Genomic DNA, 72,089 nt, shown 5'->3' on the forward strand with positions numbered 1-72,089 from the left:
CGTGTGAAAATGATACATGACAAACTATATAACTAAAAATGAAAAATCCTCAGATAAATTTTCTTAGCGAGAAGAAAAAACTGATACGTATTATGACATGGGAGTAAATGAAAAGTGAAATGAGAATATGGAGTGATGACGGTAAGAGAAACACGAGGAGTGGAATTATTAGTTTTACGAGGATGACGTCAAGCGTCTGAAATGAGATTCAGGGAGCTTGAACAAGCAACCAAAGATAACGTACGGCATATATAAGTAACATTTTGATTACATACACACCTCAGATATATAGTATACTCTGATAAGACTCGTAATGTAACTAACTGCATAGTTCTTATAAGTAAAAATAACAGACACTCTTAAAAAATACTGAAATTCTGAGCGAAAGAAAAGCACTACTTTTACAAAATGTTAACAGGCCGCCAGCGCAATCAAACAAATATTAACAATAATTTTAATAAAGTAACTTTAGTAATACGATTATTTTTTCAAAAATGTTTAATCGGTCGGTTTCACGGTTCTGAATTTTAATCTTCTCCTCACGGATGCATATGGTAGTCGCCCAAGAAATTTTATTAAGATTGCTTCACAGCTTATTGTCCACTGTCGAACAAACAAACTTAATCATCCAACTGCACCGATAACCACAACCGACAGCTCGAAAGCCCCTGTTCGGCCCTCAGCAATACGAACATCCACGATCTCTACTACAACATTGAAGGGTGCTGTTGAAAGCTCTACATAAACAATACATAAAGACGTCAACTTGTGCAACGTTTGGGATCTCATTCCTTTGAAGTAGATTTCTCACCTTTCGTCCACTATACCGAAACGGTAAACGCGATATGTAACTTCTCCACACCCGTAACACCTGTTAGATTAGAAGTCGTATAGATTCGCAGTTTTGACTGATCAGCAGTTAAAAAACCGTTTCCGGCTGATGAATTTTTATAACATAATCGTTATGATTACTCCGATGATTAAAAAAAAATTAACAAATTTATAATTAGAGGAAAAATCTTAGCAAATATAACGAGATAATTTTATGTATTATATTATATAAATGTGAAGCATAATCTTTTGAAACTACTATAAAGATAATTGACTACTTTTAAGACATAAATTGACGGTCCTATTTGCAGAATAATATTAACACGCTGAATATGAATCTCGTAACTTTGAATATACAGGCGATTCAAAGAAACGGGAAATTAAAAAAATTAAATAACGTTATTGAACATTTTTTTAGAAAATGAATTTTATTTCATGTAATTGTACAAATATTGCCGTTTTAAGATACGTACATTTAGGTTTATTTTTTAAAGATGACATCTTCCAGGTGACTTCTCTTCTACGTAAACACTGACGAAATCTTCGTTAAATTGTTCACGGTTTGACGTTAACATCTGAACTGGAATTTCCGCAATCGCTTCTCGGATCTTTGCCTTCAGTTCTTCCGTTGTAACAGGTATACTGTGGAACATTTGCTTTTAAGGTGACCCCGCAAAAAGTAATCGCAAGCTGAGAGATCAGGCGATCTGGGAGGCAATCTAATGTCACCGTTTCGTGAAATGACACGTTGTCCAAACAATCGGCGTACAGCTGCCGTCGATATCCGTGCAGTATGTAACGTTGCTCCGTCTTGTTGAAACCAGGCTGTGTTAAGAATCGGTGGAAATCTCTTGTTGTTCCACAACAAAGGTTTCAAGCACGGCTATGTAACGAGCCGACGTCACTGTAATCGCAAGACCGTTGTCATCCTCAAAAAAATAAGGGCCTATAACACCGTAAGATGACATAGGACAACACACGGTCACTTTCTGGCTGTGCAACGGACGCTGGTGTAGCTGCGTAGGATTTTCTTGCGCCCGGTATCTGAAATTTTGCTCGTTAACAAATCCACTGAGGTGGAAATGCGCTTCGTCTGACATCCACAGTTCGTGAACAAACTCTTCGTTATCGTTTATCTTCTGAAGCATTACATTACAGAATTGTGCTCGCACAACCGCATCGTTCGGTTTCAGTTCCTGGACGATCTGCAACTTGTACGGATGGTATTGCAAGTCCTTCGCTAACATTCTTCGAACAATTGAACTATGCAATAGTAAAGATGCTGAGAGACGACGGATTGACCGATGTGGACTCCGTGTGACAGCATCTTGTAAAGCTTGAACATTCTGTGGTGTACGGACGGTTCGCTCACGGCCTGGAGGTTACTTTTTCATTGCCAAACCGGTTTCCTCAAAATTAGATATCCGTGTTTTAATTGCACGTGCTGATGGAACACGGTCGTGCCGTCTCAGATTAAAAGACGGTGAAATTCTCTAGGCGCTCCTTCCACACTGTCATTGCTTTTGTAAAACGCTTTGATAGCAAATGCACGTTGCGCACCAGTCCAAGGATCCATGAATGGCAGGTTAGGTTAGAAAGGCTGGCGCCACTTAAGTGGTACCAATCGCCCACGGCTACCGACACAACTTTCAAAATTTCCCGTATCTTTGAATCACTCTGTACTATAAGTTACAAAACTGTAATTACTAGTTAGGTAAAACTAAGAAAACTATTAGATATTTTTATAGAAATAAATAGTTCTATTAGAAATATACATACTATATTTTTAAATTTAAATATATTAATACAATTTAATATAATATTTTACGTCGAAGATAAAATAATTCATTGTGATTAACAATGATTTTTTTTGTTGTAAAAGGCAATCTAATGGCATCATTTAAATATATATCTATCTATCTATCTATATATATATATATATATATATATATATATATATATATAAGACCGTATAAAGTCCGCGAGAAAATTAATAAAAATTTATAATTTGGCAGTTATTACATTATGCCATAATTAATAGAAAAACAATTAAAAAAATGTCTACTTTTTGCAGTATCATATCATAACATAAGAATGGCGTTCATATTACAAAAAAATTGTTTGCGTTGCATAAAATCATGAAGTGTAACATAAAGATCTCCCGGAACTTTCATAAATTCTACTCGTGAAAATAATGGAAAAATTTCATATAAATATATGTCCTAAGATGTTTCGTTTGCGTGTTACGGTTTATGAAAAATTTCTTTCGGATTTCAGCTACCCCGATGAAATGAGGTCGTACTGAAATTTTTAAGACGTTAATTACGGATTAGAATTAGTGATTTCTAATGGTTTTTCACCTGGAAAATGTAATAAAATAGATCTCAGAACCGTAACTGCAGTAGTTTTTGAGAAATCTGGGTAGAAAACCAATAAATTGGGGTAAAAAAATCTGTTTTTTTTTATAATTGACGTACAATAAAATTTTTAATCGGGTAAAACACAAAAAACTTTTAAACAAAACTTGTAGAGGATTTAATTCTGATCAAAACTGTGTAAGATAAACGAGAGAATGAGAAGGGGAGTTCTTGCTAGTCCGAAACGATCAGCTAGACGACAAGCTGCAGCGCCGGGTGTCATGTAGGTTTGCTTTATCGCTTCTTACACGGTGATCTCAAATTTCACCCGCAGAAAATAGAACGTCCAGCAGCTAAGTGATGTGCAACGCAAACAATTTTGTGGTATAATGAACGCCATTATTATGTAAGATGCAACCGCCCTAATAATGATGAGTGACGAATCCCGTTTCCATCTGGATGGCTATGTTAATGTACAGAACCGTCGGTACTGGGCGTCGGAGAACCTACGTGATCTACACAAATAACCTCTCCACAGCTCAAAAGTAACAATGCGGTGCGCTGTCTCCAAAATAGGGATTGTCGATCGTTACTTTTTTGCAGAGGGGGCAACCGCAGTTAGTGACATCAACATGTTGAACAACCTCCTGTTCCCGAACTTGAAAGGCATCGGGTGAACAGGAGAGAAATGTGGTTTAACAGCATAGTGCCCCGCAGCTCACACGGCGAGAGCATCGATCGAAGCGGTTCGATAAATGTTTCCTGGACATATCATTACACGATTCAGCGATGTTTCTTGGCCCCATAGGCACTCCCAAATCGATCTATCGATTTGCGACTTTTTTTGTGAGGCTAAGTGAACGAGCCACACGCAATCGAAGACCTGAAAATTTCCATTCGTCAAGAAATTAAAGCTGTGTCGAATGAAATGTTGGAGAAAGCCGTGCAAAGCTTTGAGGAGAAGCTCCGAAATTGCGTCCGATAAGGACGTCGTCATCTTGCTGACATTATTTTCCGAACCTAATTAAGGTTCGGAAGTTGATTTCAAAAATTCAATAAAAATATGATTTAATGTAAAACGTTTTTTTCATAATTAAAATAACCGAATTTATTCAGTAGTGAAAAACATACGTTTCCTCTGCTTCACCCTTTATATATATATATATCTTACAGAATAACAATGCTGCGTGCTATAATTTATACTTACATCTTAATGGCTATAAAAGTATACAATCAAGTAATTGTGACGAATGGTTATAGTGAAGTTACTTAGAAGACAATCTGGTGGACTGCCAGAAGAAAGTCTAAAGGAAAAAACAAAAAGCTACTTATGTTTCATTTACATCCTTTCTTCAGATGCTGTTTCAGTCTTGAACTAATGAAAATGATTATAAAATTTTTTCTCGAAATAAAAAGCCAACAATAAGTGGTTTTCAATCCTTTCAAAAACAAGATTAACCAAGATAATAAAACAGTGTTATTTTTCAAATACGAAGCATTCCGACGTTTAATTTGAGAAATGGAAATAATCTTAATGGCGATGAAGCTAAAACTGAGGAATTTGGAAGACATGAAAAAAATAAAATGAAAACAATGGAATGGAGTAGAAGAAAGAAATACAATACGTTATTAATGTAGGGTAAAATATATTCTATTACAAAAGCACTAAAGTATTTTAACTTCTCAAGAACATACATTTATAATATGCATATAATTAACTTAGTATATTTTACCTTTTTTTTTTCTGTCGTAGTTTCCGATAACTCCATCCTTTTCTCTCGGCGTACTGTTGCCATGTTAGTATAACTTACAACAGTTTTAGGAAAACGAGGAACACATACAAAAAAAAATCAACTTCATTGTTTTTTTATTCAGTGAAAAAATTGTAAAAAATACCAGTTAAGAAACTAAATCTTTAAATACCTTTTCACACTTGGAACACGCGATTATACTATATTAAATACAGGAATACACTATACATACACTTGCAGGAAAATATCTATCGATGAAGAAACGATGAAAAGAATTTTAATTAATATAGAAAAATTATAATTTTGAATAACAGTTTATAATTTTTGTCGGTTTAAAAGTAATGTAACCCACGCTGTTAGACCCCTTGAGCTCCGGTAAAGGTAGTTATCGGTCAAAATTCGTTGCTGTTGCGTTGAACAGTATTTAAGTAGTGTAATATTATGGCCGATCGATGTTCTGTAAATTAACACGAAATATATTGTAAAATTCTATTAAACCGGTCTAGATAGTGCATCAAGTTTGTATTTTTTTTTTAAGTTTAAAATATTATTCTTCGGTAACTTAGAATGAGGTGCGGGGTCGCGCTTCGACGGTTAATAATTTTAAAGACTAAGAAGCAAGAAAGAAGCGTAAAGATGTCCAAAAAATGATCCTAAACTGAAAAAAATCGTGAAATGCCCGGCGAGGCTTTGATACAAACGCCTCGGCAGACATTTCCAAATGGCAGGCCCAATCCTGACAGAGAACTAATTGAAGACCGCGATAGGTCTGAAGGTCAATCAGACCTTCAGATAAATAAATTCCGATAAAGACCATCGGGATTAGGAGCGAAGGGGTGGCGACGACAAGAATCTCTAAAAGGCGGGTGTCTGTCCTAGGGAATCAGGATGTTTGGCTACGCTTGAATTATATCACTGTCGGGAAAAGCATGTTGCATCTTTTGATCCGTTATTCCATATAATAATTCTGGTATCGCATCGTTTCGGTTAAATCTTTGGACTTAAGTGTTATATTAGTTTCGTATTCAGATCCCGACGCGTTCTTAAACTCTAAGAATTTATACAACCATCCCTTTTTAAAACGTAATGAGCTTTCGGTTAGATTCATGTACTTTGCCTATTATATAGCTCCTTAATTAACGATGAATATGTATCTTTATCTCGAAAAATATTTACCCGGTCCGAATCGTCAAATATTATTAAATAAAAGTCAATAATTTATCTGATTCAAAACGTTTTTCTCTTCCTTCGCTAAGGAACACAGGAGGATAGGAAACCTATTCAGGAATTTTCCATAACGAAACTTAGCAGAAAAGGAGTTAGAAGTGCTAGTTACGAATACAGAATATTGAATCATAAATGCAAAACTCACTGTTATCCTATCGTAATTTCTTCGTGAAAAGAAATTCTTCAGCATCGGTTCAGCAACAGGTATCAAAAACATCCAGTCGAATACCGTAGGTTGTCTATTCGATTCATTGCAATATCTGAAATCAAACGTTTCCCTTTCATTAGAATACAATCAAGTAGAATTTTTTAAATATAGGGAAAGAATAAACCGATCTGCAGATCTACAAGCCTACGGTATTTCCATCCTGACCTTTCCTGTAGGTCAGGCGTAGAATAAGCCTACGGAATTCCCAGCCTGTCGTATGAGTCGACTAAAAAGGGAACCTTCTCTGTAGGTCAGGACTAGAATACGCCTACAGTATTCCCTGCCTGTCGTAAGAATCGACAAAAGGGGAACCTTTCCTCAAACGGGTAGATAGGTAGACGGTTTTTGAATGAACTACGCTAGACCCGATCGTCCTCATACCTAGCTAAAGTTGGCGGAACGATATTTCCAGAAAATCGCTTACGGAGATTACATGAAAGGGATTCTAGGCACATATATCACGAAAAAATCCCCGATCATTGTCGACTCCGCCTAAATCATAAACTGTATTACGGCAACTAACATGAAGTTACATTTCCCGTAGCGGTATAAAACTAAAAAAATCATGTCTTGAATTCCTAAGGTCTTTGTGTTATTCAGATTAGTAGATTATTCTCGTATACAACCGATAAATGAAAATTAGGAAAACGATATAGGAAATTTCTCCTCAGGTCTCAAAGCTTATACCTAAATAGGTCTCAGGCTTCAACCTACATAAAAATTTTTGGTCAGAGGTTCAGGAATAGGTATCAAAAAAGTCTCATTGAATACAAAAGGGTTTTTATTAGATTCAATGTAATATTTGAAATGAAAAGTTTTCGTTTCATTAGAATACAGTAAACCAGAATTGTCTGGTTACAGGGAAATACTGTTGAGGTCCACCCTGTAGGTCGGACGTAAAATAAACCTACCGATTCCCTGCCTGTCGTACAAGGCGAGTAAAAGGAAACCTTCCCAGTAGGTCGGAATAAGAATAAGCCTACGGTATTCACTATCGTATGAGCCGACTAAAAGGGAACCTGGCAGTAGGTCGGGACCAAAATGCGGGGGTGATAGTGATCGCATCCGGTGTAGCTAACACCACGTGCCCCCTGGATATCTTTAAAAAATAAGAAAACTAAACAATCAGTGATAACGCCTCTGGCAGCCCAACAACATGCTTGGACAAAAAAGAAAACGATTATCCGCAAACGGTCTTTTCTAAGAACCCTGACAACATTCACTTCAAGGTAGTAAATTGGATGCGGGTAGACTGACCGACGACAAATTCACAGAATTTAAAAAGATGATTTCAAATGAAGATTCTGACGTTTATGGCATAGTCGAGGCCAGAGCGTCTTCGGAATCCTTGAATTTCTTCTACCCTGGCTACCAAACCTATGCTGTACCAAGACACAGACCCATTCATCAGTAATCATATTCGCTGCGAAGCACTCACTTAATGTTTTTTGGTATAAAGAAACTTATGACTGAAGCGGATAAGATGGAGGTTGCAGTGTTGCAAATATGGAACAATAATAAGCACCGGCGCCTCTTTTTTTAAATATAATCCACCTATTTCAATATATTATATATATATATATATATATATATATATATATATTATATAATATAATTTTTGTGTAATCCACCAAATAAGCCCAAACTTGGCCGGCTTGAAGCAACTGTGATTCAAGGTGCGTTCTCTGTGGAAACCTAAACGCTGCCTCAAAACGATAGGGTTATGCTTCCACAGATGGAGTTGAAAGAGTAGTGGAAAAGTTCATTGACTAACACCCAGTTGCCCATATTGAAAATAATGATAGCACCCTCACCTTTCTATCTTACTCTGGAAATAGTTCATCCCGACATAGTCCTGGCACACATCTGTTTAAAACCCACTTTAAAAAATGAACTTTTATCTGCACCAGGAAGATTTGGATACAATATCCTGGCAATAGAATTCACTAAAAAGGCAAAAGATAAAAATAACGGCGATAGAGCAAGATTAGAGGCACTTATAGTGCAATGCGAAAGGAAGACTACTGCATTGATGATTAGGACGTGGAAAGCGAGTTAAGAAAATTGAAATAAGGGGCTATTAACAAGACGACCCATTTCACGGTTGCAGCCATGGTATACTAGGAACCACAGTGAGGATGGGTTCTTCCTGACCCAGATATTATCGGGTCACGGAGAATTTAATTCATATCTCCATAAATTTAAAAGAAGGAATTCACCCCTATGCGTGTAATGTGGCGACTTGGATACATGCGAACACCTATTCTATGTGGGTCCACGGTAGTTGAGCTTAAAGCAACAATTGGGGCTTACAGGAATTAAACCGGATAATACTATTAACATCATGCTATGTGAGAAAAGAGACTGGGCTGTGGTTGAGCAGCTTGCCTGCTGTATTATCAAAAAGTAGGAAGCTGAGCACCGAGAGTGGGTTGGAGACTAGTGTGGAGCAATGGAGAGGATTGATGAGTCATGATGACTATTTACTTGTCAAAAGACCTCTAACATCGAGGTGAAGAAACTGACCGGAGTGTGAGGGGAGAGGAACAGCCCTCTGTGCAGTCGCCGTTCGTCTGTGATTGCATAGATGGGCGGTGGCGATGATAAACGGGGACTCCCGAACCCCTGAACTCAAAGGCACCTCTCGGGGCCTAGTAATGCTTGACTGCGGATCAGGTCCTGGATGTGGAGAACCGGTGAGAAAGTAGTTTAGTGGGTAGGGTGCGGGAACACATAGGCCTCTAATTAAATCTAGCCGAACCAGTGCGAGTCCGATACTCCCCCTACTATAGGGGGTACGTAAATGGTATTTTCGCAGAGTCAACGAGAACAAAAAAAAAGGTGGGGCAGCACAGGATATTGCAGAGCTAAAGCATAAGCTATTAAAAAGAAATATACTAGAAGCTAAAAGAAGTTCATGCAGGTCGTTCCTCCAAAATCTACACAACCGAAAAGATGAGAAAGCTGCGCATAAATTTTTGTCTAGTTTAAATAATGAAAAAAGCACGTTCAATAACTCTATCAAACATGGAAATAAGCTCTCACTATTGACCAGCAAATAGCGGACCGTTTTAGTAAACTACACGAAGATTAGCTATTTCACACCCGATTTTGCGATTTGCTGATGATATAGTAATTCTAGCCGAGAGTAAAAAGGATTTAGAAGGAACAATGAATAGCATGGATGAAGTTCTACGCAAGAACTACAGCATGTAAATAAACAAGAACAAAACGAAAGTAATGAAATGTAGTAGAAATAACGAAGATGGACCGCTGAATGTAAAAATAGGAAGCGAAAAGTTTATGGAAGTAGAAGAATTCTGTTATTTGGGAAGTAGAATTACTAAAAATGGACGAAGCAGGAGCGATATAAAATGCCGAATAGCACAGGCGAAACGAGCCTTCAGTCAGAAATATAATTTGTTTACATCAAAAATCAATTTAAACGTCAGGAAAAGATTTTTGAAAGTATATGTTTGGTGTGTAGCTTTATACGGAGGTGAAACTTGGACGATTGAAATACCTAAGAAGAAAAGATGAGAAGCTTTTGAAATGTGGTACTATAGGAGAATTTTAAAAATCAGATGGGTGGATAAAGTGACAAATGAAGAGGTGTTGCGGCAAATCGATGAAAAAAATGAAGCATTTGGAAAAATATAGTCAACAGAAGAGACAGACTTATAGGCCACATATTAAGGCAAGGCATCCTGGAATAGTCGCTTTAATATCGGAGGTACAGGTAGAAAGAAAAAATTGAGTAGGCAGGCTACATTTGGAATATGTATAACAAATTGTTAAGGATGTAGGATGAAGGGGGTATGAAACGACTAGCACTACATAGGAAATCTTGGAGAGCTGCATCAAACCAGACAAATGAGTGAAGACAAAAAAACCTTAAACATCAATGGTACAACACAAGTCAGACTACTCAGTAACAGTGGATACCGTAGGAAATGAAACCGCCCATGGACAGATGAAAATAACGGTTTCAACAGGAAAGATTTTTGCCAACAAAAGGAATTATTAAGAGGTAGGAAAACTGTGATAGATACATAATAATAAACGTAGTATAATATATTCTTTCTTTTTCCTGATTAGCCTCCGGTAATTACCTTTCAGATAATACTTCAGAGGATGATATGTACGAGTGTAAATGAAGTGTAGTCTTGTACAGTCTCAGTTCGACCGTCCCTGAGATGTGTGGTTAATTGAAACCCAACCACCAAAGAACACCGGTATCCACGGCAAATCTGTGTAAAAATAACAGACTTTACAAGGACCTGATCGCTGGAACTCTCGGCTTCCAAATCAGCTGATTTGGGAAGACGCGTTCACCACTAGACCATCCCGGTGGGTTAGCATAATATATTATGCCAACTTATCATCCTTATTTATAAATTTGCATAATATAAATGGATCGATTTATTATTTTTTTTTATGTAAAACAATTATCTGTAGAAATGGACCCAAAATTTCCTTCCCTGTGGTACAACAGTTACATATATTTTAACAAAAATTAATACGAACAATGCCCCATATCCAGAAATATTTCAGCCAAATTTGAAGAAAATCAGTCCATCCTGAGATATAAGGCCAAAAGCAGTCCGACACACATGAATATGTACTTTTTGTTTAGATGAACCATTTATACTCTAAAACGTAAATATTTCCAAAAAAAAACACTATAACTCATTCCTAAAACCCGCAAAATAAATTATCACTGTAATAAATGAATTCTCCAGGTTAATTTCTAAAATAAGAAAATTCAAAAAAAATATTTCCTACAAACTTATTTTGATTGACCGTTTCTGATGTCATATTACATCCCGAAATGTTTTCTATCAATATATTTTCAAAAATACGTAACTAAATAAATGTTTTGATCGCAGAAGGATAGGGGCTCATTAGCTCTAAACTAAAAAAAAAACCGTTCCCATGAAATTTGTTAAGAATTTTATTTACATTTGCTTCAAAATATTTCATTAAAAATAATACGACTAAATTACCAGAAATCCCACAAAAAAGTAAAAAATACTTATCTCGATTCAATAAATTTCAGTCTAAATTAAATTCAACTTACCCACAATTTGGCGGTAACATAAAAATCTAAAACCAAAAAGTATATTTTTAAACGTTAGTACCGTTTATAAAAAAATAATTATTTGCAGCTTTTAATTTAATTTTTAATTAAAATGTGGATGTACATAAAAAATACGCTGACGAATGAAACAAGCCGTTTCATTCGATAAATAAAGAAAACGAATAAAAAGCTAAATTAAATAAACGATCTCAGTTTTTTAAGCTTTTGCATAAAAATACATTGAACATTATAATATCAGGCTACATGTTATATTCCCCGCGGCTTCGCTAGCAGAGACTTTGATTAAAATTCTACTATAACTTAAAGATTGATTTTAGTGGATATCGGCAAATCGCTTAAATCGATCTAAATTTTATTTAAGTAACAATAGTTCGTATCGAATTTGAAAGATAAAGCAATCCAGAAAGTGGATCGGAGTTGTCTCCTAGAATACAATTATTATTCCATTATATATTGTTAAAATTTGCAATTTTCATTCAAAACGTCAGTCCTCTACCGCTCGACCCCCAAATTGGATTGAAAACTAAACACAAATTTTCACGGCTGCAACACTTTCGGCTTCATATAGTTTAATGGAAAAGTTTTCCTCTTTCCTTTGTTACCTACCCCAGTTTTGAAAAATGTTGAAATAAGTATAATTTTATTTCTAAACGCATGTTTAATTACCAATTTTCATAAAAAAAAAAAAAAACATTATCCTCTGTAGACAGACTTATACTTTATACTTTTTTTTATACTTATACTTTATAAAAAGTCTATATCCTTTATAGAGTTTTCAAAAAACCTTCCATAGTGGATGCCTAGTTACAGAAACGATGAACTCTACAAAATTCACCTATCTAGGTTAAGCGGTTTAGCAAGGCGTTGATGAGTCAATCAGTCAGCTCACTTTCTTTTATATATATACACATACATACATACATACAGTCAGTATATTACCGTGATAGAGAATAATTCCTATATATCATAAAAATCTGTCCAAATAGAAAAATAAAAACCGAAAACTGTACTACATCAAGAAGGAGTGAAATAATATTTTATATATAATCTAGTTTTCAATTGTGTTATTTGATAATACATTAGAACAGAGCAAGTTTTATTAAAATTCATTCTCGGGCAACGATCGGTGTATTGAATAAAAACAATAACATTTTCCATGTAAAATAAATTCACATTATGACAGTTTGAACGACAAACGGAATACAAACAATTTTTTTAGAAAAAAAAAACACAAGCTTCATAACGATACGTAAATCCTTCAAAACCGTATAATTCGCTTAAGTAAAAACGGACATTAAGATAAAATATCTTATGCCGCAGTATAATAGATTTTATAATTTTTTTTAATCGAACGTAATGGATTTTTTCTGCGTACCGTTTTCAAGGAGTCAAAAAAATAAATACATATTGCGATCGGCCCTAACTTTTCTTCCCGCCTTAAAAAAAAAGTTAAATATATTCAGATTTCTTTTAAAACTAAAACGTTAAAAAAAACATAACCTCTAAAAACAACATTAAAAAAAATCAATTAATAAAAACGTTAACGGTTTATATTTTTTAGTTAAATTATTTAATAATTTCCGAATTAAATATAGAAAATGCGGCCATCAATTAGGTCGTAAAAAATGGAAAGTTACAAACGTACACCGATGAACGAGCGGGCATGCAAATGAAATATTCTAAATAGTTAAAAATCTTAACAACACCGACTCAAGGTAAACAGGTAGTAGTCATTGGCCTAGACAACGTCCCAATCCGTCACCTGAATATCAAATATAAAAAAAAAAAACACAACGCCGCAGTTACATTAATAAACAACCTACAGTTACTAACTATACTACAAAATAATAATGCGTATAACCTTACGGTTATTACGTTATAAAAATTATTATTATTGACCGTATATCGTACGTAACAAACTTTTAACCGAACTTAATCGTCTATAACAAGTAACTGAAGTTTACTGCCAGCGACCTCCTCCCCTTTAGTAATATAATAACCTGCTTAGGATGTGTATCTGATAAACAACGATCAAAATACAAACTCGTAATTTAAAAAAAAAAACTGGTATGGAACGAAATAACTGTATATCGCTTGAATAAGTAGGTCGATACCTTAAATACTTAACAGAAATCTTAAAATTAAGAAACACGTAAAACAGTATCTGCTTAATCGATAGTAACATGTTCTAACGTTAAAGAAAACACCGTTATTTAATTAGCTCTCTCTTATTATTATAAAAACTCTCTCTTATTTTATATTATAAGTTATATAGAAATTACAACTTTAAATTTATTAACTAACTTATACGTAATATAAATATGTGAACGAGCCCCTCAGTTCGATCATCTTGATCGCGATTTACCCGGCACGATTATTATAATTAAAAAAAACTGAATGTTCATCTGTACACAAGGATAACGAAATAATTAAATTATAATCGAGAAAGTGATAATTTCTCAATTACCGAAATGGTAAAATCTCTTAAAAAATTAGAATAAAGCAAAGTATTCATTAAAATTACTCGTATCATCGGAGGAAAAAAAGTTACAATGTAACCGATTAATCGGTTTAAATTAACAAAAGATAAGTTAGTTTTATACGGATTTGAATACTAGATCGTGGATACCGGTGTAGATCAGGATAAAAAACACTTGTAATTTCAAAATTATTATAGTTACACTAAACAACATTGCACAAAAACCGTTGAAAATAAAAGTTATTCAAACTACATAATCAATTTATTAAAAAAAAAAAAAATACGTATAATCTACAAATATTGCCTTAACTAAAGGATCTACAATGCGTCAACTACTGAAGACGAATTTTGGTGCAAATACTTAACGCTGACCGACGAATGACGTAATACATCAAAATTAAACTTAATAATTTTGAAGACCTTTAATACACTTCGTAAAAAGTATCTAAAATTATATATATCCGGACACAAATGTTATTAATAATGTAAAAAAAAGAATCGTATGGTTTAATCTGGTTATAGGTACAAGAGTTCTTTGAATTTAGACGAAGAGAAATCAAAAATAAATTAACACTAAGATAATCGCTTTTTTTTACTTTGTGACAAAAGAAAAGTTTCAAATACTAAAATTAGATAAAAATAATTACAGGATACATAAAAAAACAAACCTTCTAATGTAAATAACTTTGTAATTCTGTGAAAATTACTGTAATAAAATCTAGTCAAAACAAAACACACACACACGCACATTAACCTTTATTATTAAAAACAAAATTTAACAGAAAACCTTTAGGAATTTGTAAAAATTAAAAACAGCTTCTTTTAGTACAGTAAATTTAGATCTTTGAAAAATTAAAACTCCGATTTTACTTTATAAAAAAATACTCATTGTGATTTATTTACATTAATTTACAATACACGTTCGAAAATTCCTCCGCTGACATCGATGCACTTTTCAACTCTTTTCTTTACATTTTCTCTCCTAAACCTAACGATATCTTCCCGTTCCCTGATGATGAGGGCAACAGCACTGAAAATGCGAACGATAATCATTTCATCACGGGTATTCATTTTGCTCATTTCATCATGCGCATGCATTTTGCTTGTTTGCACGCCTCGTATTTCACCCATCCCCATAAAGAGTAACCTAAGGTAGTAAGGACCTTACCTCCACCAAGGGACTCTTGGTGGGCGGCGATCTAGATGGCTAATTTAAGTCCGATCCATTTACTAGTAAATTTTTCATCTAAGAATTGTCCTACTCCATTCGTGAAATGTTTCGATGTTCCATCAAATCGATCGTACAATTCGTTTCGAGAAATTTTCAAACGCCGTAACAAATTCATCGTTTAAAAATTGCAAATAATTTCTCCCCCTGCTACGTTGTTCTAGTACGAAAGGGCGTAGTTATTGCTCGTCGATCATGCCACACCAAACGTTCACCGTTTTTGCTACAAATTTGATTCGGCTGCAGCTTGTGGGTTTTCTTCACACCACCGATGTGATCTCCGTGTATTTAAGACATCATGGGCAAAATTAGTTTCGTCAGAAAACAGGATGAACGGTATCAAGTGAACTCATTTACAAAACTGTAATCGTGTCTGGCATTGTACTAAGCTGGTGGTGTTGAATTTTCTGAATGAGATAAGGACGCAGTCCGTGAGCACGTGATATATATGTAAAACTCAACTATTTATATATATATATATATATATATATATATATATATATATATGCACACAATATAAAATGGAACACTGTATCAAGCTTTTAATATGAAAAGATCAAATTCGGTTTAACGATGCCAACCCGTCTTTACATTCCCAATTGACACCAAGCGAAAATGTCTTTTCATTTTAACGTCTTCACACCCACCGCCCGTTAACATTAGGTACCGACTGCTGACTGGTGGTCTGAAATAGAACTTTTACGAACTCCCTGAACTAAAAGGGAATTATAGAATCACAACACGTCTTTGTAGAAGGGGACTGCAAACTTCGACCTATCGATCGCAAGCTGAAATATCGACCCGAACATCACACTACATTAGCATCGAACAACACTTTGTACTTCCAGTAAAAAGAAATAATCATTCTTTTATTAAAAGGGCGACAGAAACTTTACTAAGCCAACCATACCTACGTATCTTAAAAAAAATAAAGATGTGATAAGAGCTATATGATATTTCAATCGCTCTTTTATTTTGTAATTTAACTCACGGTTAAAGAAAAAAACCGGTTAATGCGGGAAAGCCAATTTTATTTTAATAGTTGACTGAATTTTAGGGAATCGTTTCCATTTTAATAATAATTCAACAACATCTTAATTCATATAAGAATGAATCATATTAGACGTGTATTAAAATTTTATATGGTATAACTGAACTTACAGATGTAAAAAAAATTGTTTAATTCATTCAGGATTTGATGTTCATTTTGTCCTTACATATATCTGAGATTTATTTACTAACGTATACTAGTTTTAAGATTTTTTGTTTGTTTTATTTATCGGGTAAACGTATCTGAAAATTATTTACTTAAGCGTAAATGTAAGTTTGTCTCTTTTTTCAGATTATCGTATAAAAGAAGCAAAAGTCTAATTTCCAACGCTTTAACAGTGAAACTAAAATTCCCGTGTGCTGTGAACTATTAACGTTAAAATATGTAACATTTAAAAAAAAAATTATATTAATTAAAACTCTTTTATAATTTTATATCTATTAAATATTATACCTGGTAATAATATGTTGTGTATTAAATAAATTTAGATATTAAATAAGATGAAAATTGACTAAAAATCTTGTTTCTATTTTTATAGCGCACGTTAAACCTCAAATTTAACAGTGTAATAAGATACAAAAGTTTTAGCCTTTCATAAAACGAAGCAAAACCACTTAAACGGTATTATTTTGATTCATTTCAACAATAAAATATATAAAATAAAATTAAAGCAAGTGCGTCGGTGCGTGGACACACGACAGAAACGAATCTTCTTACGCAATATTATATGAATTACTAACGGTGCAATATAATGCAAAATATGCGTTATGCGGTGCGTAATATAATATATATTTCCGTAAAAATCTGTAAAGCGAAATTTTTCGTCATCACAATACTTCGTACAAAAAAGTAAAAACAACGAAAGAAAAAACGTTTTTGTACAAATTGTTATTTGCCTTAAAGGCGTTCTATTTGAGAACAAATTTTGTTTCTCAAAATAGAAACAAAACCTTAAAGATTAAAAGAAATTTTTATCTTAATAGCAGCTCTTTTTAAATTTAATTTTAACAGCCTAGGATTATACACTTTTGCATGCGTTCGAATTAATTCTCGAAACATTTTTTCGGCTCTGAAGTCGGTATACCTTGAAATCATGATTCTGAAACGATACGACTTGTTGAGGTGATTAAAATCGCTGTCCGCACATTTTTTGTTTGATATTGTCGCTTAGTTTCCGGCTCTATGAATATATCAAAGTTTCATCTCCTGTTACGATGTAGTATACGGTATTTGAATTTCCTCGGCGGAATTTTTTGAGCATTTTCTTATATCAAATGACAACAGCCTGTTTTAGAGCTTCGGTCAAATTAAGCCGAATACATCGGTAACACATGTTTTTCACGGCTAAATGTTCATCCAAAATCGAACGTACTGTGGTTTTGATGCGCCTAAGGATACCTCTACATCACGGTAAGTCGCATGCCGATCCTCTTCGATCGTGTTACGCACAGCGTCGATGTTTTTTGCAACGACCGATTTTAGTCGACCTGCAAAATATTCATCGCTGACGAATTTCTGAAAACCAAATGGAAATAGTTTTTTCCGACGGTGACTCGTTACCAAAAGTGGGACGAAGCGATTCGAGGCATTGTTGATGAGTTAGGCCCTTACTAAAATTGTAAAAAATTAACCGACGAAAACCTCTTCGCGTCAACTTTCCATTTTTTCACAAAATGTTTTTTTAACGCTCACTGTAAACAATCTATTCGGCCGACTTATGAGCTGCCACTTTTGTAACGATAAAAAAAGTCAAATTTTACAATAGTAATGTGACATCTCAATAGCGCCATCTAGCGGTCGTCTGTAAAAACTTAAAAGTCGATCTCCGTATTAAATTTTAGTCCGTTTAAAGGATTCCGTTTGTTAGTAAAAAAAAACAACAATCGTTTGGATATTACTTTTGTTCCGCTGTTTTATTTAACAGACTTATTAACGACTTATTTTTCACCTGAAATCTTTACATGTTTATGATATTTTAATTATTTTGCCGTCCTTTGTAATTATGAAATAGAAATAAAAAAAATTAAAAACCGGCTTAAGTTCTTTTTTCTTTAATCAAAAAAATACTCGCCTTACGATTCTTTTTCAAAATTCCAACAAGTTAGCTCCCGATTCGGAAAACAAGAAAAGGATATCTTTATTACTATCAAAAAAACTATTTCAACTGAATTTTTATCGACAAATTTGTAAAATAAGAGAACCAAATGAATTAAATGAATAAAGAAAATATATTACTTTTAACAAAACTTAAGATCGGGTCTAAAGAGAAGAAAGGACGGGGTAGAATATAAAAAAGTGATGAATGTAGAGAGGTGGTGGGAAATACGTTGACGACAACGAGTGACAGTTAACGGCCGACAGAGCGATTCCAGAGTCGAGCTCGCATTGCAAATTTAATTAATCAGAAACACGCAATGCCCACCAGCGAGGCTAACAACAAGGAGTTAAAGCTGAAGTTTTAAGATAAGGGAACACAGGGCGTGGTCACGATTAATATAAAATAACCAGACGACAATATAATATATCATGCGCCTGTGCATTCCCGCTGACTCACACGACAGTGCGTGCATTAAATGCTAGTCCGGTGAGAATTACCGGTGGGTATTTGTCCTTACAAATAATAAAAATAAAATATTACTTGCCATCTCAAATCCGTAAGCGATGTAGACGAATATTCTTTCTCAACAGATACGTCAATTAAAATAAAGCATTCCCACCTTCACAGATTATATTAAAAATTAAATCCGTATGACGTATTTAATTAAATAATGTAGTTCGTAGATAACAAATAAAATGAAAGCATTGTATCGCCCTGCATATACCGTATTCCCAATGTTTATACTTAGGGGGTAAAATAATAATTCTAATAGAAATAAAATAAAAACAGACTATTTCAAAATAAAAAAATGAAACTTACAAGTTTTAAAATAATCTGAAAATCTTGTGATTAAACCTTCCGTAATTACAAACCTATCGCGTTCAACTAATTTTTCCCACCAAAAACAATGCGGTAAAGGGTTGGACGCGGTTTAATTTTGTGTTTTACTAAACTATATTAATTTTTTTCCTTTACAACAAATGATGTTCGATGTAAAGCATCAAAAGTAAAAAGAGGCATATCATAAAAACGATGCTCAAGTTACAATCGATCCAAGATATTGTCATATGTAGTTCAGAATATTACCTAATCTTTTGGTGGGCTTCGAATACTAATATGCTACAACATATTCGTGATGTAGAGGCGAATTAAATCCTATTATTGTGGACGTCTGATTTTCTAGCGCGCGGACACAGACAAACATATTGATTTTCACAAACATAATGATTTTTTCTTACGTATAAGAGATATGAATCGCGTTTACGACTTTTTAGTATCTCTGTTAGGGCAAAACTGCCAAAAAAAATTATGCCGAAGCGAATTAAAATTTACAGAATTTTTATCTAAACCTTTGCTTTATTACATAAACCAAACGTATCTGTCCTTTATCGGCTATTTATTACACAGCTATTATCTAAACCAAAATTATGCACTCTCTTACATTTTTTTTCACGCGTTAACCCCTTTGAGAGAGTGACGAAAATAACATATTTTTCGATTTGAAAAATAAATTTCACGGAACGCAACTTAAAAACCATACAATTTTCACGATTTTTGAACCGAACACTACGCCCCTCTTCGCTTGGTATATCCTTTTTAAATAACTAAACCGGTAATAATTAGGAACACGCGGATCATAAACTACGATTGCAGTGAACCGATATAATCAGGTAAATACCGACATTTCTACCTCTCTTGTTTTACGTTTACACTCCGGAACCACCGTAAGATATTACTTCAGAGGATGATATGTATGAATATAAATGAAAATGTAGTCTATTAAAGTCTCAGGTCAATCGTTCCTGAGATGTGTGGTTAATTGAATCCCAACCGTCAAACAACACTGGTATCCACTACCTAGTATTCAAATCGGTAAAAAGTTATTCTTGCCTTTGTTAGGATTTGAATCTTAGAACACTGGATTTCGAAATCAGCTGATTTGCGATGATGAGTTAACCACTAGACCGACCCGGTGGGTCAACATTTCTACATCTACATCGATTTAAGTACACCCTCATTATTCTCTCCTTTTCAGTTTCTCATCGTTCTTCAGTTCCATCTAATTATGTTTGCCCCCCGAAAAATTGAATTTAGAAAATTCTGTTTTTGCAGCAAAAACAGAAACCGGTAATATTGAAACCATCTTTAATTTGGATAAGAGAAACGAGGAAAACTTTTGAAAAAAAAATAAAGGTGAACTGTCAAAATAAAAATAAAAAAAAAAAACACTTGTTAGAATTTGTATGAACGATGTCAGTTAAATATACAAAAATAAGAAAAAGAAAATTACTTTCTTACCGGTTAAGTGGTTTGCGTAATTTGAAAAATTTGTACAACGTTAAACGACCGTCATTAAAAAATAACAATAAATCAAGGTGAAAAAAATACAAAATTACAGTAAACTACGAAATTAGTAATTAATATAAATGCTAATTAAAATCGAACCCGATATTAATGATAAAAGCACTTTAGGAAATAAAAAAAAAACCATAAATATAGCTTATAATCAGAAATGTCATAAAAATAGTTGGTTTTTTCAAGTAAAATTACTAAATAAATCACCTGAATTCAGTACAACTTAATTTCAAAACAAATAGATTATTATGGAAAAAATCACAGTTCACTCGATCTGAACTTATGTAACCGAGTGAAAAGAGACTCAAAATGCTGTAACCTCGAAAAAAATTCACTACAGAAAATAAATTATTGGAATGGGTTCGGTAAAATCTGTATATTAAAAGTGCGCCCTAGCGGACATGAGCGAATAACGGTTCGCTCATGTTAATTCGTTTATTAACGAATTAAGGAAAAATATTTAGTTTTTCGTTAATGGCGGCTTTATTTTTAATCGTATATAAAAATAAAAAGAGCCGATAGACAGCCGAGGAAATGTCGCATAAAAAACTAATATATAGAGATATCCCTTGCGGAATGAGTAGGAAGTACGTTCAAGAACAGAATGCTATGTTGACTTTCTTTTTTTGCAATTTGTTTATTGTTATAGCCGTTTTATCAACAAATAGCAAATTTTCACAGTAGATCCGGATTAACAAGCAATCAGAAATTAAAAATGCTTCCGAAATTAGACTAATTTATAGCCTTGGGTCTTATGAATCCATACTTTTTTTTAATTATCATTTATAGGAATAGAATTATGGAAGTTTATTGCGCGCCCTCGAGTTACACTACCTATATATGATATAAACCGCAACGAGTTTGGTGCTTATTGTAAAATTCACTAGCACCCTTACCTTTGCTAGTAAAAAAAAGTATCCGCGAGGTTTTTTATTCGAAATTTCCTCGGTTATCTATTGGTGCTTTTTATTTTTAAATGCGATTAAAAAAAAAAAACCGACTATTTGCAACATTATAAATGCGAGTAATATTATTTTACTATAAAATTAAATCTATCGTCATTTAAAAAACGTTATTTTCTGGCGATTAAAAAGAAATGTTCATGTGATTACTATCCTCAAATGAAATTTTTCTTGATAGTACACCTTTTTAGTTTATATATATACAAACACGCCCAAAATCTTTGAAAAATAAGCAATAAACGAACGAGCAAGCAAACTGGGACTCGCATACCGACTCACTCAAAACATCTATAACAAAAACTACACCTCTATCAACCCCAAGATCCATCGCTACAAGACCGTCATAAAACTTGAAAGCTTGTTTCCAGTAGAATGCCTGGAACCGCTATTAAAACTCAACGCCCAAGTATTTGAACGCAAAGAAAGAAAGGTCCACACGAAAATCCTAGGCTCGAGGAAAATCTATAACTAAAAACTCTGAATCGACAAAGAACTCTACACACACCGTGAAAAACCGAACGATATAATCCAACGACGAACGATATACTCCATATGACTACAACGTATTCTGACGGACATCAAAACTAAAATGAACAATAGTTGGACGATTCCCCAAACTTTATCGATGAAAAAAAAAGCAACACCGGAACTTAATTCGAAATAAAATCAAGAATTTCATTCAGTAGGCTTAATAAACCAAGTCAACAATTTGGCGTGGTTTGAGGAAAGAAAACAACCCCGTTCTCAAAAAAATGAAAAAGATTCAAAACCATTCCTAGAGTTCACGAGGTCCTTACACAGCTTAAATCGAAAAAATAATTTATAAATTTCACTTTAAAATCACACCGAAACATAGGAGTACCAGAACTCCGTCGCAAAACTGGCAGGGCGGGCTTAGTGAACGACACCGACGGCTTAGCAAACACCTCTACCACTGCTGTACCCGAACCGATTGACATAACGTCGGCGAGAAAACCAGATGTGAGAAAACACAATGTCGGCAACATATGTCTCGTGGACGTGAAAGTTATCCTCGGTGCCGTATGTATACATCACAAAACGTCGGTCGAGGATGTTAAGCTATGTCTTTATCGATTGCTCCTGCCGTATTCGGTAAACTCGAGGAAATTATTACGAAGCTCTCAACCAGAATCGGAGACTCCGATCGTTCTCTGTGGCGATTTCAATAACGATCCGCGACACAACAGCTCCCTCGTCGACTTCATGAAGAATGAATTCGGCCTCGAATACGCGCCCGTAGAACCTACAACACTGGGCAACACCACTATCGATTGTAAGTTCATCAGGCGCATTGATGTTGATATTATGTTGAAATTAACTTTCATACGCGATCGATGTCTCGTTTTTATTTCATCAATCCGATAGCTAAAAACGACTCGCTGACTTACAGACCGACCGATTTATCTGAATAGTTGATCGAATGAAGGAACTAAAATTTTCCATCGGAGACTTAATTTAATTCAAAAAATACGATGCGGCTCTCCCATTTAACTCTACAGATAAGTTGACGGGTCTGCAGCTCGGAGGAACTTCATCCAAGGTCTGTAACGTTTCACGTTAAACAAACGGCCGTGCGCCACGACACAGCCACACCCGATTTTTTAAAAATTTGTTTTAAGTTTTAGGAAATTTTATACTTAAATATAATTATTATACATATGACTTATCGATTTTGAATTAACATCTTGTAAGAAATCTCTTATGATGGAGTAGCCGTAAATATATTTGAAAATTGTCGGTAAGTGAAACTTTATATAATCGTGTTAATATCAACGGTGCCAAACGCTTACAAATGAGTTCTATATAAGTTCAATATTCGTATTTATATAAATAATAGTTTTAAATTTAACTAGACTGAAAGGGCATTATTGTTTTTTTTCTTTAGTTTTAACCTATTCTAATGTCTTTAATAAAAATATCACGTATTACTATTACTATTCATCTAAACAAGAAATATAACTATATAACAAAATAAAAGCGCTTAAAGAAGAAATATAACAAAATAAAGTAAGCGTTATAATAAGTATATTATATTATAAGTGATTTTTTTTCATCTGAAAAATTCAAGCGATACAAACAATAGAAGAATTTAATGCCACGCTGCTTCGAACTACGAGAACCTTTTTTAATAAAACTTTAGAAAAAACTACGACGGATACAATTAACAAAACAAATTTTCAAAATACAAAAAAAATCTTTAAAACATATTTCAACCGGTAATCGGGTAAATTCAGTCAACGCGTAACTTAGACGGACGTGAAAATTCATCCGTCAGAAAAATAAATTGCACGAGATATAATTAAAAAAAAAAAAATTAAAATAAATGTTATATATGAATCGCCGATAAAAAGATGAATCAATATAAAAACCGGCGATCGACGTCGTCTATTTAATGCAATAATGAAATAATCGCGCTCGGTTTAAAGTAACCGAATTCCTTTCCAAATCGAGTGAAATTAAGTTCGGTTCCAATATGTACGTTAGACATACCAAGCGTATGACCGCAGTATCGCAATAATTTTTTTGTCAGTTTAGTCGATAATGCAGCAATATTTACATCGTAAAACGATTAATTTTCACGTCTTATTAATAAATTATTACCAAAATAACGATAACAAATAAATACTAATAATTTATAAATAAATTAATACCGATTGCGGGCCTTTAGAACAAAAAAAACCGCATTGATATTTTGCATCCGATTTACAAATCCGGTCCTGGAGTAACATAGTATTAGTAGCGAGATACCCTTTTAATAGTCCTTCTTCAATATCGAGTCGGCCTGACATTTCTAACATTCAATATTTATTACTACGTAAAGTATACTAGCACCGATTCTTTCCGTATTGATTTATTCTTCACCTTTTCCGTTCATCCTACATTAATAATGTAGGCAACACACACGGCACGGGATGGTAGTATTAAATATATTCAAGCGACTACGAGAGTAGCAAAATTCAGAGCTGCCAACAATATTTTTTTACTATTCCACTATTTATCGCTTGAATTTACAAATTTATTAATATTTTTTAAACACGATAATACATATTAAAGCGGTTAAACGTTAATTAAATACGGAGTAAAAAAAAAAAATTACTAATAACTTACTAAACGTAAGAATGGAATTTTTTTTCCATCTCGAATTGAATAATGGAAAAATAGAATTTAAAAAAGGAGGATAAGTAATATTTTAGTGAAAAGTTTCTTGCGCGTTACTAATCACAAATTTTTTTTTACTAATCTCAAATTTTAAACCGATGAGAGTTTCCTTTCGTTTAATTTCGGGTAAATACGAGGGACGTTCAATAATTAAACAGACAAATTGATGTAGAAATAAACACTTTGACTTTAGATCGGCATTACTGAGAACAGCCGACGGATAAAAATAGTTTTCTTTATAACCTCAATATTGCGTTTGAAGTTTCCACATTAGTCGAACAACGTTCATTTTGCTTTCTGAAAGTGAAAAACCGGCTAAAATCTTATCCGGAATGATTTTACAGTACGGGGAAAGTTGTATGAACCGTGGAAATTTTTATAAGCGGGTAGAACGGTTCAAAAACGGTCGAACCTCAGCGACTGACGAGCAGCTTCCTGGCCGGCCTGTTGAAATGCCAACTCCTTCGCTTGAAACTCGCATTGACGACGTCATTCGAGAAGGCCGACGTATTACAGTCGATCGTATGGCAAAAACCGTTGCGGTAAGTGTCGGCACGGTTAATAACGTTATCGGTAACAAGCTCAAGTAAAGCAAAACAAGTGCAAGTCGAGTCCCAAAAAAGTTAACGCATTAACACAGGAAACAATACTCGAAGCGTGTACAGACTTGAAAGAACGCTATGAACGGGAAAGCGGCCCTTTTCTAAACGATATTTTAACGCGTGATGAAACTTGGATTCGCTATTTTCAACCGGAGTTTAAAAGACAAATCCTGGAACGGAAGCACACCGGCTCATCTGACCGAAAGAAATTTAGAACGCAACCGTCAGCAAGAAAAGTCATGTCGGCCGTCTTTTGAGATGCCCAAGCTGTCGTCTTTTGTGATTATTTTGAAAGTCAGCGTACAATAAACACTGTCGACTACTCACACATGCTGATGAAAAAAGTAAAGCCGGCAACGAGTGAACGCGTCGCGGATCTCAAAGAAAATACGTGATATTGCTAAACGACGACGATGCTCGTTCTCACACCGCCCGACTGACCCAAGAACCGTTGGAAAAATGGGTCGGGAGATACTTCCACATGCTCCCTACAGTCCAGATTTGGCTCCCTCGGATTTTCATTTGTTTGGTCCACTCAAGAAGGCATTACGTGGAAAAAGGTTCAGCGACAATGAGGACGAAGAATTTGTGGAAAAGCGGCTCAAACAAGAGAAACACTTCTTTGCATCAAGTATAAAAAACTAGTTCATCGCTGGGACGAGTGTGAGTAATAGTAAAAGTCTCATTTTGTAAAAATACATTTTTTTTGTACATCAATTTTTTTGTCTCTTTAATTATTGAATGTCCCTCGAATATAGCACAATTCTATTCTAAGATAAATAAAAACACCCACCGGATTAAAAAAGGGGAAACATTTTTTCGATTGTTTAAAAATCAAAATTTAAAGAACCGATACAATAACAGTTTTAGAAACAATTATTACACTTTTGGCGCAAAAAAAAATCCCAATAAACGATGCGTTTTTTAAATTTTGTTTTATCTTTATTTAAAATAAGATATGTAAAAAAAAACATTTTCGCGAAGAAATTAATACGAGAAACCTGCCTGGCACTTAATAAAAAAACAGCTGACAACACAGTTTTAATACTTTGCAGTCACGCGGCTTTTTTCTGATGCACGGCTTACACACGCAACTTAATTTATAATACTTATCGTTTTATTTAAATACAATATTTTTTATTTAAAACAACGATACTAATAGAGCGCGCGCGCATACCGTATTTCATTCGCGTGGGTGTAGCTTTTCCAGAGGTCACTTTAAATATTATTCGTTTATTTAATTCTACCGCTCAGTGTAACGTCACAACATAGCAGACGACTACAGCAGCAGTCCGGCCACTAAGTGGGATCTGGGGTGTGTAGAGGGAGCGGCTGGGTTCCCCACTTTGGTGGGTAACAAACTTGTGGATCTAACGAGATGCTAATAGAAAAAAAACTGTAACGAAAGGACCCGCTGTACTTTCTTCTTTACAGTATTAAGCGGGGTTCTTAAGGGAACTAGGTCTAAATTTCGATGTTAAACTTTAGTGGGAAGTTTATTGTTGAGGTTGTTAGTGCGGATCTGAGACATTCAGAAAGTGGCTCATTATAGTAGGATCTAGGCGCGGGGTCTTCTTTCCGCGGTTAGGTTTCTAGCTTAGTTCTTGAGGGCGACCTGGTAGCTGCAGGTGTCCGTTGTCTTCATTCTGAAGGCATAAACATGTAAATCTATCTCGGGGTGAACTTTTACCGATGGGGTCCCTTGGGGTATCTGCATCGGTGGCATCTCTGCGGGGCCTAAACTATAAGGCGAGAAGAAGTCCTCCGTTAAAGCCACTGCTAGCTAGGAACGGAGGGGGTGGTGTAGCGGCCGGACACGCTACGAGGTAGGTTCTTCTCCCCTCGGGGGGGGAATCGAGATGTACTTTCTTCTACTACGGTTCAAAATTGTTACTATTTTTTGGAGCGGAGGTGCAATTTAGCAAAAAGATTTTACACAAATATCTTTTTTTTATAATTGTTCACGAAAATCACCTCTTGAACTGCCTTCTATAACTCTTCAAAATTAAAACCATCTTTAGGGGCGGGGGTGTGAAATTCAGCAAAAACGTTTTTTTTATTTTATTAATATTCACAAAATTATCAAAAAGGATATAATTATGCAAAATAGGGAGAAGATTTCGTTTCCCCCCTTTATCACCCGATCTTTTGAATTGAGAATTTAATAGCATCAATGTCGCTACTGTAGAAATATTACAGCCAAGTTTGGTGAAAGTCAGTCAAGCAGTTCTGTAGATACAATGCGCCTTACACGCCAACATAAATACATACGTACGCACATTTTGTCACAGTAATTTCGATGCCGTTTTCGGTTTTCTGGGGTCCTTAAGGCTCAATTCGTCAAGTTTCGGTGAAAACCTGATATACCCGATTTAGATCGATCACCGTACTTTCCTTTCTATATAGCTACAGGTTCGATATAAACGAACGAGGTTCTGCTATATAAACGGGAAAGAAATAAGAACGACAGAAAAAATTTAAAGAGATAGATGCTGAAAGCTGTACGGTATGCAGAAATATTTAGTTTTTTCCCTCCGAAAATACTTTTAAAATTAGTCTATATTAAATATTACGCTACAACAATTCACTACTAAGCAATAACGCTAAAAATATGTTCAAGCCTACTATTGTAACAAAGAAAACTCATTTTATTTCGGGAAAAAAATTAAGAAACGACTTCATCTACAAACTTAGGAAAAAAAACAACAAAATCTGTTCGTTTATTTTGGTCAAGCTTAATGCTTGAATAAATATCGAATAGGTTACAAACGGGTCGACCAACGGGGTTTGTAATAAGTTGCTAAGCCCTCTTCCTTTTTTTAAATAGTAAAAATTAAAGTATACACCAATAAAGACGAGATATTTACGCGTACACTCGAACAATAAACATAATTATTAAGAAGAAACCTCTCTATTCCATTCTTTTTCGCATAATTATATTTCAGTTACAAATTCTCTCTTTACGTTTGTACATTAAAAGGCGAACCGTATATAAAATTGGAATTCTAAGATTAATCTTTCAAAGAGTTGTAATTCTAGGATCGTAATTTAAATTCTAGGATGTAAAATGCCTTAAAAACTTGACATAAGCTGTAACAGATTCTCGTCCTTCAAATTACCAAAAACAGTTCATATGCAACACTCCCTAAAAAAAATAAATACGATCTTTAATAAGGGGATTTTACTGGATTATTTCAGGATAAATTTGGAAATATTTTAAGAATACATATATAGCGATTCGATTAATTATTTTAATATAAATCAAAATCGGTTTATAAATAATGTATTAAATAACCAAACGATTAATATAAACGCTACTTTTTTTTAAATTAATCTTTTAATACTTTCTTTTACAATTATCGGGAAAAAATTTAATAGATTTTTTATTTTAACTAAAACTAAGCATTTATTTTCTGTTATAACTGTTTTGTTCCTCCTTGATAACCGGTTAGAGCGGTATTCGTTTTAGTTCTGGAAAAAAAAAATTTTAATGTTTCCGTTTAGAGGTCTTTCGAGGTCACATTTTCCCGATTGGAATTCATAGAGTTTTCCTGTTGTAACTAGTTTGATATTTAATCAAAATCCACGCTGCAGTATTTGTTTCTTCTCCATTTAAGGAAGATTAATTATATTAATAAGCGCAACGTTAATTACACGTTACTTACATTATATAAATTTAATATTAAAGGAGCGCATTCCTTTAATAAATTTATTTTAAATAAGTTAGCAGGAAGTGAAGTTTCCTTCGACTTCCTTTTTCTTCTAATAATAATTTCGAAACTGTGAAAATATAACGAAATGAAAACAAAGAAAAAGCGGGTAAATGTATTTTCCTATGATTCAGAAGGGGCTTTTTTACTTATCCGCTTAATCCGTACCAAACTGCAACTATTATCTATAATTACGTGCACGCACACATATGGTAATGAGAAAAGATGATTTCTTAAAAGTTTCCTATAATTTTACGAACATAAGATGGCGTCGACTTAGGTAATACCGGGGAACGAGTGCTTGAATTGTGCACAGGAAGAGGGAAGGGAAGCAGAGATAATAACTTCTACGACAAACATAAATTCGATAGATCCACTCCCTCCACTTTAGTAGTCGGTACTTCTACCGCGGTACCGATCGATAAAAGAATAAACCGCAATGATAAACTAACCCCCGTTAAAAGAACAGAAAACGTTTTAACCTCTTAAATTGACCGAACGCAATCATTCTTTGTCGTAAACACAAAAGGAAGAAGAATCCCCCGACTGCCATTTGTCGAGTAAAAAATGTAAGATATAAAAGAAACAAACGGGGTGCTGAATCTCTTCATAAAAAAAAAAACTTTTAAGTACACTACAGAAAATCCTAGTACAGTTTTCCCTTCATTTTAAAAATATTGTAGAAGAAAAACAACAAATAAAGCTATTAAAAGAAAACCGCTGTTTATTTATAGAAATATAAACAGTTTGATATTTTTATCGTCGATTAATTTTATATAATTAGAAAAAATTCTGAAAACATATTCCCACAACATCGAAAGTCGAATATAGTCTTGTTATCTATTTTATTTTATTTTTTAAATTTGTTATAAAGAGTAATTTTATTACGGTTATTTCATTAACAAAAAGACAAAATAAGTTTAATTTCAAGAGTACCCGCGTAAGAAGTGTATCGGCAAACTGTTCGGCAAACAGTGTATCGGCAAACAAAGTCGGTACTTGAGCAAAGTTAGTTTTGCTAACAACTACCCGTACACCGGGAACTCGGCCGATAAAATAACAAACAGGCTAATCGGTGTACCGTATTTGAACATTTTATATATTAAGCTACGATTAAATGTCACTTACAAAACAAAAATGCGACGGAAAATTACGACACGATAAGAACGCAAAGTTACTTTTATTATAACTAAATAACAAATATTTAATCGAATATTTTTAATATAAAAAAACCGATAATTTTAAATATTTAATAATATTTTTATTATATAAATAATATCCTTTCACTCGGGTGCTTTAAAATGTCAATCGACTGTATTAAAGTCAGATTACCTCATAGGAATATTATTAAAAGCTATATTAAATAATAATACAGTATAATTAATACCGTTTATCGATGAATAAAAAAAGTCGTATTAATAAACACAGATAATTACGCTAATGAAATCTAACAAAGTAATAACTTACTCGTTTTTCATATCCTATTAAATTTTTTATTAATAAAAACCGAAGGAATAAGTAGTTTTTATTTTTTATTTTATAATGGATTTAATTTTATAATATTAACTTACGCGAAAGTTAAAATGAGATTGATGACATTTTATATGAAAAATTATAATCCTAACCCAAGAACTGATAACTTTAATACTCGGCTATTTTATCATGTAAATTATCAAAAGCGCCACGGTTTATCTTTTTCAACATAACAGAGTATAATTATTTATAATATACCGAGAAAGATGTAAAAAAAAAAACGAAAAGGAAGCGTGTCTTCCATGATAATCATTAAAAATCAAAACAATTAGGAATAACAATTTAAATAAACCTCTGGAACTAGGAATTTTTTTAAGATTCATTAAAACAAATAACCATCAAAATTAAGATTATGTCGGACGTTTAACAAAATATTATTAAAGAAAAAAAAATCCCTTGCGGCACGGCGGAAGGAATGTTTGCTATGTTGTAACGTCACTGGTGAGCGGTGGAATTAAATAAATGAATAATATTTAAACGTCATATTTAATATGACGTTACAACATAGCAAACATCCCAACCCCATAGGGGGAAGACACCCACTTTGTGACGTTACCGGTCACCACACCACCCCCTCCGTTCCAAGCCCTGAGGGGCTTTACCAAGGTCGTCTTTCGACCCTCTAACCGATTGCATCTCACAGTCATCGACCAGGCCTCGGTCGGGATGCCACCGATGTAAATGCCTCGGCAGACATTTGCGTCAGTAAAATACAAATCAAATTTCGCTTTCGCATAGGCCTCAAACGGATATCTTCTCATCCAACCTAACGTGATTCCCTCAAACTAACCGACCGAAACCGCGGAAGTTCGAACCCCGCGCCTAGTCCGGATTTGACAGCGCCTCAGAAAACGAACGAGTTAAAGTTAAATCAGCGCTACACTCGTACCGATCAAAGTTATGTCTTACGCAACATAGAGATTCCGACCTACATCCGATTAAGTCGACCGATTTATGTCACCTAACAGGGGAACGCAACCTCATTCCGGTCCACGCAGGAGCCGGAATGAGTGTTTCGCGTGGCATTACCATGTCACGATCACGACCCCCTCCGGCGGAGAGAAGCTACGCTCCCGGTCACAAGGGTTAACATACCCCGGCGGCGCGGCAACCCCCACCAGCGGAAGCCTCAAAACGAATCGCAAACAACACCGATATAACCGTCACACGATGCCGATGCGTCTACCCCCAACCGATCCGATGCCTAAGCCGGGATCCTACCACGATCGAGTACCTCGATTAAACTCCCTCTACAAACCTACACACCGCCAGAGCGCGAAGGAAACCAGCCATTATAGACCACTCCTCACGGATCATCCGGTTAATACGGAGATCCAGAATATATTCTCTCAAGTTCCGTAACAGCTCGTGAACGTTCGACCTCGTATCGGGGACAAACGTAGAGGACGTGGTCCACTGTATCATCAGTCCCTCAATCCGGGCATTAACTCGAATCCACCGAACGAAACCTAGCCAAACTCGCCCGAAAGGACCATTGCCGGGGAGAAACTGTGTGATATACCGACTGGGGGAGACCCATCCAATCGCACCTAAATCAGACACAATAGGAAATAAACCATGCGTGTAGCGAACTGTGGGGGATTCGTCCCACCTGACCTTTCTTTTTCCTGTTTAGCCTCCGGTAACTACCGTTTAGATAATACTTCAGAGGATGAATGAGGATGATATGTATGAGTGTGAATGAAGTGTAGTCTTGTACATTCTCAGTTCGACCGTACCTGAGATGTGTGGTTAATTGAAACCCGACCGCCAAAGAACACCGGTATCCACGATCTAGTATTCAAGTCCGTGTAAAAATAGCTGGCTTTACTAGGACTTGAACGCTGGAACTCTCGACTTCCAAATCAGCTGATTTGGGAACTCGAGAAGTCCTACCTGACCTGCCAAGAAGCAAGGCCTTGGTCTTGAATCTCCTGCTTTCGTTCTGACGTCAATAGGTTATTTACCTTGAAAATAAAGCGTTCCTTACGCTCATTAGCCAAGATATCTATTGGTTTGACTCCAGTTATAACACAGACTGCTTCCCGCGAGGCAACACAGCAGGCAATTACAACAGCTTTTTAAAAAGGCCTAAAAAATTAAATCCTAACATTTTCTCGTTTCTTTCAAACGTGGCGCGGAAGCAAACGATCGCATTTTTAACAATTAAAAAAAACTAATACAGGCTTCGATAGAAAGAAGTATGTGAACGGTTTCATTCACTGATCGCAAGCAGTCGAGAAGAAACACATTATATATTTTCGAAAAAGTTTGAGAGCTTCAGGAAATTAACATCTAAAACTTAACAAAAAAATCAAGGTTTTTTTCAAATTCAGTAAACAGCATAAGATGACATAATTATATGAAGGGAATATAAAGGGATGATTGTACGTCTTTCGCACAATAATAAGAAACTGGGTTACACGCAACACAAGTGGTCTATATTTCTTATACTTGACGTTATTTTTGCATTTCTCTTCATCGCTTACAGCTCTATTAAAATTAAAGTAGCTTTGGCATCAACATTATATTCCGGAGTCAAAATGAGAAAAAAAAAGTTTTTCGTTACTTCCATAAAAGTCATACTTCCTCAAGTTAAAATTGACCGGAGTAGCCGTGAAAATACTCTTTTCGACTTTTTTTATTTGTACTATGTTCAAAATCGATTGTATGTCAATATCGAAAATGAAAATATAATATTTTCAATCTAAGTGCGGTTGCAAAAGGGATGATGAAAGCCCCCAAACTTTGGAGTTAATAAAAATAATATATGTTCGTTTGCTCCAAAAGAATTTATTTTATTACGTAAAAATTAATATGAAAAATATTAATATTAAACCCGTCGTTAATTGCAACTCGGTAAAACCGTTTTGAGTACTGTACGAATTCGCGCGCACTCGACCTCCTATTTCACATCGACTTTACAACCTTCGATAGATCATCTCTTTTAAAATAACAATTATTGTAGATGCGGTTTCGTTAACAAAAAAGTATAATACACGTAAGGAATGCAACATAAAAATATACAAAAGGAACATTTTGCACCCGACGAAAGATAGACAAGCATTTATTTCTACAACGACAGTTTATAATTAAACTGTTATTTGTAGTTATAAATGCGGTATTTAAATTTGTTTTTAAACTTTATTAATGAAACTTTACAAAATAACTGTAACTTGGCTAAACAACAAATTCGTTTAATTCTGTGCCAGAAATATGATACAGTGGATGAGGTCGGCCGCCCGTCAATTACTTAAAACACACATACACACACACACAAACAACAAACAAAAAACAGAAGGAATGATGGGCGACATAATGTTAAAACAGTATAAGAATACTGACTGATTAATTCGCTAGAATATTCCTGGCAAAGCAAAAAAGACAAAATAAAGAAATCGAAGGTCGCGTTAAAGTTTAATTATACGTAAGAGTTAAATTCTTAACGGTTACGTGATAATGACTAAAAATAAAAAATTAATTTTAAAAAGAAAGTGAAAACAGAAAAAATTCAGTTCGGCAGAAAATTAGTCAACATTATCTACGTTTAACGCTTTCAATAAAATACATGTTAAAAAAGGAGAAATCCAAAATTACATACGCCTGTATTTTGAACATAATAGAAAAAAAAGCTGGCAAAAAAGTTGGAAAGATGACTTCCATCTTTCATAGATAGAAAGATAATAATAACTTGAGAAGTATTACATTTATAAAATAAATTAAATTTTTTTGAAAAATAAGGTTTCTCATTTTGGATCTGAAATGTAATACAGGTTGCCACCAAAGCTATTTCAATTTTAATAGCTCTTTAAGCGATGAAGAAAAATACAAGAAAATAAATTTTAATAGTAAAAAAATGTTAAACAAAAAGTCGAAAAAACAAATATTTATTTTTTAGAGGTAGATAGGAAATAAATGTTACGAAGAATATTTTCTAAAAATATTCATATACAGGTTAAGCTTAACAAATGCTAAAATTTCTTTAAATCTAACTAAAATAAGAAAAGAAAATTTTCAAAAAACTTTTCTGAATTTTGGATCCGATGTCTATAATTTCAAAAAATACTGTAAACATTTCTTCATAGCTCTATATAAGAAGTATAAACTTTCAAAAATACTTTGAAAATTATTTAAACCGAAGGGAGATAAAGCAGAAAGTACAAAAAAACATATTTTACTTTTAAGAGGTCTGGGTTGATTTTATGAAAAAAATTGTTTGGATGATTTACGTACGCATTGAAGGTAACAAATTTGGTTTAATAAAGTTTTCTCTAAATTGGCTCTGAAGAAAATCGAAATTGGTTTTTCCGCGACATCCCCCACCCGCAACGAATTTTAAAAGAAAATTTATGTAATCAATGCGTATATATAGAATCCATATTTGAGCCAAATATGAAAAATAAACCCGAAGCAGTGCAACACACATACGTACGCACATACAATATGTCTTCTTTGGACCCTAAAACGTAAAAATCTGTTTAATATAGTTATTGTAGCTATATTAAAGCGGAAAGTAAAAAGTAGCTCCTTTCCACACTTATAAAAGTTAAACTAACTCCACTGTTAATCCTGTTCTTTAATTTGTACGATCGACGGACAAGAATCAAAATTACAGAAATTTTATCGCATAATCGATCGTATGTAATTCTCTCTCCTTATATCGACTTTTACCCCAGACAAACTTAACGGCTAAAAAGAACAACAAAGTTAATAGAACGAGACTATTCGTTATAAACTACGATTTATATTTAACCGATGAATATCGGTTAGATTATACGGCGATAAAAAAATCAGTTTTTATACATTTCATAACGTTTAAAAGTACAAAATAAAGCCCTCAGATATTACAGAAGCCCCAAAATAAACTCCAGTTACGGCTATGCAGTTGCAAACGTGTATAGAACCCGTCAAAATATAAGAAATGAGATTGCAGCACTTGCAGTGAGCGGGAAACTGCAGCGTTTGGATATTGCTTATTGAAAGAAAGGCTTAAAGCCCAACTCGCATTCGTGAATAAAATGATTCGATTAAACAGGATAAAGGACTTGCCATCGGTACTAGAGAAAATTTCGTTATAATTCACCAAAGATCCCTAAAAAAATCAGTCGAAGCCAACTTATAGCTCCTGCAGCCAATAAATAAACAAAGCTACTCGTGGACAGATCTAAAGGATTTTGCACTCGAAACTATAACAGAACAGTACCCTATACCCCTACGGTTACACGTGTTCACAGACGGTTCTGCAATTAATGCAAGAAAGGATGGAGGGGCTGGAGTTTATGCAGAAGCTTTCCAGTTATCAGAGCCTGTCGGGAAGCTCGCCAGTAAGTTTTACGGCGAGCTTCCGAGGAGTTGATTTTAGAGGCCTATAAGACGTTTTACAGCGTATACCGGTACACTGTAGATCGGGCAATAAAAAATCTGATCGATTAGCTAAAGAACGTGCCAAAAAAGGAACATCCCGATAATCCGATACGAGCCGGAGCAGAAATGGCGGCTACAGTTAAAGGAGAAGCAATGGGCATCATTGCTCGACGAAAAGGGACGAGTGCCAGTAGATCTTCCAAGGGGTGAAGCCGTTGCACAGTTTCGAATAAAGACGGAACACGAATATCTCCAGAGCCACCAACATGCCCGCTGTGTCAAGTGTCTATGACACTCCGGAATCTTTCGACCTGTCCTGAATTACGGGACGTTAGAACTGTAATAAAGAGTGCGGGTGGAGAAGTGTATCGGGCTGCTAGACGTCGCATGGCCGAAACGGCCCAAGACAATCAAGGCGTAGGATAAAAAGAAGAAGTTCAATAAAGTAAATAATCAAGATATTATCTCTCTAAATATAAAACATTAAGGATGGCTCTGCATCATTTATATAAGAAGCCAACAGCACAAACCTCCATAAATATGGTATTTTTGGGTAGGGAATTAGTCCCCGTTCCAAATCAAAGAGATTTAGAACAAAAAAAAAATGAAAAAGTGTAAAATAGTTAGTTGAAATTCAAACTTGTTTCACTGTCCACGGATGCGTCCATTCGCCACCTTCGCCGGCCATATATGTATCTTTCGATTATTGTACAGCTATGTTTGTCATATTGGGAAATTTTTGCGAGGGTCCGCGCTCGTATTAATAACAACTTAAATGAAAGTTTGAGGCGTAAATTTCTACAGATTATGATTGTAAATATTTATTACGGGATAAACATATAGATAATAAATGCTGTGAATAGAATCTGGTGTAGGCGATATAAATACTGTAAAAATTGCTTAATAATTTAATTAGTTTTCCCGTTGACGAACGTGGGTATATATTTTACGAAGCCTAACAATTATTAAAGTTGTTCGTCTTGTGCTGAAGATTTTCAAGAGATAAAGCGTCCTTCCTTATCGCCTACCAGATTTCCTGATCCGTAATCCTTTTATCCAAGCCTATACAAGATCACGTAGACTTCTTCAATAAGGATTGTACAAATCCTTGCTTATTTTGCGTACAAATTCTTGTGTCGTGTGAAATTTATCTGACTGAAATACTAATCCGACCAGATCCCCGCTGCAGGATAAAAATTACATTAAAATTACAGATCAGAGTGTAAATATATAAATAATCTACTTCGCTACACCTTCACTTAAAAAAATGTAATTTTATCCGTTAGTTAATATTTCTGCCGTAGTATCATAGTACATACGCAATCCTGGATCGTGTAACGAACTTTAGATATCTAGATAAGAAAGAATACAGGCTTATCAAAAGAATTCCACTAAGCTAAGATAACCGAAACGTATTCAACGAAACTGACGTTTACTTCACAAAACTCCATCGGTTTCCAATATCCTCCAACGAATCCAAGGAGATGGTATTTGCATACAATTCAAAATTATTTAAAACACCCAAATGTAAAGCAATAATACAAAAGTGAAAATGAAAAAAAAATAATAATTTAACAAATTTTTCACGGATAATCTATTTTCTCATAATACTTAGCGTAATTATTTATTTTTTTACATAATATTTAGATTAATACACTTCAATATTTGAACGATTGCATATTAACTTGTTTTATGGTTCTCTGATGTTTCTGTGATTTTCTTTGAAAACAAAATAAACCCTCGCGTCGAATCGTTCTACTAACACTAGAATAACTAAATCGACCGTAATTATGCTCCAGTAGTCTAATTAATTCCACAAAACAACGGAATCAAACGATTTTCATGTTGCAAAGAGAGGAAGAAACGTTCCGAATGTAATTAGCCTAACTGACACTTAGCGTTACTAACGTCACGGTCATACTAACAGTATGCAAGCGATTAAGCCGATGTCAACTGTATTCAAATTAACTGACAACTGTAACAGTAATTGCAAATTACTCGAGTAACAATATTCTAGTTTCTAGTTTCTAGTCTTTAATTTTCAAGTAATACAAAATCCATGAACGAATAAATAAAAATAAAAAATCATCGATTCACTAACAAAATGTACTACTTTAACATCGATTTTCTCTACTAAAATAGTCGATCAGAATGTTTAAGTACGATTATCTCAAGAACAAAATTTTAACAAATTTTCCCAAAAATTTCTTCAACTCTTATTAATTCTAATTTTCTTTTGATGAAATCTCTATAAATGTTTCCGATAGGGAAAATAAAAAACAAAATTCTGACAGGAAAAGAAGGCCCAGGAATATATATATATATTTTTTCTTACGTTGTTATTTTATATGATTTTAGTTCCTTCAACTAATACTGTTTTTTTTTAAACATATTTTGAGTAAATAAGTAAAAAAGAATATTTTTCAAAAACCGGAGTCGGACGAAGAAGGAGCTACTAATAAATTAATTTTAAAGAAATTTCGCAACTTCCAAATTTTATGAAATTATTCATAAAATTATTATACTTTATAAGTAGTATACTGAATATTATAACCGAGTGATTGCAGATGATTAATTAAAATTAGGTTGAAGTCGCTCACCAAACGGCATAACCAAAAAACACCATAATATCAAAATTTATAAAAATGAAAAGTTTTCTACCTGTTGATATTTTTTGTAAAATATCATGTGTAAAGCTAAACAACAAGAAAACGGCTACACCATTTTATGGAACGACATATCGTCTATATCAAGTTGTCTACAACCTTTCTGTGATGGTACCAGAACATATAAATAGATAAAAGAAGATCAAATGCAGAAAATAAATTTAAAAAAGACAAAAGAAAAGCCGTTTCAAAAAACCGAAGTTTCAGGAAAAACGGATTACGTATCCTCTATAAAATCCAAAAATGTAGCAGTAAAAATTAACAAATAAAAATGTATAAATAGAATTTTAACCGAATTATAGATTAATTTATCATTTTTTTCGATTAGATAATACAAATAACAGTTATTTGAAACAGTGATTTTTTTAATAGTATACCTTATAATACAAATACATGCATTACGATTTAATGTAATAATATGATATTATCAGAATTAGACAGTATTCATGAACAGATTATATTACTCGCAATTCGTTTCCCAAAAGATATTTGTTGAAAGAAGACTTGAATGTATGTAGCAAACTTTATAAAATATTTTTAGAACGAACGGCAAGTAAGCGTAGAAAATATCAAATCTAAACTGATATTTACGTACGATTCCTTTAGCAAACAATAATACATGGTTCATTTAATATTTAAATCGTATTACTGAAAACGAGAAACGATTGTTATTATAACACATTCATTTTCGTGATGAGTATTACCCGTACGGCTCATCGGCACGAGTATATTCGTTTTAATGCATAATACTGTTTGTACTTTTGTCGGTTATTCTTTAATTCATTACAGGATAGTAATTTGAATACCGAATGATACGTGGTTTCACGTTGAAGGGTTTAAGTATTAAAACATTCAAATTTGTTTATAATCAATTTTTAGCGGAAGTTATTACTACTTTACTAATAGCGCAGTGCACTGTACCTTTAAGATTATGTCGTTCTATACACTCGTACTTAGCTACGTTAATGATTATTACTCCCACCTTTAATCAAGCAAATAAAAATATTATACATAAACATACAATCGAAGACAAAAAAAATTATTTAAAGCTTTGCATATTTAATATTAATGTACTATTTTTTTTTTTTTTAATTTCTCTCTAAACCTTGTCTCACGAAACCGAGTAACAAAGAGTACGAAGATGTTAATTTAATTTAGCGCAATCCATCTGAGAAAACCGCTACTCTTTACTTGTAACATAAAAATCTGATGTGGACACCGCACGACTTTCTTGTACGACTATTAAAATTACACATATTTTTTACATATTTAAATTTTTCATTACATTTATTTTTTCATATATATATTTTTTTTGTTGTTCAATTATTTTATTTATTGTAAAAATTTTTTTACAATAACAGGTTAATAATTGTTAATAAATCAATATATTTAAATTAAAAAAAAAAAAAATTAAAAAAAGGAAATGAAGTCGGATTTCATGTGCCTTCCTCTTGTAAGACCAAATATTTCATTAATTAAAGTTTTATCGGGCTATAACTCTGGAACCGATAAAAGTAAAAACCACTTATGATATATCGTTGAAAAGCTCTCGATGAGGACTTATTACTGCAGTAAGAAAAACTTCAAAATCCACGTTCTTTAGATTTTGGGGTTTTTTTAGATACTTTTAATCAAGTCGATTGCAATCAAAAGGGGAAGCGCAAAACTAGTTGTTACAGCAGTCGTAAATCCAAAATTTCAACATCCTACGGCTAATCGTTCTTGAGTTATGCGAGATAATACGTATATACATGCAAAGTACAGACGTCACGCCGAAACTAGTCGATGGATTCAGGGATGGTCAAAATGGATATTTCCGTTGAAATCAGAAAACCGACATTTTTCGCGATTACAATACTTCCTTGTAATTTGTGAGCGCTATATTAAAATTTCATCAAGTAAAACAACAAAAAAAATATTTATCTCAATACACTTCTTCAATACCCGATAAGGCGCTGTCGGTTGAACTATTGTCATCGCTTTCCCAAATCTACCGTAATATCTTCAATAATATTTGCACACAAACTGTCCGCTTCTTTTTCTTATTTAATTACATCTTGAATAGAACTTTTCTAGAACTTTTCTAAGCGTTTGCATCTACTCTCCTAACACCTTCCGTCAACAAATGTTTTACATCGCTTAACTTAAATGTCGCGCTATGTCTCCCAATGTAGCCTTTAATTTGCGTCCATATCAATTCAGATAAGAGTAATAACTAAAATTATGCGGTCGACGGAATAGCCGAACAATTAGGGAACGGGTGAGGCTACGTTATGACATCAACAGAACTCTCTTCGAGATTGCCAACCGGTTCTTTAATATCGCATACTCTAGGCGTAGCGATGTTATTTTTATCTGCATAAAAACAAAAAGAAACAAAACTTAATGCTGTTCAATATTTCTGCTGAATAAAATAGCAATGTTATTATTTTATTGTGATATAAATTAACTCGGTATACGTAAAATGAATACGGTATTAAAATATAACAGTGAGATAGCGGTAATAAGTTATTCCAGTGAAAACCGGGTCAACACCTTAGATATTAATGAACGCCTTACTAATGAATTAATAAATGTTATTTCTATAATTTTTCATACCTAATAGTCATAATAATTTAATTTTAATCTCATTAAAAGCCTAATAATAATAATATATATATATATATAAATACATTCACACAATAAAAATAAATCATATTAAGTAAAAATTAAACAAATACCTTTTTTATCTAATTACTATTTCATGAAAGAAAAGTTAATACAGAAACACCCACCTGCAACAAACAAAAAAAAAAAATGTTACGACTTAATGATCAACATATAATTTTTTTAAATTAAATAAATGTTCCATATGTCACTCGTTACGTCTACTCGCCCAATACTGTAAAAAGCACATGGTAGTATTATACAGCTTTATTAATTATGATTTCTTTAACTTATTTTTTTCCACAATCGACACATCAGAGACATCGATCTATTAATTGAAGATATAATTGATTCAAATTAATATTTTCTCTTTCATCGGCTACAGAAATAAGATGTGTTCAATAGCACGCGCGCGCACACAAACACGCACACACGCACACACACACACACACACACACACACACACACAGAGAGAGAGAGAGAGAGAAAAGAGAGAGAGAGAGAGAGAGAGAGAGAGGGAGAGAGAGGGAGAGAGAGAGAGAGATATTAAACTAAAAGAAAACTTTTCTAGAAATTATGGGGCTACCATCCGTTTGTTTTATCACCAATATCATATTTTAACTTTATATCTACTTAGCTACTACATCGCAAGCACACGATCGCTCCAGTAAATAAACAAGAAAAAATCCAGTCACGACCTTCCACTTAAAAATATGTAAATCTTTCACTAATGAGCTGCGAATAGGACAATATTTGACCGCTAGACTTTTGAATTGGATATTACGAGAAGGATGCATTTTTAATGCATTTTTAATGCATATTTTACGGGGCGTACAATCGAAACAAAAAAAATTTTCTACTTGATATCTTGTACAGTACAATACCTACAATCATATTATTCGTGGTCCCTTGAGATTTGTTCTTTTAACTCTTAATATTTTTCATTAAAAGTATATATTTGTCAGTCTTTTCTTTAATTCAGTTTGATTTAAATTTTTTTTTTTTAATTTGGTCTAATATTGCTAACAATACATACCGCAGATAAAGTAACCTCAACGTTCCGACTTGCAGCATCATAACGAACCACGCTTATAACTCGCCCCGGTCAAATATTTTCGACCTTAAATTGAGCGTAACTCAAGAAAAACTAAACCGATCTTCATCGAATCTTCATATGCACAACTTCAGATACACTACTACAACATACCTAAATTTCAATGAAATTGATCCGGTAGTTTTGGAGATTTTTGAACCGCAAAATTCTACACATGAGCCTGTATAAATATAAGAAATCCCCGATTTAAGTGAATGGTATTTTCTTACTCCTCATATCACAAAACAGAAAGAAAATTAATTTTCACCCCCGTTCTCGTCATGCGACCGAAAGTAATACCTTAATTTTCTTCGAAAATTAAGTAAAAACCCGACACGGATTCGTTAACGTATAGAAAATGTAATCTATTTTAAACAATACTTTTACGATTAAAAATATAATTCATACACGTGAAATAACACTTTGGTGTTAGTTATAAAATATCAGTTTCCACTTCCGATTAGGTAATAATAGTTACACTCACTGTGGTTGAGGGTCCCCGATTTTTACGAATGACGCAGATGTTTTCTCCGGATATGTATGATGTATACTGAAAAGGAGACAGATAATTAAGAGTAGTTATGTGACGTTCCGTTTTTGCAGGTCAAAATTTCAAAATTATCACTGTTCAAACCATAATTTTCTGCGGTATGAGGCGTCCTCAGTATTATATAGTTTGTCTTCTTCTGCGTTACGAGTGAAACGCGGAGTACTGTTTCCGCGAATTCGGTCAATAGTAGTGAAGGCTACGAAGTAGCACGAAAGAGCGAAGATATCCGATAAAGACGATAACAAGGCAAATGTTGAGCTAAAATCACCGATGGAAATGTTAACGGCATTTGCATCGCTGGCATCCTGGCAGAAGCCTGTCTGATGAATGCGATTAAATAGTTAATCGCATTAATCTGCACTAATCTAAAACGATCGGCCACTTTTCACCGATAAAGAAAAAAATTACTTGATTTTTACAAAGTTTTTTCGTATATCAACTTTGAGATCACGTAGCTGAAGTCGGAAAGGAAAGAAATTTTCCTTTACTTAAAAACGCGAGCCGGATATTATTCGCATATTAAAAGTAGTAATTATAGCTAAACAAATAGACTTAGCCAAATTTAGGCTAAGAGAAGCTAAATTAATCGGTCTGGAAATTATTACTACTACTAATAGCCCCGTTGATTAAACATATGCAGAGCGGTCGTATAAAATAACGATTTAATATTGAAATACCAAAACTTTAAGGTGAATATACACGACCAGAATGAAAAATTGCACGTCTCTTACGAGGAGCGTTAAATGAATTTTATAAAAAATGAAAGACGGTTCCATAAAAAAAATAATTATAACGGTAAATTAAACGATAGAAAATACCGCGAAGGAATGAATGTACGGACGTGGATCGTAGAGGACGGAACAAGGAACATGTAATGCGGGCAAAAAGAAAGACAAACAAGGACATATTCTAATACGCAACCCATCGTACAACGATGAGAAAACGTTGTAGGTGAAATGCCTGGAAAATAATCCGTCATTTACTCACAAGTATTATCGCAGTAATAATGCTAAAAAGAAAGAAATTAAACGGTACTCCTGGGCAAGAAAAAAACCAGTACTCTTGATACATACAAACCGATCGCTTAAAAAGGCTACTATAAGCCTTTAATTTGATTTTCTCTTCAAAAAAAAAAAGGTTTACCTGATATGAGAATTTTGAAACGGTGAAAAGTACAAAAAGATGAAGTAACAACAACGGATCTCAGAAAGGATACAGAAATATCAAAAACAAAAATAAAACGAGGAAAAATTATAAAAATGTGTAACGAGTAAGGACATAAAACAAATGTAGGCTGAAGCATAACGGAAGTGTAAGCTAAAGGGATAGGACGAAGGTGAAAAAACAATGAAGAAAAGATAAAAGATCAGAAGAAATGAGGGAAAGGTAAGCGAGAAGTATAGAGCCAATATTAAACCTCAATAATATAAGCACAGCATAAAAGCAAAAAATGTAAACGCCTACATTTTTTTTTAATAAATCGATAACTCTTATCAACCGATGTTTTAATAACGACTGCTGTATTTTAATTATGAGTATTATACACCGATACAGCCATACTACTTCAGGATTCGAAATCCGGTATGAAATCCTTCCCTAATAAACGGCATTTATAAGTATCTTGTGAGCGTTCCTCTTAGCTTAGCACCGGGATGTACCGATAACGGAATATCCCGATTCGTTTATCAATTTCTAATTTAACTTTCGCTGTATCAATTTTCATCGTTCAAAAAAAAAGTTTTACACAAGAGGTAATAAATTTTGTATACCTAGTAATCCCGTTCCGAGACGCCGCCCGCCACGGCAAAACAGCCCGGAGGACCTAGTTGCGGTGGCGTGCCCTGCAGCTAGTTTAAAATAAATTAAAAATATAACTATTCTTTTGGAAATCGACTAAGATTAGAGAGCAAGAAAACTAAATTTTGTTTTATTCTTTTTTTTAAACCGGGAAACTTGAAATACAGATTAAGGATCGATAACGATTACAAGAAAGAAAAACGAAGCGCAGTAGTAATAATATAAAATAATACAATTTTAAGTAATCTATTAAAGTAACGTATTATTATTTATAATAACAAATATTAATAGAATACGTAACTACACTTAAAAAAGTGAAAGAGATTAAACTTAATCGATCTGATATTTGCATACAGCTATAATTCAATTTAAGGCAAGTAAAGGTGTTTTCGAAGTACTTGTTTTATTATTTATCTAATCATCTATTTTCTTCTTCAAGGAAGCGACACGTAAAAAGTTTTAAACTTGTAAAATATATAATTAATTTAGTAAAGGATTATACAAATTCAATCCTAAAATATTCTCCTCAGAATTAAAAATACAAAAAATAAAAATAAAAAATAAAACTAAAATTTGAGTACTATTAGTTTTATTATCGTTGAATAATAATAATTCTTCAATAGTCATTTCATTCATCATTTCATCATTTGTCGCTTTCATTATTCAACGCCCCTCGTAAGTTTGGTCATTTTAATAAAAAAGATTATTCTGAGAAACTATAAAAAATTACCATCCATTTTTACTTTCCCGTCTAGCGCTATAGCAGAGCTATTTCTATAGAAACGGCTAGCTATATCTTTAGAAGGGAAAGTACTGTAATCGGTCCAATTTGGGCATATGCGGTTTTCACCGGATCGTTACGTTTTAACACTCAAGAAACCAAAAACCGGATGAAAATTTTCCGGATGTTCGTATGTACGTGTGCGTGTGTTCGATGTTAGGTGTTATACCCTAAATCACCTTATATCTCTACAACTAATAGACCGATCGTTATCAAACTTGGTCAGATTACTTCTATAAATGGGTAATTGATCCCTTTAAATTTTCAACTTAAAAAGTCAAGGGAGTGAAGCTGTACAGCAAGGTCACACTCAGCATCTCAATATTTCGTCCGATTAAGGTCTTATTCTTCTTAGGACGTTTGTTAACAATTAAAAAAATTTGAAAATCGCACCTCCTCTAAAAAAATGCTCTAAATAAACTAGCGGCTAAGTGGGAATACTGTGTCATTAGTACCCCCTCTCACCAGAAGGAACCCTAGTATAGCACACGTATAGCTCCTGTAGTCGTATATGTTGTGATGCGACAAGTGAGCTGTAGAATTAAATAAATGAACAATATTTAAGCGTAAAAAAGTATTTCAAGTGGCCGCTAGTAACGCCACACCCCAACCGTGCGAATGAAAAACGGTATGCGCGCTTACCACGTAGCGCGCATACGTGGAAAAAAATCTTCATCGAATCTTACCCCCTTAAAGATGTACAATCGCCCTTTATCCAGTTATTTTAAAAAAGATTTATCAAAATCAGTCCTCTTCAACACAAGCGCTACTATCACACTCCATTGGACAATTACTTATTAGGTTAGATTGACTCTGAGGTATAAAGTACACAAATAAACTTCCAACATCTCCTTCCCGACACACACACACACACACACACCCTAATTCAACGAGAAGATACGTAACTTATTTAATTTATTCAAAATTTAGTAGCTACAGAAAACAATTAACTTAAAAAGTATCGTTTATTAGCCCCAAGATATCGATGAATTACAAAGTAGAATTCGAGAATTAGAACAATCATGAATAATGCAGTATCTTCCTTTTACAACTGACTGGCGCACTGTCAAAAAACAGAAGGAGGACAATTCGTAGATTTATTAAAATGAAATGTATGTAAATAAGCAAATGTTATACTCGATATATATTTTTTAAATAAATATATTTGCGTAACAGTACCTTAAATTATCAATGTAATTTTTACAAAATTCAATCTTTACCCCGCCGCCATTTTGGGTACAAACATCGTACCCTTTCATTTATACCGTTCTTCTTGTCTTACAGAGACCTTTAAAACGATGTATCATGCAAAGGGTGTTATCGTTTAAAATATTTGAATTACAACCCCGGACCGTCCCCCCAAGAAGGGTTAAAAATTCTATTTCTCGTCAAAAGGTAAAGTAGTTAACCGATATCTTATCCTGAAAGTTACAGTATTTTATCCGGAACGGTTTTAAAATTGTGATATTTATTCGGATGATTTTTTTTTAAAGTAATAATTTGTATATACTCCAGTAATAAATCAACGTAACTTTACTAATCCATTATCCGAAAGCTTCTGTGATGCGGAAAAACCGGAATGCTGAAAGGGAAATTGGTGACCAAATCCCCTAATATTTGTAATCGTACAAGTATAAATTTGATTAACGGAAGTTTCCACAGCAGCGCGGCGACACTCTATTATAATAATTTCATCCTGTATACAAAAATAATACTACCTACCGATTAAAAAAAGTACACAAAAAAATAAAAAAAGAACGAGTCGTTTAATAAACAAATTCATATATCCACCTACATGTATTTAAAAAAAAAACGGCAAGTAACTGATAAGCTTTATTTAAAAAAAGAAAAAAATAGCCAAACTAACTAATTACAGTAATTTGCAGATCAACAAACTTTTTCAGATCTTTTGTTCATTTTGTAATCGCCTAGTTATTAACAGAATAACTTCAAACAATAGTACGACACCATAAACAAAAAGGTTTCCGTAATGAAATAATTTTTAATAAATATCTATTTAATTATTACTTTAATCGGACAAAAATATAGTTTTGAACATTTATTACATATATATGTATTATATCCATTCATTTTGAAATGAACATTTAAAAAAAATTCTACGTTTACATAATAATTTTTAAAAACTACAATTAACGCCTGCATTATTAAAAATAATTTTTATGTTACAAAAATAATACCGAAATAATGCGTTGACATTTATCATAAACGATAATAAATAATAATGTGACAGGTATATTACAAACAATTACACTGATAAAAACAAAAATAAAAAATAAAAATAGAATTGTAGCGTAAATAATCATCGAAAAATATTTTTCCATTCTATTCTAGATCAGTATTTACAGCCAATTTATATAATTATAGAATCACAAGCGATTCTAACTAAGGACAGTTTTCTTTTCTTTTCCCTATTTATTTCGAAAAGAGATTTTGTTCAATATTCACTCTAGTCTTCAGTAAACAGAACAATTAACATAATTTCAGACTAAATCAATCTCACTCCCTGTCTTGTTCGATCGAGAAGACTTAATCACCATAAAATTTACCCGTTAACACAGCACAACCTTATCCGAAGTTCTTCACTATTATAAGAGAAAACAGGTTTAATCGAGCGTTCTTATTAGAACAAAAATTCCCTACAATTTGTACTATTTTCAATTTATACAATTACGTTCGTAGGACAGTAAATAAACGATTTGAATATTTCGTAGTTTTGACAGAAAACCGCCGATGGTATCTCTCAAAAGTTAATATGTAAATGAACTACGGTTATATTCTATTATTTAAACAATAAAAACTATTATAAAAATTTTTAAAAACACGACCGCTAAAAAATAAATTGAACTAAAAAAACAACAATAAACTGAAATAAATAAAGAAAACCAGGTAAAGGACTAAACATCGTTTCATCCGGAGGTCCCGGGTTCGAATCCCGGTCTCAGGCATGGCATTTTCATACACGCTACAAATCATTCATCTCATCCTCTGAAGAATGCCTAACGGTGGATCCGGTGGTTAAAAAAAAAAAACATCGTTATGCAGTATTTAATTAAATAAAATGAGTGACCGATTAACACTCACGACAGTTTTAATTTGTTTAAATATACTTTTCACGTTGTACACGTAGTAGAAATAGCAGGCATTTAAGGTTGTTTAACGATTAAGTTCAAACTATGTCTTACATCGATAAGAAAATTTTGTCCTTCAACGAAAATATTTAAACGTAGTCGGGGGGCTCTGAATAGTAATCGTCCTATATTAAAGGGCTCTGAATATTAATTATTCTATATTAAATAGTCCTCCGACTGGATTTAAATATTTTCGTCGAAGGACAAGTTTTCTTATCGATGTAAGAACAGGTGAGAACTTAATAGACAACCGTAAATGAAGGATATTTCTACAACATGAAGAATATATTTAAAAAAATTATAACTCTCTGAAAGTTGATAGGTCATAATTAAATGCTGCATAACCGTCTTTAATCCTTTACGTCCATAGCTTGTTTTCTGTTCTTTTAGTTCGATTTATGAATTTTTTTTTAGAACATTTATTTTTTGGTAGTCGTGTTTTTTAATTTTTATAATTGTTTTTATAATTTACATTTAATACTTTTTGAGATATCACGGAGAAAAATTAAAAAACTTATGGATATAATGTATTTAACGTACCGAGCCGAACGAGGAAACCGTAAACATTTTAATTTATTTTTTTAATCGGCGTATACAAACCTAAGCCTACACGTTCTGAAACGGTTGAGTTTCTCGAGAGACTTTTCATCGTGGGGATCGTACACCAATTTTCTGGGATTCGATCGACTAACGGGTACACTTTCCAGTCGCCTCATGCAACTCAGCGGTACGTAGGCATGGCCCTTGGCAAAGATGCGAGTGCTCGGATCCACTACAGTTCTATCTAGGGTAGTCTCTAGATAGAGTTTCTTCTTCGCTTCTAGTTTACGCGTAGTCACGGCTCGGCACAATATTAGCGGCAGCATACGCCGTTCCAATTTTCCCTGTCCCCGTAAATCATCAAATTGTATAATAGCGGGTTCGATCCTCGATCCGATGCCGACAGCATTATCTCTAATCGTACTGTCATCAAACGTTACAAAGATCGTTTACGGGTGTTCGCCGGGCTCAAGCTTGTCTCGGGGTAGCGCAGGGCACTCGATTTTTCTTAATATATCAAGTTCATTTTTGTTCTGGTTTGGTTCCATCGTGATTTTGTATTATACTAGCAAATACCCCGTTTGAATTTTGAAAAACGGAAGATCGGTAGCAGAGATATTATAAGAGCGCTCTATCGCATCACCGAAAACAGCGCCCAGGGGCACCCCGTTTATTACCGGTTGATAGTGACGATCGGTCTAGCCTCGCACTATGCGGTCGCACTACCGTATCACTCTAGCCTCATATGCGGTCCCCAAGGGAAGTCCATTATTATTAAACAGAAACTTTTTAAATTTATTTAATATTATTTTAACGTAAATTTAATTCTATTATTTTTTTAATATTACTCGTTCGATCGATTTGAATCGTACAGTTCAAACCCGGTCCCCTATCACTGTTTTCAAATACAATGATTGAGGCTCACAGTTCACAGTCGATCGATTCATTAATGTTTGTGCTTTAACCGGTGTATATATATATATATATATATATATATATATATATATATATATACATATATATATATATATATATATATATATATATATATAGTCTATGACACTCCCTGTTAACGTAAGGATTCCAACACAGGATCGTACATCTAAATCGATTCGACCGTTGATCTGCTACGGTGGAACGAACATACATACACACCCGAAATAAATTACACTCCTTTTTGGGCAGTCGCGTAATAACATCGTTAAATATAATCAATTTATTTTTAAGCTTTCCGTGTTTTATAACTTATGTTAATCACGGTTTTCTAATTCTTTTTAGCGTGAAATATTTATTACGTATTAAATTGTTTAAAAGAAAGGAGAATATTTTCATTAAAAAACAGAAATCCATTTTGTAACGTAAAAAATATTTTCTTCAAAGATTTCTTTTCGTATTACTAACAGTTTTAGGTAGAGGAAGGGAATCGGTGGTGACGTTAAAAATTTAGAAAGCGTTTCTTATTTATAAAACATTTTACGGGTTGTATATTTTTTAACTTTTTTGTTTTTATAAATTGTTTTTTTCCCTTCAAAACAGGAACAAGATGGTTAACCAAACTCGCATATATTTTTAATTTCAAAATAGCCAACATTTAACTTATTCACTCATTAAAACCGATACAATCGCACATCTGTGATGAATTAACACGAAAATGAACGTTGATAAATTGATAAAATTAATTCTTGCCTGCATCATTAAACGAGATAAGTACTGTATGTTTTACGTTCAACACAGTTTCAACTAACTTATCGAGAAGTACAAAATGAATACATTTAAATACCGTGCGAATCAAATACTCTATCGCGACCGACTTATAACTATATAGAATACAATATTCTACTTTCTCTAAAACAGTTTTGCATAAACGAGTTTTGAACGAACGAAACAAGACAAAGTAATTCCACGGTATCGTTATAGTTATATGCACGTGTACGGATATATAATAAAATACTATATTTAAAATTATTTACTAGATCGCAAAATACATTATTTATATGTGTACAAGAAGAAAAATATTACAAACAAATAATTATTAATGTAATTTTAACGCGGGTCCGAATCTGTTCGTCTGAATATATACCATTATTGATATTAATAAGTTAATTTGGCCCTAACCTTATTACAATACAGCGTATCAGACGTCCCGCAATTCAGAGAGTACTTTCATTACGATGGTGCAAACAAAAGACCTTGAAGACCATAAACGCATACGATATAATAGAATTATGCGCTATATATGGTATTAAGTTTCGAAACGATATTGTATGACTGAAATGCTTACAAACATCATTCGTTTGAATGAATAAAACAGACTTGAAACCCCTTAAAAAGGGATACCTTCTATTAAAAAAAAAGAACGCATTCGCCAGAAATAAGAATGCGAGAAAGCTACTACGTCTTGATAAAAATACGGGTAGAATGTAAGAGGAGTAAATATCATTACATATAAATGAAATAAACGAAATACTTATTCAGATGAGAAGGCGAGCAATTATTTTTATTTTTGTTGTCAGACAGAAAAATATATTATATAAAAGGTGGTACAGTCATTCATACAGATATCCAGCGGTAACCCATTTTAGTGTCCGCCTTGAAAGTGGTCGAAGAGTTTACTTTTCAGTCGACAATATACACCGCGTTTTACAAAAACTGTCAGATACAACACTAACCGTTTTCTTTAGACTATGCCAGAGCGACAGTTTCGCAAAAAATCTATTATAATGAAAGTACCCGCATATTATAAACGGGATAACTCAAGGAAAAGATTTTTGCGACCCCGTAGAGATCACCGGTATCTGGATTTCCACACGTTTTTTCACCCGACATTATGTCGCATGTTTATCCTGTACAACCGAGTCAAAGCGTTTTTGTTTGAGGATGCTTCTTTATCATATTTGAGGACCTGAAAAATTTGCGGGCTTACAACATGAGAGTTTGTTGTACATTTCAAGAGGCTTGCTTTAAACTAGGACTTTCAAAAAACGATGACCACTGAAAAGAGACAATGACTGACGCGATTTTTACAAATCATCTTCTCCGATTCGACAATTACTTGCAATTATATTAATATGTTATGCACCAAGTGACCCGCAATCACTATGGAATCGCATTAAGGATGAGCTTTCAGAAGATGTTATACACGAAGAAAATTCTTTATCAAGACGTAGTATTGAACGCGAATTTACAATCGTGGACTTATTTTGTTGGAAAATGTGCGCACTAATACTGGCTCTAAAACATTATCCGAATTAAAACTTCAACTATCTCAACGTGATGCTTTCAACGCGATTTAAGTCAAGTTTGACGAGGAAACAAATCACGATGAAAACGAACTAAGAAGATTCCTTTCAGAGAACAAACGTAAACTAAAAACCAAACAATTTTATGTTTTTAACACCGTTGTTGATGGCACAACAAAATCAAACGGATCTGTTTTTTTGCACGCCCATGGTGGAACCGGTAAAATTTTTTTCTTATCGACTTAATCACGGCTGAAATACAAATCAGGAAAGGAATCGCAATAGCTATTATATCATCCGGAATTTCGGCTATACTGCTGGAGGGAGGTCGGACAGTACATTCAGCTTTAAAGTTGCCGCTTGATACTGACAACGTAGAAAAAGTTACACGCAATATTTCTACATCATCAGGAAGAGCAAAATTACTGAAAGAACGCAGTCTCATTGTTTGGGATGAATGCACAATGTCTGATCGGAAAGATTTAGAAGCTATGCGATGCGATGTAATGTTTAACAAAACATTACAGTATTTTCAAAATAACACATCGCTTTTTGGAAGGAACGTATTATTACTTGCAGAAGACTTCCGACAAACCCTTTCCGTTATACCAAAATCAACAACGGCAGATGAAATCGTTGCGCGCTTAGAGATTTCACGTCTTTGGATAGAAGTTACGGTACTGTTGCTTACAATTAACATGGGAGTTCATTTTTTAAACGACTGCGAATCTAAACAATTTGCCGAGCGACTATTAAAAATGGGAAATGGAATTCACGCGTTTGATAATAATCCTATTACCTTTCCGGATAATTTTTGCAGTTGTGTACAATCACCGAATAAATTAAATCAAAGAAACTACAAAAATCATCACTGGATTCGGGAAAGGGCAACTTTACAACGAAAACGTTAAACATTATAAATTCTAATATTATGAAACTCATTCCGGGACCGTCAAAGATTTTTCTTTCGATTAATACTGTAACGCAGCAAGACGAGCCGGTTCTGTATCCAACAGAGTTTTTAATTCCATCAACATCGACCGAATCCCGCCACAACACCTGGAGCTAAAGACAGGAAATACTGTTACGATCCTGCGGAATCTAAATCCACCGAAACTTTGCGATGACACTCGACTATATATAAACACTTTATCAAGAAAAAATATAGATGTTTTCACATCTAGGATTCCCATAATTTTAATCGACCTTTAATTCCAGGTTTGCAATTCCCTTTAAGAATATCTTACGCAACGACCGTCAACAAATCACTAGGGCAATCCCTCAACACTGCTGGATTACTATTGCAAAATAGTTGTTTCGGTCACGGTCAATTATATGTGGCACGCTCAAGAGCGGGTTCACCAAGAAATTTATTCATTCGAGCTCAGAATCGCCAGACAAACAACATAGTTTACAAATTTCGTCGGATAACAATCTTTATATTTTTTTCTACTTTAATGCATTGTAATTTATTTTATTTTACTTTATTTTTATTGTTCGGCGACATTATCCAACATCCACGCAGTTTCGCTGGTAACAAAATAAATTATAATTAATTTGATTAGATTCACGGCTACCGGATAGAATGTCGATAAAAAAAATCTTACAGAAATTCGGCTTTAAATTTTTCCTTCAACGTGTAAACTATTTACTCCACGAAAAGACCGGCCCATAATATATTGTATTAGTGTCCTCAAACGCATAATTTAGTTCACTAAAATTCTGGTTTGGCACTCTGCTTTAGAATCTAATAACTATATAGAGTGTGAAATTAAAATCTCTCGTGTACGGGAATATCTTAATTAACTTTGCATCTTAAATCTTTCCGATTACTTTCTTAATATATCTACCCAAACTTTTAAAAGAATTAGAATAACATCAAACTTCATATCATTACGCTGTAAATCAACGATAACATATATTCAATTCTCTTGTTTAAATAACGTAATTTCTCATTTAAAAATCATCCCTAAGTTATATAGAAAATTTACGATAAAAAATAAAGTAAACGCAAAAAGAAACGCAAGGTATACCGATTACTCAAAGGTAAATAAAAATATTTAATGAATTTAAAGCTGAAGAATTTATTTAAGAAAGTTTGGATTAGCTACACTTTCCGAGAAACTATAAGTTTCTTAACCCGTAAAAATAAATAATACATTATACCTATTAAAAAAAAAATGCGCGTACTATTCAGACGATAACAGTAAGCGCAAACAACGTAATAAAAACGACGACTTTTAATAAAAGAAAATTTATATATTAAAAAAAATCTAAACAATACATAATTGAAAGAAAGAACTATAAACAAGAGATTTTTACGGGAGAGGAAGAAGAAAAACCACAGTAAAAATAAGAATTACGCTTGCAAGAATAAATAAATTCGCTAAGTAAAAACACGCAAGTTTTATTATTTTCCACCACCGACGACAGCCAGAAATAACCTTCCTTTCTTAAAAAAATAAAAATAAAAAGAATCACTTTAGTTAAAAAAAAAACGTCTGTATAAAAACTGCCTTCTTGGTTAATAGTAAAAACATTAAACAAAAGAATTACGATTCAGTTACGCAAACGTCAAATTACATTACTATCATTTTATAAAATATAAAAGCGCGACGGAAAATATGATGCGTATTCACGTCATTTTTATTTCGGACATAAGATTTTCAGCTTTTTTTAAGGCACGATTAAATCTACGTAAAGTACCGCATACATTAATAAGGCCATATATTCTACGGCTTTGAATGTTTACGTAAAGTAGAACTTTACTACAAACGACTTTTAATAAAAAGGGTATAAATATATATGTCCGGAGAGAGAGACAGAGAATTTTACGTTATCTATTTTTGTTTTTTTTAATAATGATTCTTACGTAATTTACAATAATCGTTATCGATTCATCAAATAGCTGATAATGAAATTATTACTTACAATTAATCGCCATGGATATCTATATCTAAAGTAATAGAAACGACTGTTAAACGAAATCACTAAATTTGCATACGTTATTAAAAAATAAACCCGCACTATACTTGATGCGCAATATCATGATCGATAAATTTATAACTAAAATAAAAGCTGACGACAAATTTGTTATACTTTCCTTGTACTGTTATTTATTCTTATACCTTTAAATAAAGAAAAAAGGGTAAAAAATCGGTATTTTTCTGCTCCCGTCTCCAAAATCACCTTCCAAGAAATATTTTTGGTTTTTCTAAATTTACTATGATAAACAGAAAAACTAAAAAAATTAAATTTTTTGTATGTAAAATGTACAACCGATAATTTTACTCAAGATTTCTTTTTTTGGTGAAGGCGGGTGAATTATGTTGAAATTTTATTGTAATATCAAAAGTTTAAATAAACCAAAAAAATGTAAAATATAGATTTTTTTTTTAATTTGATTTCCTCCCCAAACCACCAATATTACCTTCAAAGGATTTTTATCGGAGATACCTTACACTACTGCTACGCCTAGGAATACGTTTTAAAAAATTCAATTAAAAAGTATGTAATAAATAAATTTTTTTCCCCGATTTTTGAGGAAGGCGGAGTGTTTGGGGCAAATTTTTTTTTTAAATATAAGATAAGTGTGCACGCATGTATTGAACTTAATATAAATTTTACCAACAAACTGCCCTATATAGATTTCTGTAAAAAAGTCGTCAAAATTGGTTTATCCAGTCAAAAGTTAATACGCTTCAAATACACGAACATACGTATATATATATATATATATATATATATATATATATATATATATATATGTACGTGCCAATATTAACGCATTTTCTTTAAATATTTTTGGGGTTCCTGGGACATGAAGCGGCGAAAAATGAAAAAAAAAACAAAACACCATATCCTATTTTTTTTTATTGATACCGTACTTTTCTTTTTTAGCTTTAGATTTACGATGCCAAGATAGTAAAACCTGGGAAAATACGAAAGTACTTAAAAGTTTTTTTACAGTGATTCACACGTGAGTTATGTCGAATTAGGTTAGAACGTAATCAAAATATGATATTTTTCTTCGGTTCTTCCAGTTTCCGTAAAAACAAATTCAGTAACGAAATGAAGTATAATAGGTTAAAAGAAAACTGGTCGGGCCAATAAAATAATTCATCCTCGATCTTTTTTATCGTTAATGAAACGAATTATTAAGCTTCCTATTTATACGAAAAGATATAGCAGTAATATATATATATATATATATATATATATATATATATATTTTTTTTTTTTTTTTTTTTTTTTTTGATGAGTAAGAAGCTTAATTAATAATTTGCTGTATATAATGGTACAAATTCGACGAGGGTCTTTTTCCCCGTTCATTTTTCTGTTAACCAATTCAATCCAATTTTATCAATAAAATTGAAGGAAAATTAAATATCTAATAACCCGTACGATAAAATTTAATAATTTTTTCGTCTTGAAAAAACTGGCGACCAACATTTGCCATTTCACTCTTATTTAATTTTTATTCATAAGTCCAGTATACCGAATCCTCGTCTTCTTAAAAAAAAATAATGTACGGATTTCTTTGCGTTTCTCGACGTTTCATGATCCAGGGAACCCAAAAAAGCTTTAAAAAATGGGAGTCGATGTTCGTTCGTACGAACGAGTGTTTGATGCTTAATAAAGCGATTATGAAGTAATTTCTTACAGAGACTTAAGTGTACGGAAAATCCTTTGGTAAAATTTGTGGGTCAATATCTCCAGGGGATAGGATAGATAGTCTTTTGGAGTCAATTTTTCGAAATTTTTGCAAACACAATCTTACTTTATATTTAGCTAAGTAATTTTCCTAGGCGTAGTAGTAATGCAAAAATGAAAAAAATAAATACTTTGTGGATAGCATTAGGCGTGAGGAGCCGATAAAAGTTTAAAAATATCGAATTTCTGAATTTGTTAAACTTTTTTCAATTATCATTATTTCTCCACTATATAGGAATAAAAAATAAATAAAATCGATTGAAATATACATATGGCTGGCGGCGATGGCGATTAGACACATCATCAACGGGCCAATGAAACAAATCTGAATTTTAACTAACTTTTTTCGCACTGTCAACACTTTTTCACTTCCTTTTCCGTCTTAAATCTGTTTGAGGCAGCCGAGAGGGTAATTCCCTATCCAGCAATACCGCATTTACGGGGATCTGTGTCGATTCGGTCTTAGATATGGTGCGCAACCGTCATGTTTCTTTAGCGTGTTATATACACAGATGCCAGGAAAGTATAACAACTTCGTCGTTAGCTTTTTCATCCCGGGAGGAAGTCGAAATATTAATCGCCCTGGATAATTTCTCTTTTTGGGCCTAATTTCCTCAAAGGTTGATCTCGTAAATGATACCTGAATAAATAACACATCCTTTCTCGTTAGTCGACTACTGACGGGCAGAACGAGATCAATTTTGGGTATTAAATACCCAAAATTGAAGACGTTTCATGAAATATTTAAACAGTCTTTAAGTGTACAAACAGGGATAAATCTTTAACGAACGATGTAATTTTTCTTAGTATAATTTCCCGCAATAACAAGTTCTACAACTATAAATCGCTTTATGAAAGCTCGGTTATACTAGAAAGAATAATCTTGTTTGACGACCGGTCTTCGGCAATCCAAGATCCCGTTTTAATAGCTTTGGTTAAATCTAAGTAACTATTATAAAATAATGAACCGTAACATTCACAATAACAACGCCGATTACAATCGACGTACCTTTTTATGATTTATTATAAATATTATACCGTACGAAAAATGTCCAAAACCTGACTAGGTTTCGAACCCAGAACCTTTGGGATAAAAGATAAACACGCTATCGTTTCAAGAGATACCTATGTATTGAAAAACCTGTATATTTACAATAAACTATAATTCAGAATTAATTAAAAATTAATTAATCTTGTAGTAATGGTACTTTAATAAAAATAAAATAATTTGATATTATACAGGAGCAAAAATAACAAATCTAAACGTATATGAAGAACGAAATTAAAAAAAAACTCAACGTTTGTCGATTACCTTTCTTCCAGTAATATTTAATAAGATAATTGAAGAATATAGTGCGGGTATAATCGATTACAGAAAACATAATAGATTCAAAAATTTTCCATTAAAAATTAATAGAGTCGAAATAAATTTCAATTAAAACAGATTTTCAACTCTACAATGGAAGTATTGTTTTAATTCAATTTTATAAAACACCGCTTCGGCGTAAGTTGATACCGCTTCGACGATAAAACACAAGCTGAAGTTCTATTCTTAAATTAAGTTTATTAAACAAATACAAATTCGAATAACAATTCCTATTATGAAAAGAAACAAAACAAAATCATTAGTTAAAGCTTATGAAACGAATTAAATTAAACCGGGTTCCGATGAAAATAAAGAACAGAGAGAAAAAGATACCGATAAAATATAAGCGGATAAAACAAATAACATAATAGTACACCGATTAAAAGAGGAAAGGGGTTTGAATGAAGATTTAGGGCGGGCGAAAGCGTAATATAGAAAATTAATGTTCCCGTAATTAAATTTCAACAGCAAATATTTAGACTTGTACTGCTATTACTGAACTACGAGGCCTATTACATTAAACATTACTCTGATAAAACTATTTCATTAATAGCTATATTTTAAATTAATTTAGTTTTATAACGGCGCAATAAGAAAGAAAAAAAAACAATTATTGTTTACACAATCAAAATTAATATTTCTTTTTAATTAAACCAAACAAACATTAATATAATTAAAATTTCCAATTACTTAATAACTAAATAAAAAATTAATTACAACCTGGATTACGTTGAATCATAATACAGCAGTTTTTATCAAGAGAAGTATCCGTAACTACTAGTTTTATCAAATCCATCTTGATTTCAGAACTTTGTGACGATAAAAATTTGTTAAACCTGTAAAGAAACCTAGAAACCTTATGGATAGTCTAAATAAACTTATGAGTTTATACGTTTAACATGCTGTAACATCGGACCACCGGTTTTAGAATAATATCACCCGAAAAAAAGACGTGAACATAGAATTGGATCTTGACGGGCCCTGCTACCCTGGGAGTAACTTTGAGTTTTCTTTAGGCGGGATTGTTCGCGTTACATCCGACGGTGGATTGCACACTCTTTCACCGAATATATCTTTTCCGTAATTTTAATCCCTCATATCGGTTCCACGGGTATACCGTGCCAGGACCTACCGTACCAGTGGAGCTTGGTGTCATCTGACAGGATGAGGATAATGTATTTCGGGTGTATGTATGTATGTATGTTTGTTCCACCAAAGCAGCTCAACGGATGAACCGATTTAGATGTATGAAATCGCGTTGAATCCTTACGCTACCGGGAGTGCCATAGGCTATATAAATACACTAGTCGGTCCGTCTAGTCAGAATCTGCACCCTCGGGGCTCAGGTCAGCCCAAGCGAATCCCGCAGCCGACTCAGGGGCTCCTCGGGGCCTACCCCGTGGTCACAGAGCTCGCTTCACTCACCATTCCCAATTTTCCAGGGGGACCGACGCCTTGAACACCCGCAGAACTTGCTTCGGTCACCGTTTCCATCTACCCAGAGAGCACCGTCCCCTGGAACCCCGCACTGTACGTTATCCTCATGATTGTGGGAATAATACTGATAAATAATAATTGTATTCAGGCTTTACGGAAACCCGAAAAAGAACTAAATTACGAAAGATAGAATAAGTTAAGTAAACACACCTTTGACGACAAAAAATTCGTAACTTATGTCTTATGGTAAAAATAAAATAATGAAGTAAAAGGATTAATCTACTTTTTCCGTTACGAATATCTTTAATTCACAACTTCACCCTCCTTGGGGGCGAAAAAATAATGAATATTTTTAATATCTTAACCTTCAGGGGAACTACAACCTCGGTCAATGACTTAAAACCTCCCTGCGATAATACGAATCTATCCTGCAAATTTGAAAGTAATCGGTCAGTTGGTTCTCGCGTATGCGATAACAAACAAACTTTATACGTTTCCGAATAACCGATCTGTTAGAACGAGAGTGTACCTATGCGTACAAAGGTTAGCCTTCAACCTACTAAGAAATACCCCGTTTGAATTTTGAGAATCGGACGATTGTTTGCAGAGATATTAAAATATTGCACCTCACAAAACAGCGTCCCAAGGCGACCCGTTTATTAGCAGCTGATGGTGATGATTGGTCTAGTCTCCCACGAAGTTCTCGCATACCTTACCGCTCCAGCCTCAAACGTAGTCCCCACGGGAAGCCCCTTATTATTAAAAAGATTTTTTTTAAAATTTATTTCATATTATTTTATTTAACGTAAATTTAATTCGATTATTTTTCTATTATTATTCATTCGATTGATTCGAAACATTCAGTGCAAATCCAGCTCGCAACAGCGACAGACTCGCAGTTCACAGTTCACTAATTCGATTCAAAACAGTTTGTGCCTGGACCGGCAAATCTCAATTACTACATATAAATATAATTACTTATTTTTTTCCAAATTTTCTACATGAAATGTATCCAAAAACCTTCTCGGTTATGCCAAGAAACACGGGTAAAAAGTCGGTTGCGATTGGCCGAGTAGTTTTTTTGCTTATTCCGAACAAACAAAACCCCTCTTCCTCTTTAAATAATATAAACAAATTTGAAGTAGTAGACGTTTGTCGGTTGAAGCACACAACCTTTAATGAATTGAATTAATGAACTGTGAACCTTGAGCCTTGAGCCTATCGCTGTGTAAGCCGGGTTTGAACTGAACGATTCGAATTAATCGAACGATTCTATTGATATATTAAAAAAATAATAGAATTAAATTTACGTTAAATAAAATAATAACATCTTTCTTTCTACCCGCGTTATAACCGTATTCGCATTATAGGGGGTCGTACTGTAGTAGAAATAGTAAAAGGATATGGTTAGTGAAGAACAAGCGTCTAATGTAATGAAAGAAAGATTATCAAAGCAGACTGATTAATCTATCATTGGCGTCAGTACTTCACGCACTTGTCCCGCATAATACCAACGCTTTGCATGAAAATATCGACGAAGACGCTTTTGGAGAGTTAGTGATAAAAATTTAGACAATTCTGATGAAAATTGTCACAAATATTAGATTAAACGGACCAAAATTACGGAGGAATTTTAAGCAGGATAGTCATCGTAATAAATTTATAAAAATAGACGTTTCAGGGTTATCAGGAAACAAATTTCATACGTATTTTGATAATAAGGTTAACTTGACTGGAGTTAACGAATCTCTCGTTAGAATATCGATAACCGATTCTCCAATGCGAGAAGGAAGATATTTAAAATAGATATTGTTCCGTTCCACGTCGAGCCGTCCGGTCCAGCGATCTAGTGGGTGCTAGCGCTAACGGAAAGTTAAGCTCGTACTAGTGTTCTCCGTTAGAGTCCCACCCAGTGCGATCGCAGTTTTCATTTCGTCCGGATGGACAATCGGTGTTAGTTATATTCTACGTCAGGATCCCGCACAGTGCGGTCGTGTTTTTATTTCAGTCCAAGGAGACTCATAGTTTCTTGATAACGTTCTAGTTCAATTATGACTTGAGTGTCATACATTCTAGTTACAAAGTTTAATATAACTATTGTAATTCAATTAAAATGTCAAGGGTGACAACAAATTAAATATAACGATTCAAGAAGAACATAGCGTTGCTTCATTTCATCATCTACCACCTCATCAAAAAATACAATCCACATTAGCTCTAAATTCTACCAGATATTTTAACAGAAAATAAAAAAAAAAATCTTACGGAAACATAAGGCGGATACAGAACCATAACAAGAGTACCGGGTAAGTGAAACCGGGAATCCACGATGAGCCCTTAATCTAAATCCGATACAAATGTAGATCCTATTGTACGAATTAAACAGACTACATCAACCTATATTTTAAACGCATCAGTATCTGAAATTTTTAATCAAATTGAATAAATTAAATAAATTTTAAAAACAAAAACGCATTTAAGACAGAAACGCCGAATGCAAACAAAAAAAATTATAATTTTAAAAGTAATAAACATAAAAAAGCTTCTAACATATACGATTCTTCATTTTTAAAATTACAGCGATTCTCTAACCGACAAATCTTAAAGACATACGGAATATACAGAAATAGATAGATTACTTTCCTTTCATTTTAATCGAACGATGTGTAAGGATACGATCTGGCTCGCTACAAAACGACATATAATCTCCGTAAAACTAGGCGAGTTACGAATATCAGGTCGTGGTTTCTAAACGATTTAAGCTAGAATCATTTGTTGGCGTCCACAGATATTGTGTGATTTTTTTTCTTTGTGTGTAGTCTGTAGTATGTAGTTTCATAAACTGTTTCTGTATCTTGATGTACGGTGATGTTTCTTGTTTGGTGTTGTTTTGCTGTAACCGATGTGTTTCTGTTGATATCCCACTAAGATGCGATTTCACTATGACGTATGAATGTGTGAGTGGGCGTGTAACCCCCCTTCTAGAAGGAATGCTTCTTAGCGGTTCCAGAAAGGGTGGTAGCCAGGGGTGACGGTTTAGTCGGTAGTGCGCAGGTTTACATACGCATATTAATAACATTTTGCGGCACCTGTTAGCGAGCCCGACACTGCTTAAGCGTCCGTAAATGGAATTCCCGACCTCTTTAACAAAAAAAAAAAAAAAAAAAACACTAGAATCCGAACACGTGGCTCATGTATTACATTACACAGATGAAAATTATTGCCCGTCATTTAACTCTAACATTTTCATTATCCTACTAAATTCAACCTAAAAAAATAATCATAACCCCTCAAGAGATCCGATTTTAAGATTACGGAGATAAGTCGTGGCGTTTACTCTCAATCTACATGGAAGGCACACCACAATCTATAAAAAAATTAAAACATTACTCTTAACATAAACATGATAATCATCCGACGCTTAAATAAATACTAAAATTCCCCGTCAATTTTTCTCCCCAAAATAAGAGATGAGAAAGGGGATAACCTTTCCCGCTGTCATAGGGCTGATCCCTCATATACTTCACTACATCCTGACAAATAAAAAAAATAATCCCGTAACGAGCGGAATATAAACTTTCCAAATAATACGAAGACACAAAATCTAGTAAATTAAAAACAAAATTACCAAGTTTCAGACGTATCGCGTAAAATAAAGTAAAAACCAGTCATCCAATGTAGCCGTAGGGAAAATCCATTTACCATCGAATGAATAATTAATAACAGCTTTCATCTCGAAAAGTAGGCTGGTACAGCGTCCCTTTTCATAAAACGATCGATAACTTACGCGATTAGCGCTACTGGACCGTTTTCTGTAGACCGTTCTGAAACCACCTCGTAAAAGAGTAGACAAAAATAAATTTAAATACATCGTATAATGCACCCATCTAATACCTTCATTTTAAATCTGTTCCTGACAGTTATGGAATATTGAAATATTAAATGAAAAAGTTACTTTCACCGCCGCAACAAGAATCAAATTAAAAAAAAGTGCAAATTTCTACATCCGAGTTTACATATTTTACGTGCTGTGATCATGATAAATGTAGAACAGGACTATAACGGGGAAAATGAGATAAGAAATGTAACAAATTTTTGCGTGTTTCATCGAGCGAAATATACGATGCATTATCAGAGGAGTCCATCAAAATGTAGGTGATAATCGACCCTGAAAGTGACATAACTTTACTCTGTTCACCGCAGAGATATATTTAATACATTCGGAAAAAAGAGTGGCGCCTATAGTAATTCAGTTGTTTTTACGATCATACTATAATAGAAAAACTATAATAGATGGTGCAAAACAATAAAATAAACCGTCAAAAATTTCTCTCGATAAGCGTAACTCAGTTGGGGAAAATACATCGGGGTTTCAGTAGCCCTATACTTTGCGGTAATAAAATATATTACCTTAAATTTTTTTTCCTTTTTAAGACAGACAAATAAAGACGTAAAATCGATAAATAATCCGTTTAGTTACAGGCTACATATGGATCCACAAAATAGTATACGCTTTCATTTCGTAAACCGTAATTAAACATTTTTAGTATTTTGATCGTTTGTAAAGATAAGTAAATGAAAATATTTAACACTTTAAAAAGATTAAAAAGGTTATGTTAATGATTTAATATAAAATGCAGCGATAATCCCGGTCACCTAAGTACACAGGTAAATAAAACCCAGGTACATCGTAAAATCTCAAATCGTTTTATTACTAGTATTTACGATTTCACGTTAAACTAGAATTAAAATATTTTTAACAACGATATGCAGTATCACAAACGTAACTTAATAACGGACAATACATAACTTTAAAAATAAAAAATGTAAACTTCAATATAAAACGTTAACTTATAAATCGTAAATCTCAGATAAGGAAGAAAATCGCTACTGAAATTAAGAATTTCTATAAACGTAAATGATTTAGAACTTGCAAATAATAAATAACATTCGTTGTAAAATATAAAAATGTTAATTGTCAATAACAAAAGTCGTAGTCGTATTCTCAAAAATATCCCAAGAAAATTGGAAATATTAACATTTCGGTCGTTACAACCGGTTTAAAAACGATACCCACCCGTTTTACACATAAAATTAAAATATCATTCTTTTTAATCTGACAGCACCCCACCAGGAATTAAATAGACTAATAAAACATTTTAAAACAATAGGTTAAAGTAAAATGTTGTTATTTCTTTACTCTTCAGGATCTGAGTTCTTTTTTGTTTAAAACTTTCTTACATTCTAAATCTTTTTCATATAAAGCGGCACCCTCATAACTCGATTAATTAAAAAAAAAAGAAGCAAAATACGTTAATATTAAATACCTTAAATCAGCATTCGTAAACTGATTATCAGTCCTCTACCCGGAAGTCACAATCAAAATGTAAAAAACAAACAACACGCCAACCGACTTAAAAGAACAAATCGTAAACTATCCTACCGTAACTTCGATTTGTGGCAAAAGGGTAATCTACTTCTTATTGTTTCGTGCAATTTTTTTTCGTTTTCCGGCAACACCTACACTTTACATTCAATCGTTGGAATTTTCTTCTACTATTTAACCTTTCCACATCGTGTTACTTAACAAAATTGTTCGTCCTATTAAAATCTATACTGTTTCTTGTTTATTCAAACGAATTAAAAATAAAAAAGATACAAAACCTAATGGTAATCCATTATTAAATTGGGTTACAGCCCTGATTCGCCTTAAAAATAATTATTACGCATTTAAATAAGAATACAGATCGATGTAAATAAATTGTGTAACGAAAACTGTCACGCGAAATTGAAATTAAGCTGAAATTTCAATTTCTTTACGTAACTATTACCAATTTACTATAAACAAGCTTAAAATCAAAGAAGGAAATTATCTCCGACAGAAAACAATCCTATATAAAATAATCCCAAGGAAGAAAAACCGGCAGTGTGTCAGTAGTCACATTCATAAGCGTAATTGTCGGTAAGAGTGATGTAACAGGCGTATTGAAATGAGTAAAAATGAGTAGGTGAAATGTTTTTATGAGAATGCATTCTTTCATAAGGAAATAATGTAAAAATCAAACAGCCGGAAAGACATCTACAGCAGGACTACTCGCATTCAAAAAAGCTGACAAGTTCACAGTTGTAGGACTTTCCCGTCATGCGGTTAAAGCCGCTTTTTGGGAAAGTCATGCAACTGTGGGTTTTTTCTGATGCACTGCTTTTTTCTTTCTTTTTCCTGTTTAGCCTTCGATAATCACCTTTCAGATAATACTTCAGAGGACGAACGAGGATGATATGTATGAAGGTAAATGAAGTGTAGTCTTGTACAGTCTCAGGTCGACCTGAGATGTGTGATTAATTGAAATCCAACCGCCAAAGAAAATCGGTATCCACGATGTAGTACTCAAATCCGTACAAAATTAACCGCCTTTACTAGGATTTGAAACTTAGAAGTCTCGACTTCGAAATCAGCTGATTTGCGATGACGAGTTCACCACTAGACCAACCGGTGGGTCGATAACATATATTTGACTACTACCACGGTACCTTAAATTCGTTACATACGTGAACCGAAAAGACAGACGTACAATCAAACGAAACAAATAGATGAATACCTTTCTTGTTGTGAGGTAGTGGAATTTAGTTATATTTGTTAGAAAAGCAGTTACAAAAAATATTTTGTAACTTTTTTCAGACGGTTAAACTGTTCTTCGGATTTTATATTTTATAGTATATCTGAATTTAATCTAGTACACTATTTATTTATTTTTAACCAAAGCAAAAATCCTGCTAAAAACAAATACTAGAGGATAAGAAATAATCTTTGTAAAGTCGATCATTTAGAAATACTACGACAGTCAATAGTACAATTTTTAAAATAAATAAAAAACTAATAATAAATCTATCATTACTCGAAAATTTATTCCATTGTTTAGAAGAATATATAAAGACACGCGCGCGCGAACACACACACACACACACACACATATATATATATATATATATATATACACATACAAACACGAATATACGGCTGCATACAGGAGAAAAAAGTTCGAACAATGACTTAAGCAAAAATAAAATTTTGTCATAATATTAAATTAGAATAACTTAATTAGAATAACTGTACTGTGGCATATATATTATATATATCACGCAGATGAATAAGAATTGATAATTTATAATGATTTCACAGTTTTTATTGGCGCTTCAAAGAAAATACAATATTACTTTCAGTCACATGGCTCGAAAATTTCCAAAACTACTGGATAAATTTCATAGAAATTTAGATATGCTGTAATAATGTATCTGAAGTTGTGCATGTGAAAATTTGATACAGATTAAACGAGTCGTTCTTGAGTTAAATGCAATTTAAAGACGAAAAAATTTGAGCGAGGCCAGTTAGAAGCGTTATTCGTTACGGTTGTGCAAGTTGGTGCGTTGACTTTTCTTTATCTACCGTATTTATTGTTAACAATATTAAAAAAATTAAGAAATCGTTAAAATATTAAAATCAAATTAAATTAACAAAAAGTCGGTCTTGCACAGAATTGCGCAAATTTTTTTTTTGTTTGCTGTTGTCATACACATGAATCTCCTGTTAAACCTGTTGATTTATCTCGATTTACGTCATCGAGATCGTTATACTTCCTTTAATAAGATAATAAATAGTTCAAAATCACACCTTACTACTAACTGTTGTAACCGATACAAAAATATATTAAATAGCGTTAAGTTTATAAATTTAATGAATACTAAATTTATTTCATTTGAACGTGAATGAAAATCGATCACAGTAAAAAAAGGTACACAATAATTTTATTGATTCTGTTATTCTTAAATAGATTTCTTCAAAACGTTGTTTTTTCTTTTAATTAAATTATTTACATTCAAACAATAGTCCTATCGGTTTCCGGATTTTCATTAACATTTTTCAACTAACTTGTCCGATCCAATATTTGAAGTCTGTAAAATGAACTTAAATAGGTCCTAGATAGAAGAATTAATTTTGATAGATTTATTAAAAGAGAAAGATTTATTAAAATAAATCTTGTTAAAGATTTTATAAACTATTTTTGAAGCCCTATAAGTAAATTTACCGTATAAATTTCAACCGCTACGTACTGAGGGTGTCTAAGAAAATTTAGTGGTGTCTTCAATAAAACTACACACGATAAGGCAAAACGGTATAAAGAGTTTTAACCCCTACATTTTACCAAGATAAGGTATATTTATACAGGTATATGTTATCGCGTCTGAAAATTTAAAAGAAATAATTTACGATCTACGACTGAATTTCAAACCGGCGATTAAAAATTAAACCTTCGAACGAGTCGGTTATTTTCGACAAGTCTGACGACCCGTTTGAACAGATCAAGTAAATGACACGCTTCGATTTTCAAGTTTCAGCCGACGAGATGTTTAATAGATTTTAATTTAATTTAAAACTTTTAACCAAACGAACACAACTGAAGGTTTGGAGATTTACACTAAATAACACTAAGAATTGTCAAGATGAATCTTTTGACCTAACGATTTAAAATTTCCAATTTTCTCACGTTCAAAAAAACATTGACCGGTTATACACTATACGATATCCAATTTAACTAACTTATCCATGTATGTTTTCACTCTCAGCTTTTGGCGGATTTAAAAAAAAAGATGGTTTAACATTTTATTCCTTTGTTAATAAAGAAAATATTACACGTATCAAAAAAAGAATTATTATTCAGAAGAAGAAGAATAAGAATTACACAAATATGTTGCTAAGTAGGAAGTCCAATTCCCCTATTTAGTAAAGGATTTATGTTTAACAGTTATATAAAGAGATGTGGAAACGAAATTAGGATAAGCACGACGGATTTATGTCTCTGAGGAGGTAAGTAATAAATTATTATAGTAACGGTTAAGTACCGGTTTCAAACTTGTTATTAAAAATATAGAATGAAAGAGAAAATACTCGCATTAAAAATTAATGAGAACCGTACAAGTAATATTTTTATTTTTCTACTAGTTAAACGTTTGAATGAATCGTAGATTTAAAACGGTATAAAATATTCAATATAAAAACTATTCGTAATGAATTGAAAGATAATCTGTTTAATATATTAACTATGCTGCAGAATACGCGCGCGCACACCTACACACCTTTTTTTCCTACCGCAATTGTATAAAAAAACCACAAAACCGACATTTCAATTAAACGCCAAGGCAAAAGAACTGTAGAAAGAAAATTAAGTTGATTTCAACTTCCCATCGACCGCTTTAGATAACTATATTTATTAGTTTAAAATTATTTAGGATGTCTCGATATTCCAGAATTTAAAAATTACGAATAAATTTTATTCAGGTTTGAATTACCCGATTAAAAACGAGACGACTGGGTTTGTTTGAATTAAATATATTTACTTCGAATGATTTAAAGTTAAATAGACCGATCTTGACAGGAGATATTCTATTAATAGAAGCCGGATGGTATTGTGTTCAAAACAGTAATCTTAAAATTAATAATTATCACCGTACAAATTCAACGATAAACGTAAATTTAACGATTAATATAACATTTTAAATGATAACTACGAAAGAGATTTACCAAACCGTCTTCAGAGAAGAGAAAATTTTCAATTAAAATCTTGAAGTCGTTTCAAATTTTACCCGATAAAATGTTTCTCTCTTTTTTTCAAAGTTAACGATTTGCGATAAAATTACACAAAAATGTTTCGTCCAGGAAGGTATAATTAAAATCGATCGTAGTAATTAAATAAAATTTTGGTAAAGATGATAAACCTTTTCATCATTCGCACAGATCTTAAAATTTAACGGTTCACCCGATATATTAACCCGACATTATAGTCGCAAACATCTTACGAACATGATGTTACAGTCTTACGACTTAATTTTCTTTCTTGACGACCGACTATTATGAACGAAACCGGTTTTAATTTAAATATAATTATACATATGACATATCGATTTTGAATTAACATCTTTTGGGAAATGCTGATGGAGTAACGGCTCCGAGAGTACTCGGATATATATTTTTTAAATTGTCGATAAGCGGAAACTTAATTTTACAATCGTATTAATACCGACGGTGCCAAACGCTTAGTAAATTAAATTCACCCGATGATAAAATACATCTATATTTCTTTTATTTTAATTTTTATATTTATATTTACGATCTAACAACTGCAAAACGCATTATTAAAAAAAATAAAAATAAAAATTCAATCCCGTACTGAGGTAATAATAAGTTTTTTACCATCAAAAAGTAAATAAAACGACCGCAAATGCTAATCTTTTTTTTTGAAAAATTAAACAAAATATTGTTTTAATTTACCTTTTATTTTTGTGCCAAAATTAAATAACTATTTCCACCTCATAATAACAACAAAAGTTTCAAAACTACAATAAAAACGAGAAAAGTTTATAAAATTTCCAGTTTTTTAAAGGTGGAGTTGTGTAACTCCTTTCTAGCAGCCCTATCAAGGAATAACAACTACTGCCAACATGATGCAGCATAACTTACAAAAAAAAAATTAATAAAATAACTCGAGTGAAGATTTTGAACTGATCCAAAGGGTAATACAATTAATAAAAATAACAATTTTTATCGGTGGAGGTGTTTTATAACATTTTTTAAAAAATGTCCTATTATGTGTTATTTTCAAAAACAAATGTTCGAAAAGCTAAAAGCTACCGATGATAAAAATATTTATAAAATCTAACCGCTTTTGAGATCTATCACGCTATTGATAACTACGATTTATTCAAATATTTAACAAAATCCGTTCCCTCTAGATCACAAGCTAACGCGATAAATTTTTAATTTTCTGAGTAGACAGCGGTTCCTCAGATATAAACCGAATTGAAGCGAGCAGAAACTACATTCACAAACGAGTACTTACAGAATTTTACGACCTAAATTTTGGGCCTTTTCTGTTATGCACAACGCATCATTTTTTTACGCGTTCTTTATGAATTGTTGTCTTTTTCCACGTATTCTCAGACTTCGGAATCTAAGACCATCCGAACGTAAGACTAGTACTTTTCCACTCGCAGTGGAAATTTACAGTAAAGTAGGGGAAAATTTTAGCGCATAAAAGTCGTGCTACCCGTAACGACAGCGGTTTTACATTACAACTAACGAAACGTAACTTTAACTTTACAAAGAAACATATAGTAGAATATTAACTAAATACAAACATTCACTTACTACTTTGGAATTAAGTCATTCAAAACAAACTCGCCGTACGGAGAAAAGTAATCTTATAAGTACTTTTTAAATCTACGCTACGCTATACACTTTAACATGTTCTACACAATTTACAACCTAAAACTTACCTAAACAATAATTTAAATAACTAAACATTATTATGCAGGCGGCTGCAAAAATTGTTGAAATGCATTGTTTTGGCGCAAACGATCCTGCCATAAAAATTCACACATATAAGTCCAATAACTAATTCTCCGTTGCACTCCGGTATCTCCTTTTGGCTGAAACCCACCAACAGACTCGATGTATGAGTATATGCATCCGAGATAATAACATTGCGTCCAAGTAGATAATACCAGATTGCTAGATAGCAATCGGTAGTTACCAACAATCAGTAACAATAACAATCGGTAGTTACAGGCCAACACAGGTAACGGTTTTACAAAATTATTTATTTACGATATTATCTACTCGTTTAGTACGATTTAAACGATATTATATCATGATTTTTTTTTATAAATCCGCAAGCAATAATAATAAAAAAGAAAAAAACAGGGTGCAAAGCGTAAAAGACCAAAAAATATAACCCCTTTTGATCGATAATCGATATCTCTGATTTATTCGAAGATTTAACAAAATCAATTCCCTTTAGAACACAAGCTGCACAATAATTCAAATTTTTCAAAGTAAACGGTCCTTCAGATATAAACAAATTGAAGCTACCGCAATCTACATACCCGAATGAATACACCCTGAATTATACTCGTACAATTCAAATTTTTAGAAATTCTGGACTCGTAAAAGTTCAGCAAACCGACAAAGAAATACAAAACTAAACAATTTTTTTATTTCCTTACCAAAATTAGCACTTTCCG

This window comes from Lycorma delicatula, chromosome 8 (genome assembly GCF_047948215.1).
Source record: "Lycorma delicatula isolate Av1 chromosome 8, ASM4794821v1, whole genome shotgun sequence".
Classification (NCBI taxonomy): Eukaryota; Metazoa; Arthropoda; class Insecta; order Hemiptera; family Fulgoridae; genus Lycorma; species Lycorma delicatula.